Below are 61,835 nucleotides of genomic sequence, written 5' to 3'. Positions count from 1 at the left end.
GGCCCACAGTGCTGGTGAACGATCTTATTTAAAGTGAAGCACATCGTTGTCAGATAGTGGCCACAAATGTCTTGAAAGAACGCTTTATCTCAACGTGATTGAGGGAGAGTCTGAGAGGATTACCTCTGGTAATTTTTAGGGAAGGCATTGTATCAGTAGGTGAGACGATATTTCCTTAGTTCCACTGTAAAATTTATAATTCAAGACACCCAAAGACAGGAAAATAGTGTCACAGAGGTTCAGTCACAGACTTTCCTGAGCCAGGAAGTTTAGAGCAGCAGAAGTGGCAAAGGTAGGAGCCCAAGGGGACTTGTGGCAACATCTGATCCCCAAATTAATAGATGCGGTCACCATAGCTCAGACCAATATCAAGGACCTTAAACAGCACTAGGGCAAGTGATGGGAACCAAATCCAGTGGCTGGAAGAGAAATCCCCTTGCCCCTTATGTAAAGTGGAAGGACAAAGTGACACTATTGGACATCTTAATTGTTAAGGGCATTGGAAACAAATTACTCATCAGTGCTATGACATTCAGGGACATGAAGAAGCAGAAACCACAAGGAATGAATGAAGGGATTGTGCTGAAGGCCAAGGACAGATAATGAATTGAAACACTGCAGTGACAACTATTTAATTTGCACACAATATAATTCAGATATATTTACCCACAAAGAGAATTTGAGGAATACCAAACCTGTATAATAAAAGGGGAGTACTGTACTTTGCATTGGTGCAGATATGGAACATGGTTTCAATTTCCACCAGTATTACCCATATGTCCCAATGACTGGGCATACCCCAAAAGCTATAGAGCCCATGTTGAACTAAGATCCAGTAGCCCCATGAAAATAGCCCTCAGCTATGAAGCAACCACAAAGATGTTACTGGAAAATATTCTGGCTATGGTGGCTTTAAATTGGAGCAATAAATAAAAGCAAAGTAAAATTCAAGAGGCGGGTGAACCCTGCTGAGTATAAGGCAGAGCAGCACGGCATGCTCTGAGCCTTCCAACTCATCATATTTCTTTTTTTTTGATTAGACATACAGCACAGTACAGGCCCTTCTGGTCCGCAGGCCCAGGATGGAAAGAAACTTGAACACCTGAGGAAAACCATGAAGATACAGGATAAACATACAAACTCATGAGGCAGCACTGGATTCAAACCCAGGTGGCTGGCACTCTATGAGTTGCATTAACTGTGCCACCCTGAATTCCCATGTCCCCAGTTTTCCAAGGAATCTATTCCCATGGGCTACAACATCCTGAGAAAGGTCATCTTCTTCAAACCTTCTTTAAAATTGTTGGGACAAAGTACAGGGAGAGAGTGGGCATCAGTAGGAGAGTGAAATTATTCCCAATAGCGTTTGGACATCTCTCACCTTGAAGGGCTCAAACCCAACATGTTGGTGATGGATCCTGACCTTTGCTGCAGAATGGCAATGTTTGACCTGCTGAGTTTCTCCAGTATTAGTGTTTTTCCACTTCACCATAGTGTCACCCGAATCTTGTGTTTTACCCCCAATAATGCACTTCAATACATATAGAATGACAAATGAGTTAATTTATTAAATTGCTTAATTAACATGTTAATCTTGCATTCATTGCGCAATTGAAATAGTACAGGATAAGTTGAATAATGCTGGTTACAGCTTTTCTGTGCCTCTGAGAGTACCCTTTACTTGGGCTGCGTGTGAAGGATGCTCCTCAGTTGGCGATCAGATCAGCAGAGATGGCGTACAGGTTGGAGCCCTCACCTCCCCACCATGCAAACGTTTCGCCTGTGGATCTATGTTGGCCTTGCTCTGGAAGTGCATGTCGGTCTTGACATTCTGATTGATCTCCAGCACCAGGCACTCAAAAGTCAGTTCGTGGAAGAGCATTCTGGCAGATTTCCGATGGACCTAAAAAAAAAAGAAACTGATGTTATGGATGAAAACATTTTAAGACTGGCTTTGATGACATGGAAGAAATTGGTCATTAAGTGGGATGTGATCTCAGTGTTGCTGTGGCCTAAAAAACCACTCCTGCCCTATGGCCCTCTCTCCTTCACCTGGCTGCATCTCTTGTTTCACCAGGGGATTCAAAATGGATTGTGTCTGTCAAATCACAATATAAATGGCCTCAGAAGGACAAAAATGTATGCAACATAACCTATGTCTGGCATCCTGAAGGAACATGTGCACTATTCTTCCAAAACTCAAAAGAATGGTTTCAGAAAAGAAAGAATTTCAACTAAGAAATTTAGACATAGGGTTAACAATCAGAAATCTAGTGGGCTGGACCATTTTGCATGCAAAATTACAGAGAAAAAAATAAACAGGGATTAAATTAAAAATTATAGCCCTTTACATTATCATGTAAAAGCTACGTTCAGTTAGATGCTTCTTTACAGCATCACAATCTGGGGTGAGGAATGATGCAGTGAAATGGTGCTGAGCTACATGGGTCACACACTACCTGAATTCTCTTGAGTACAATTAAATCTTATGAATGAATTAGTAGAGTAGAAATTCACAAAACACTCAGTGGGAATAAAGTAAGTTATAGCTCTTCACATTGGCTCTTAAAAGACCTCCAGCGAACTTTAAAGCACTGCAAAGGCAGCAGAAAAAATGAGAATATACTGTAAATGCTGTTCTCAGTTAGATGAACATTTACAGTATCACAGTCTGGGGTGAGGTAAGTGCAGTCAAATTATGCTGAGCTACATAAAACACACAGTAGCTAAATTCTCATGTGTACAATTAAACGCTATGAATGAAGTACTAGTATAGAAATTCACAAAACACTCGGTCGGAATAAAGTCAGTTATAGCTCTTCACATTGGCTCTTAAAAGAGAATTTGTGGGGCTGTGAGTGCGGAAGGAGTGGTATCTACCTTACTCTGACGTGCCTCGGCAACAGGTCCAGCAGCGTCCTTTTCCTCCACTCTAGCTGAACTCCTCCTCTTTGCTCAGCGATACTTTGCTTCTGGCTCGAGCGCGAAGGTGTATTGCTGCGAACTTAATCAATCTTTCATCCATTACAAAGGCAGGAGACACATGAGGAGATAAAGCACATACTCATAGTTAAATGCATGTTAACATCATTGTGAGGTAGAGGGATATGTAGTAAATGGTGTTGAGGTAAATGTGACCTCCACTCCATGCACTCAGTAGAGTGGAATGATGGTAAATGTTGAAAATCAAGAAATACTGAGTAAAAAAATACACAAAACACTCAGGTGGAATAAAGACAGTTATAGCTCTTCACGTTGGCTCTTAAAAGAGCCTTTGTGGGACTGAGAATGAGGATGGGGTCGGTGGTGGTGAGTCTTCTTCACTTCTCATGGATGCGACACACTTGTAGACCACTTTAATCACCACTTCTCATCCGCTCCAACTGTGCTCCATCGAGTGAGAACAGTGCATTGCTGGGACCCTCTATCAACCTTACAACCACTGAAAAGACTGCAGACTAGATGAGAATATATTGTAACCAATGTGCTCAGTTAGATGTATCTTTATAGCATCACTATTTGGGGTGAGGTAAGTGCAGTGAAATGGTGCTGAGCTACATAAGACACATTGCCTGAATTCTCATGTGTACAATTAAATGCTATGAATGAAGTAGTAGTGTAGAAATACACAAAACACTCGGCTAGAATAAAGTCAGTTATAGCTCTTCACATTGGCTCTTAAAAGTGCCTTTGTGGGACTGAGAATGAGGATGGGGTCGGTGGTGGTGAATCTTCTTCACTCCATCATGGATGAGACATATTTGTAGGCTGCTTTAGTCACCACATCCCTTCCATTGCAGCTGGCGCCGTTTGCTTGATCAGTGACATTATCCCCCTGACATCCAGTAAGAGCAGTGTATTACTGGGGACCTCCAGCGAACTTTAAAGCACTGCAAAGGCAGCAGAAAAAATGAGAATATACTGTAAATGCTGTTCTCAGTTAGATGAACATTTACAGTATCACAGTCTGGGGTGAGGTAAGTGCAGTCAAATTATGCTGAGCTACATAAAACACACAGTAGCTAAATTCTCATGTGTACAATTAAACGCTATGAATGAAGTACTAGTATAGAAATTCACAAAACACTCGGTCGGAATAAAGTCAGTTATAGCTCTTCACATTGGCTCTTAAAAGAGAATTTGTGGGGCTGTGAGTGCGGAAGGAGTGGTATCTACCTTACTCTGACGTGCCTCGGCAACAGGTCCAGCAGCGTCCTTTTCCTCCACTCTAGCTGAACTCCTCCTCTTTGCTCAGCGATACTTTGCTTCTGGCTCGAGCGCGAAGGTGTATTGCTGCGTACTTAATCAATCTTTCATCCATTACAAAGGCAGGAGACACATGAGGAGATAAAGCACATACTCATAGTTAAATGCATGTTAACATCATTGTGAGGTAGAGGGATATGTAGTAAATGGTGTTGAGGTAAATGTGACCTCCACTCCGTGCACTCAGTAGAGTGGAATGATGGTAAATGTTGAAAATCAAGAAATACTGAGTAAAAAAATACACAAAACACTCAGGTGGAATAAAGACAGTTATAGCTCTTCACGTTGGCTCTTAAAAGTGCCTTTGTGGGACTGAGAATAAGGAAGGGGTCGGTGGTGGTGAGTCTTCTTCACTTCTCATGGATGCGACACACTTGTAGACCACTTTAATCACCACTTCTCATCCACTCCAACTGGGCTCCATCGAGTGAGAACAGTGCATTGCTGTGAACCTCCATCAACCTTACACCACTGAAAAGACTGCAGATGAGCTGAGAATATATTGTAACCAATGTGCTCAGTTAGATGTACCTTTATAGCATCACTATTTGGGGTGAGGTAAGTGCAGTGATATGGTGCTGAGCTACATAAGACACATTGCCTGAATTATCTTGTGTAGAATTAAATGCTATGAATGAAGTAGTAGTGTAGAAATACACAAAACACTCGGCTAGAATAAAGTCAGTTATAGCTCTTCACATTGGCTCTTAAAAGAGCCTTTGTGGGACTGAGAATGAGGATGGGGTCGGTGGTGGTGAGTCTTCTTCACTTCTCATGGATGCGACACACTTGTAGACCACTTTAATCACCACTTCTCATCCGCTCCAACTGTGCTCCATCGAGTGAGAACAGTGCATTGCTGGGACCCTCTATCAACCTTACAACCACTGAAAAGACTGCAGACTAGATGAGAATATATTGTAACCAATGTGCTCAGTTAGATGTATCTTTATAGCATCACTATTTGGGGTGAGGTAAGTGCAGTGAAATGGTGCTGAGCTACATAAGACACATTGCCTGAATTCTCATGTGTACAATTAAATGCTATGAATGAAGTAGTAGTGTAGAAATACACAAAAAACTCGGCTAGAATAAAGTCAGTTATAGCTCTTCACATTGGCTCTTAAAAGTGCCTTTGTGGGACTGAGAATGAGGATGGGGTCGGTGGTGGTGAATCTTCTTCACTCCATCATGGATGAGACATATTTGTAGGCTGCTTTAGTCACCACATCCCTTCCATTGCAGCTGGCGCCGTTTGCTTGATCAGTGACATTATCCCCCTGACATCCAGTAAGAGCAGTGTATTACTGGGGACCTCCAGCGAACTTTAAAGCACTGCAAAGGCAGCAGAAAAAATGAGAATATACTGTAAATGCTGTTCTCAGTTAGATGAACATTTACAGTATCACAGTCTGGGGTGAGGTAAGTGCAGTCAAATTATGCTGAGCTACATAAAACACACAGTAGCTAAATTCTCATGTGTACAATTAAACGCTATGAATGAAGTACTAGTATAGAAATTCACAAAACACTCGGTCGGAATAAAGTCAGTTATAGCTCTTCACATTGGCTCTTAAAAGAGAATTTGTGGGGCTGTGAGTGCGGAAGGAGTGGTATCTACCTTACTCTGACGTGCCTCGGCAACAGGTCCAGCAGCGTCCTTTTCCTCCACTCTAGCTGAACTCCTCCTCTTTGCTCAGCGATACTTTGCTTCTGGCTCGAGCGCGAAGGTGTATTGCTGCGTACTTAATCAATCTTTCATCCATTACAAAGGCAGGAGACACATGAGGAGATAAAGCACATACTCATAGTTAAATGCATGTTAACATCATTGTGAGGTAGTGGGATATGTAGTAAATGGTGTTGAGGTAAATGTGACCTCCACTCCATGCACTCAGTAGAGTGGAATGATGGTAAATGTTGAAAATCAAGAAATACTGAGTAAAGAAATACACAAAACACTCAGGTGGAATAAAGACAGTTATAGCTCTTCACGTTGGCTCTTAAAAGTGCCTTTGTGGGACTGAGAATAAGGAAGGGGTCGGTGGTGGTGAGTCTTCTTCACTTCTCATGGATGCGACACACTTGTAGACCACTTTAATCACCACTTCTCATCCACTCCAACTGGGCTCCATCGAGTGAGAACAGTGCATTGCTGGGAACCTCCATCAACCTTACAACCACTGAAAAGACTGCAGACTAGATGAGAATATATTGTAACCAATGTGCTCAGTTAGATGCATCTTTATAGCATCACTATTTGGGGTGAGGTAAGTGCAGTGAAACTGTGCTGAGCTACATAAGACACACTCTGCCTGAATTATCTTGTGTACAATTAAATGCTATGAATGAAGTAGTAGTGTAGAAATACACAAAACACTCGGCTAGAATAAAGTCAGTTATAGCTCTTCACATTGGCTCTTAAAAGAGCATTTGTGGGACTGAGAATAAGGAAGGGGTCGGTGGTGGTGAGTCTTCTTCACTTCTCATGGATGCGACACACTTGTAGACCACTTTAATCACCACTTCTCATCCACTCCAACTGAGCTCCATCGAGTGAGAACAGTGCATTGCTGGGAACCTCCATCAACCTTACAACCACTGAAAAGACTGCAGACTAGATGTGAATATATTGTAACCAATGTGCTCAGTTAGATGCATCTTTATAGCATCACTATTTGGGGTGAGGTAAGTGCAGTGAAATGGTGCTGAGCTACATAAGACACATTGCCTGAATTCTCATGTGTACAATTAAATGCTATGAATGAAGTAGTAGTGTAGAAATACACAAAACACTCGGCTAGAATAAAGTCAGTTATAGCTCTTCACATTGGCTCTTAAAAGTGCCTTTGTGGGACTGAGAATGAGGATGGGGTCGGTGGTGGTGAATCTTCTTCACTCCATCATGGATGAGACATATTTGTAGGCTGCTTTAGTCACCACATCCCTTCCATTGCAGCTGGCGCCGTTTGCTTGATCAGTGACATTATCCCCCTGACATCCAGTAAGAGCAGTGTATTACTGGGGACCTCCAGCGAACTTTAAAGCACTGCAAAGGCAGCAGAAAAAATGAGAATATACTGTAAATGCTGTTCTCAGTTAGATGAACATTTACAGTATCACAGTCTGGGGTGAGGTAAGTGCAGTCAAATTATGCTGAGCTACATAAAACACACAGTAGCTAAATTCTCATGTGTACAATTAAACACTATGAATGAAGTACTAGTATAGAAATTCACAAAACACTCGGTCGGAATAAAGTCAGTTATAGCTCTTCACATTGGCTCTTAAAAGAGAATTTGTGGGGCTGTGAGTGTGGAAGGAGTGGTATCTACCTTACTCTGACGTGCACCGGCAACAGGTCCAGCAGCGTCCTTTTCCTATACTCTAGCTGAACTCCTCCTCTTTGCTCAGCGATACTTTGCTTCTGGCTCGAGCGCGAAGGTGTATTGCTGCGAACTTAATCAATCTTTGATCCATTACAAAGGCAGGAGACACATGAGGAGATAAAGCACATACTCATAGTTAAATGCATGTTAACATCATTGTGAGGTAGAGGGATATGTAGTAAATGGTGTTGAGGTAAATGTGACCTCCACTCCGTGCACTCAGTAGAGTGGAATGATGGTAAATGTTGAAAATCAAGAAATACTGAGTAAAAAAATACACAGAACACTCAGGTTGAATAAAGACAGTTATAGCTCTTCACATTGGCTCTTAAAAGTGCCTTTGTGGGACTGAGAATAAGGAAGGGGTCGGTGGTGGTGAGTCTTCTTCACTTCTCATGGATGCGACACACTTGTAGACCACTTTAATCACCACTTCTCATCCACTCCAACTGGGCTCCATCAAGTGAGAACAGTGCATTGCTGGGAACCTCCATCAACCTTACAACCACTGAAAAGACTGCAGACTAGATGAGAATATATTGTAACCAATGTGCTCAGTTAGATGCATCTTTATAGCATCACTATTTGGGGTGAGGTAAGTGCAGTGAAACTGTGCTGAGCTACATAAGACACACTCTGCCTGAATTATCTTGTGTACAATTAAATGCTATGAATGAAGTAGTAGTGTAGAAATACACAAAACACTCGGCTAGAATAAAGTCAGTTATAGCTCTTCACATTGGCTCTTAAAAGAGCATTTGTGGGACTGAGAATAAGGAAGGGGTCGGTGGTGGTGAGTCTTCTTCACTTCTCATGGATGCGACACACTTGTAGACCACTTTAATCACCACTTCTCATCCACTCCAACTGAGCTCCATCGAGTGAGAACAGTGCATTGCTGGGAACCTCCATCAACCTTACAACCACTGAAAAGACTGCAGACTAGATGTGAATATATTGTAACCAATGTGCTCAGTTAGATGCATCTTTATAGCATCACTATTTGGGGTGAGGTAAGTGCAGTGAAATGGTGCTGAGCTACATAAGACACATTGCCTGAATTCTCATGTGTACAATTAAATGCTATGAATGAAGTAGTAGTGTAGAAATACACAAAACACTCGGCTAGAATAAAGTCAGTTATAGCTCTTCACATTGGCTCTTAAAAGTGCCTTTGTGGGACTGAGAATGAGGATGGGGTCGGTGGTGGTGAATCTTCTTCACTCCATCATGGATGAGACATATTTGTAGGCTGCTTTAGTCACCACATCCCTTCCATTGCAGCTGGCGCCGTTTGCTTGATCAGTGACATTATCCCCCTGACATCCAGTAAGAGCAGTGTATTACTGGGGACCTCCAGCGAACTTTAAAGCACTGCAAAGGCAGCAGAAAAAATGAGAATATACTGTAAATGCTGTTCTCAGTTAGATGAACATTTACAGTATCACAGTCTGGGGTGAGGTAAGTGCAGTCAAATTATGCTGAGCTACATAAAACACACAGTAGCTAAATTCTCATGTGTACAATTAAACACTATGAATGAAGTACTAGTATAGAAATTCACAAAACACTCGGTCGGAATAAAGTCAGTTATAGCTCTTCACATTGGCTCTTAAAAGAGAATTTGTGGGGCTGTGAGTGTGGAAGGAGTGGTATCTACCTTACTCTGACGTGCACCGGCAACAGGTCCAGCAGCGTCCTTTTCCTATACTCTAGCTGAACTCCTCCTCTTTGCTCAGCGATACTTTGCTTCTGGCTCGAGCGCGAAGGTGTATTGCTGCGAACTTAATCAATCTTTGATCCATTACAAAGGCAGGAGACACATGAGGAGATAAAGCACATACTCATAGTTAAATGCATGTTAACATCATTGTGAGGTAGAGGGATATGTAGTAAATGGTGTTGAGGTAAATGTGACCTCCACTCCGTGCACTCAGTAGAGTGGAATGATGGTAAATGTTGAAAATCAAGAAATACTGAGTAAAAAAATACACAAAACACTCAGGTGGAATAAAGACAGTTATAGCTCTTCACATTGGCTCTTAAAAGTGCCTTTGTGGGACTGAGAATAAGGAAGGGGTCGGTGGTGGTGAGTCTTCTTCACTTCTCATGGATGCGACACACTTGTAGACCACTTTAATCACCACTTCTCATCCACTCCAACTGGGCTCCATCAAGTGAGAACAGTGCATTGCTGGGAACCTCCATCAACCTTACAACCACTGAAAAGACTGCAGACTTGATGAAAATATATTGTAACTAATGTGCTCAGTTAGATGTATCTTTATAGCATCACTATTTGGGGTGAGGTAAGTGCAGTGAAATGGTGCTGAGCTACATAGGACACACAGTAGCTAAATTCACATATTTACAATTAAATGCTATGAATGAAGTAGTAGTGTAAAAATACACAAAACACTCGGCTCAAATAATATCAGTTATAGCTCTTCACATTGGCTCTTAAAAGAGCATTTCTGGGACTGAGAGTGAGGATGGGGTGGACGGTTGTATCTGCCTTACTCCATCATTGCTCGGTAACAGGTGCAGCAGGGTCCTTTAACTCCAATCTAGTTGAACTCCTTCTCTTTGGTCAGAGACAATTACTTTCCAGCTCGTGTGTGAAGGTGTATTGCTGGGAACTTGACAATCAATCTTTGATTCACTAGAATGGCAGGAGACACCGAGGACATAAAGCACATTCTCATAGTTAAGTGGATGTTAATAGCATCTGGAGTTTTGGGGATAGGTACTAAATGGTGCTGAGGTAAATGTGACCTCCACTCCATGCACTCAGTGGAGTGGAATGATGGTAAATGTTGCAAATCAAGAAATACAGAGTAAAAAATTACACAACACACTCGGGTGGAATCAATTCAGTTATAGCTCTTCACGTTGGCTCTTAAAAGTGCCTTTGTGGGACTGAGAATGGGGATCGGTGGTGGTGAGTCTTCTTCACTCCATCATGGATGGGACACACTTGTAGGCTGCTTTAGTCACCACATCCCATCCACTCCAACGGGGCACCATCGAGTGAGAACAGTTCATTGCTGAAACCTCCAACAATCTTACAACCACTGCAAAATTTGCAGACTCGATGACAATATACTGTAACAGATGTGCTCAATTAGATGTATCTTTATAGCATCACAGACTGGGGTGAGGTAAGTGCAGTGAAATGGTTCTGAGCTACATAGGACACACACTGCCCGAATTCTCATGTGTACAATTAAATGCTATGAATGAAATAGTAGCATAGAAATTCACAAAACATTTGTCTAGAATAAAATCAGTTATAGCTCTTCACGTTGGCTCTTAAAAGTGCCTTTGTGTGACTGAGAATGAAGATGGGGTCAGTGGTTGTGAGTTTTCTTCACTCCATCATGGATGGGACACACTTGTAGGCCGCTTTCGTCACCACTTCCATTCCGCTCTGGCTGGTCGCCATCTGCTTGGTCAGGGACATTATCTCTCCAACATCTAGTGAGGAGGGCATTACCGGGAATCTATATTGAGCTTTGCATCACTGCAAAGTTTTCAGACAAGATGAGAATATACTGTAAATGATATGCTTAAAGTTAGATGGATCTTTAGGGCATCACAGTATGGTGAGAGTTAAGTGTAGTTAAATCGTGCTGACCTATCCAAGAGACACAATGCTTGCACTAACTAGAGAAAAGATAAATGCTGTGAATCAAAAAGTAAATTAAAAAGACAACACACTCGGGTGGAATAAAGTCAGTTATAGCTCTTCACATTGGCTCTTAAAAGTGCCGTTGTGGGACTGAGAATAAGGAAGGGGTGGGTGGTGTTGAGTCTTCTTCCCTCCTCATGGATGGATGACACATGTTGGCCGCTTTCGTCATCACTTCTCCTGCGCTCCAGCTGGGAATCCTCCTGCACTTGCAAAGCATCATCAGGAGGTCTTTGATGAGCGGGACCTGCTTACAGTAAGTAGATAACAAAAAGGTGTAGTATTTACATACCTTTACCTGGTCAATCTTGGAGTCTTGCCCGTCTTTGATGTCCACATCCTCAGGTCCTGAAGTGCTATTTGATCTCCCAAACCAGAAAACGTCAGGATAATTCATGGCGAATCAGCTCAATGGACTGATTTCTCTTAGTCCAACAAGGGCAGCTCAAAACCATTGTGACCCTCCGTAATTTACTAGGCCACACTTGTGGGGTGCATTAGTCAATATTTTCCAATTTTCAACTTGTACACAAAAATTGCTCAAACCTTACCATATTGTCTCTGCCAGAGGTATTGCATTGTTCCAGTACTCTTTGCTTCCACTCATAGTTTATGTGAATCATGCATTCTTCACTTTCCTCATTAGTCCTGATCTCATTGTCTCCTCAGATCATACCACAACATAGTCCCAAACATAAAGTTTCATCTTAGGTTTCCCAGATGTGGCCATGGACACATTACCTTCTTTAATAGTCCATGATTTGTCCTGGCACATTTTATTCTCCAATGCTCCATGATTGATCCTGGCATGTTACATCCTGCAATGATCTATCATTGATCCTGGCATATTACATCCTTCAATGGTCCATGATTGATTCTGGCACATTGCATCCTTCAATGGTCCATGATTAATCCTGCCACATTGCATCCTCCAATGTTCCATGATTAGTCCTGGCACAATGCATCCTCCAAAGATCCATGATTTGTCTTGGCACATAGCATCAAGCAATGGTCCAAGATTGATACTGGCAAATTGTGTCATCCAAAGTCCATAATTGATCCTAGTACATTGCATCCTCCAATGGGCTGTGATTGGTCATGGCAGATTACATCCTCCAAAGGACCTGGATGGGTTCTAGCCACATTGTCTCTTCCAATGTTCCTGGACAGGTCTTGTTTACTTGCTTCTTCCGATGGTCTCGTCACTTACATCAGCATGTTCCAAGAAACATTACTCAGACTCTACGCTGTCGTGGTCCCGGCCAGATTGTCTTCTCCATTGGAACGTGATTGGTCTGAGCTTCATTACTTGACTTTTTGTTGTTATTTAGTCCTGGGTACATTGCCACCTCCATAGGCCAAGCTTGATTCTGAACAAGGTATCTTCACAGACGCTCCTGTGGTGTGGTCTTGGCAACATTTCCTCTTCCTTGAGTTCTGACAGTTGGTGGTCACGTAGCCTGCTCCAATGCTGTGAGTTTCATCTGTTTGTCTGTGTTAGTCTTGGTTATATTGCAATCTATAATATACTTGGGCTTTGGCCACATTACTAACTGTGATATTCCAGGCTTGGTCCTGTACATGTTTCCTCGCCAGATACTCTCCTGGCAATGTCCTGACCACTGTGGCTCATCCAATGCACCCAACAAGGTCTGAAGGTCTATGGATTGTCCTGGTTATGTATTGTCCTCTGATGGTTCTGATTAGTCATTGCAAAACATTTGCAGTGCAACGTCCATGCTTTTTCAGGTGTGATCCTGTTTCGTTGCCCACCACCCCATCTTTGTTGTTCTAGTCCTCCTGATCTCCTCCCTTAGTCCAGTCTTCACGAACTCCTGCATTGGTTCAACTTTGGTCTAAATATTATGGCATTCTATATTGGTTGGAGATTGCTCCAGACTTTGTGACTTCCTCCATTGGTGCCAGATTGGTCCAGTTTATGTTGCATCCTCCATTGCTCACAAGTTTCTTTATTTTCATGGCAACATCTGTTGGTTCCAAATTGGTCCAGTCATCCTGGCCTCCTTCATTTGTTCCAGTTTGCTGGGGGCTTCATGATCTCTCCTTCATTAGTTCAGTCTTCATTTCCTCTCCTATCGGTCCAGTCATTGTAGCTTCGCTCATTGGTCCAGTTATTGTGTACTCCACCATTGGTCCAAACTTCTTAACCTCTTCCTTTGGTCCCAGATTAGTCTTATCCTCAATGTTTCTTATATTGATCCGAGTTTAGAGCAGTCCTTTTGCCCTTCCCCATTGCTCCCAGATTAGTTGTCTTCAGGCTTTTCCCCAGTGCTCCAATCTTCATGATTTCCTCCAGTGGTCCAGTCTCCCTAGCCTCTTCCATTGCCCCAAGATTGGACCAATATTCCTAATCTTGTCCATTGGTCCAGGAATTGTGGAGTTTGCGTGGTCTCCACCCTTGTTAATGCCTTTGTTGCCTCAACCATTGGTTCAACCTTCCTGCCACATCCATTGGTTCCAAATTTGTCCTGGTCACATTGCATCTTCCAATGGTCCATGATAGGTCCTGGCACATTGAATCATTTAATAGTCCATGACTGGTCCTGGGGCATTGCATCCTTAATTGGTCCAGCCACATTGCATCATGCACTTGTCCATGATTGGTCCTAGGACACTGCATCCTCCAATAGTCCATGATGGGTCCTGGCACATTACTTTTTCCAATGTTGCATGATTGGTCCCGGCACAAGGCATCCTCCAATGATCCTGCATGGGTTCTGGCCACATTGTCTCTTCAATGTTCCAGGACTGGTCTTGTTTACTTGTTTCTGCTGATGGTCTCTTCACCTACACCAACTTGACCCAAGAAACATTACTCAGACTCTCCGCTGTTGTGGTCCCCGCTACATTGCCTTCTCCATTGGAAGATGATTGGTCTGGGCTTCATTACATGCTCAATAGTCACTCATTCATCCAGTACACAATAGCTTCCTCTGTTTGACAATGTTTGTCCTGAACATTTTATTTCTTCAACGTTCCTGGCTTGTGTCTATCAACATGGTCTCCTAAAGCGATCCCCTGGCATAGTCCTGCTTATGGTACCTCATCTTTTGGTTGAGATTTAGTCCTGGCCACAGTGCCACCTCCATAGGTCAAGCTTGATTCTGAACAAGGTATCTTCACAGACGCTCCTGTGGTGTGGTCTTGGCAACATTTCCTCTTCCTTGAGTTCTGACAGTTGGTGGTCACGTAGCCTGCTCCAATGCTGTGAGTTTCATCTGTTTGTCTGTGTTAGTCTTGGTTATATTGCAATCTATAATAAACTTGGGCTTTGGCCACATTACTAACTGTGATATTCCAGGCTTGGTCCTGTACATGTTTCCTCACCAGATACTCTCCTGGCAATGTCCTGACCACTGTGGCTCATCCAATGCACCCAACAAGGTCTGAAGGTCTATGGATTGTCCTGGTTATGTATTGTCCTCTGATGGTTCTGATTAGTCATTGCAAAACATTTGCAGTGCAATGTCCATGCTTTTTCAGGTGTGATCCTGTTTCGTTGCCCACCACCCCATCTTTGTTGTTCTAGTCCTCCTGATCTCCTCCCTTAGTCCAGTCTTCACGAACTCCTGCATTGGTTCAACTTTGGTCTAAATATTATGGCATTCTATATTGGTTGGAGATTGCTCCAGACTTTGTGACTTCCTCCATTGGTACCAGATTGGTCCAGTTTATGTTGCATCCTCCATTGCTCACAAGTTTCTTTATTTTCATGGCAACATCTGTTGGTTCCAAATTGGTCCAGTCATCCTGGCCTCCTTCATTTGTTCCAGTTTGCTGGGGGCTTCATGATCTCTCCTTCATTAGTTCAGTCTTCATTTCCTCTCCTATCGGTCCAGTCATTGTAGCTTCGCTCATTGGTCCAGTTATTGTGTACTCCACCATTGGTCCAAACTTCTTGACCTCTTCCTTTGGTCCCAGATTAGTCTTATCCTCAATGTTTCTAATATTGATCCGAGTTTGGAGCAGTCCTTTTGCCCTTCCCCATTGCTCCCAGATTAGTTGTCTTCAGGCTTTTCCCCAGTGCTCCAATCTTCATGATTTCCTCCAGTGGTCCAGTCTCCCTAGCCTCTTCCATTGCCCCAAGATTGGACCAATATTCCTAATCTTGTCCATTGGTCCAGGAATTGTGGAGTTTGCGTGGTCTCCACCCTTGTTAATGCCTTTGTTGCCTCAACCATTGGTTCAACCTTCCTGCCACATCCATTGGTTCCAAATTTGTCCTGGTCACATTGCATCTTCCAATGGTCCATGATAGGTCCTGGCACATTGAATCATTTAATAGTCCATGACTGGTCCTGGGGCATTGCATCCTTAATTGGTCCAGCCACATTGCATCATGCACTTGTCCATGATTGGTCCTAGGACACTGCATCCTCCAATAGTCCATGATGGGTCCTGGCACATTACTTTTTCCAATGTTGCATGATTGGTCCCGGCACAAGGCATCCTCCAATGATCCTGCATGGGTTCTGGCCACATTGTCTCTTCAATGTTCCAGGACTGATCTTGTTTACTTGTTTCTGCTGATGGTCTCTTCACCTACACCAACTTGACCCAAGAAACATTACTCAGACTCTCCGCTGTTGTGGTCCCCGCTACATTGCCTTCTCCATTGGAAGATGATTGGTCTGGGCTTCATTACATGCTCAATAGTCATTCATTCATCCAGTACACAATAGCTTCCTCTGTTTGACAATGTTTGTCCTGAACATTTTATTTCTTCAATGTTCCTGGCTTGTGTCTATCAACATGGTCTCCTAAAGCGATCCCCTGGCATAGTCCTGCTTATGGTACCTCATCTTTTGGTTGAGATTTAGTCCTGGCCACAGTGCCACCTCCATAGGTCAAGCTTGATTCTGAACAAGGTATCTTCACAGATGCTCCTGTGGTGTGGTCTTGGCAACATTTCCTCTTCCTAGAGTTCTGACAGTTGGTGGTCACGTAGCCTGCTCCAATGCTGTGAACTTCATCTGTTTGTCTGTGTTAGTCTTGATTATATTGCTATCTATAATATACTTGGGCTTTGGCCACATTACTAACTGTGATATTCCAGGCTTGGTCCTGTACATGTTTCCTCGCCAGATACTCTCCTGGCAATGTCCTGACCACTGTGGCTCATCCAATGCACCCAACAAGGTCTGAAGGTCTATGGATTGTCCTGGTTATGTATTGTCCTCTGATGGTTCTGATTAGTCATTGCAAAACATTTGCAGTGCAATGTCCATGCTTTTTCAGGTGTGATGCTGCTTTGTTGCCCGACCACCCTCTCATGTTCCAGTCATCCTGATCTCCTCCATTAGTCTAGCCTAACTTTGGTCTAATTTTTTCCTATATTGGTCGGAGCCTGGTCCAAACTTTGTGACTTCCTCCATTGGTGCCAGATTGGTCCTGTTGATATTGTTCACAAATTGTTTTATTTTCTTGGCAACATCTATTGGTTCCAAATTGGTCCAGTCTTCCTGGCCTCCTTCATTGGTCCAATTTTGATGGGGTTTTCATGACCTCCTACATTGGTTCAGTCTTCATAGCCTCTTCTATTGGTCCAGTCATTTGTGGCTTCCCTCATTGGTCCAGTCATTGTGTGGTCCCGCATTGGTCCAATCTTCCTGACCTCCTCCTATGCTCCCAGATTAGTGGTCTTCAGGCTTTTCCCCAGTGCTCCATCCTCATGATTTCCTCGATTGGTCGAGTCTCCCTCGTCTATTCCATTGGCCCAAGATTGGACCAATATGCATAGTCTTGTCCATTGGTCCCAGAATTGTGGAGTTTCCATGGCCTCCACCCTTGTTAATGCCTTTGTGGCCTCAATCATTGGTTCAACCTTCCTGCCACATCCATTGGTTCCAAATTTGTCCTGGTCACATTGTATCTTCCAATGGTCCATGGTAAGTCCTGGCACATTGCATCCTTTAATTGTCCATGATTGGTCCTGGCATATTGCTTAGTGACTGATCTGTTATTGGTCCTGGCACATAACATTGTCCAATAGTCCATGATTGGTCCTGCACGTGCATCCTTCAATGGTCCGTGATTGATCCCAACACACTACATCATGCACTGGTGCATGATTGGTTCTGGCACATGCATCCTTCATTGGTCCATGTCTGATCCTGGTACACTGCATCCTCTAAATGTCCTGGATGGGTTCTGGCCATGTTGTCTCTTCCAATGTTCCAGGACTGGTCTTCTTTTCTTGCTTCTTCCAATTGTCTCTTCACCTACACTAGTTTGTCCCAAGAAGCATTACTCAGACTCCACGCTGTTGTGGTCCCGGCCACCTTGCCTTCTCCATTGGAACATGATTGATCTGGACTTCATTGCATCCTCAATAGTCCTTCATTCATCCAGTACATATTATTTCCTCTGTTTGTCCACGTTTGTCCTGGTCACTTTCTTTCTTCAATGCTTCTGGCTTGTGCGTATCAACATTGTCTCATCATCAAGATATCCCTATTCTATCGAATCACTTTTTTCAACCTTCTGTGATTCTTGTGAATTTGCATTTCTTTTTAATTGTAATAGTAGTGAACAATGTCTTTATACTAGCCTTGCAATTTTGGAATGGTTTAGGGTAAAAAGGGAGAAAAGAAATAAAAGAAAAAAATGAGAAAAGATAAAAAGTGATTACCTGGCATGGTCCTGTCCATTCTATCTCCTCATTCAGTTCTGATTTGGTCCTGGCCACAGTGCCAGCCCCCATGGGCAAAGATTGATTCTGAACATATTATCTTCACAGATGCTCCTGTGGGGTGACCTTGGCAACATTTCCTCTTGTTGGAGTTCTGACAGTTACTGGCCTCACTGCTTCCTTCAATGCTGTGAGATCATCAGTTTGTCTGTATTAGTCTTGGTTATATTGCTACCTATTATATACTTGGGCATTGGCCACATTACGAACTCTGATACTCCATGATTTGTCCTGGAAAGCTGCATCCTCCAAAGGTCCTGGATATGTTCTGGCCACATTGTCTCCTCCAATGGTCCAGGACTGGTCTTGTTTACATGCTTCTTCCGATTGTCTGTGTTTGTCCTGGTCACATTGTCTCTTTTCCTATACCAGCTTTTCCAAAGAAACATTACCCAGCCTCTATGCTGTTGTGGCCCTGCCCACCTTGCCTTCTCCATTGGAATGTGAATGGTCTGGGCTTCATTACATCCTCAGTAGTCCCTCATTCATCCAGTAAACATAGCTTCTTATGTTTGTCCAGTGTTTGTCCTTGCGCTTTCATTCTTCAATGCTCCTGGCTTGTATCTATCAACATTGTCTCCTCAAGTGATCCCCTGGCATGGTCCTGTTTATGGTAGCTCATCTTTTGGTTGTGATATATTCCTGGCCACAGTGCCAGCCCCCATAAGCCAACCTTAATTTTGAGCAAGGTATCTTCACAGATGGTCCTGTGGTGTGGTCTTGGCAACATTTCTTTTTCCTAAAGTTCTGACAGTTGGTGGTCACGTAGTCTGCTCCAATGCTGCGAGCCTCGTCTGTTTGTCTGTGTTCATCTTGGTTATATTGCTACCTATGATATACTTGGGCTTTGGCCACATTACTAACTCTGATACTCCAGGCTTGGCCCTGTACACGTTTCTCCCTCGGATACTCTCTTGGCATTCTCCTGACTGCAGCAGCTCATCCAGTAATTCTGAACATCTGTGGATTGTCCTAGTTATTTTCCTCTGATGGCTTTGATTGCAAATGTTTTGAAAGGACCAATGTCCAAAGATTTTCATGTGTGATCCTGCTTTGTTACCCCACCATCCTCTGTTGTTCCAGTCCTCCTGATCTCCTCCATTAGTCTAACTTTGGTCTAATTATTATGGCATCCTATATTGGTTGGAGCCTGGTTCAGACTTATTAACTTCCTCCATTGGTGCCAGATTGGTCCAGTTTATGTTGCATCCTGCATTGCTCACAATTTCTTTTGTTTGCATGGCCCCTCTGTTGGCTCCAAATTGGTCCAGCCTTCCTGGCCACCTTCATTGGGCCAAGTTTGGTGGGGTTTTAATAATCTCTCCATTAGTTCAGTCTTCATATCCTCTCCAATTGGTCCAGTTATTGTGTGCTCCAACATTGGCCCAAACTTCCTGACCTCTTCTTTTGGTCCGAGATTAGTCTTATCTTTATGATTTCCTTCATTGATTCCAGTTTGGCAGAGTCTTTGTGGCCTCCTACATTGCTTCCAGATTCAAGGTATTCATGTCCTCATCCCAGTACTCCAGTCTTCATGACTTCCTCCATTGGTCCATTCTCCCTATCCTCCTCCATTGGTTCCAGATTGCACCACTATTTCTGACCACATCCATTGGTCCAGGATTTGTGGTGTTTTGTAGTCTCCAACAGTCTTTACATCTTAGTGACATCCACCATGGGTTCAGCCTTCCTGCCTCATCCATTGGTCCCAGATTTGACCTGGTCACATTGCATCCACCAATGGTCCATGATGAGTCCTGGCACATTGCATCCATCAATTGATTATAGTTTCTCCTGATTAATTGCATCCTGCACTGGTCTGTGCTTGATCTTGGGACAGTGAATTCTGCACCGGTTCACGATTGGTCCTGGCATATTGCATCCTACAAAGGACTTGGATGAATTTTGTCCACATTGTCTACTTCAATGGTTCAGGACTGATATTGTTTTCTTGCTTACTCCAATTGTCTGCGTTTGTCCTGATCACATTGTCTCTTCCCCTATACCAGTTTGTCCCAAGAAACATTTCTCAGATTCTACACTGTTTTGGTCCTGGCCACAGTCCCTCCCATGGGCCAAGCTTGATTCTGACAATGTTATTTTCACATGTGCTCCAGTGGGGTCAACTTGGCAACATTTCCTCATTTCCTCTTGCTGGAGTTCTGATGGTTACTAGCCTCATTGCTTGCTCCAATGCTGTGAGCCTCATTTGTTTGTCTGTGTTCGTCTTGGTTATATTGCTACGTATGATATACTTGGGCTTTGGCCACATTACAAACTCTGATACTCCAGGCTAGGCCCTGAATGTGTTTCCTCCTCAGATACTCTCCTGCCATTATCCTGACCACAGTGGCTCATCCAATGCATCCAACAAGTTCTGAACATTTGTGGATGGTCCTGATTAGGTATTTTTCTCTGATGGTTCTTATTGGTCCTTTCAAAATATATGCAGTGCAATGTCCAATGTATTTCCACTATGATCCTGTTTTTTGTTTTTGCAACCTCCATCCTTCCATTGTTGTAGTCCTGCTGCTCTTCTCCATTAGTCAAGTATTCATGAATTCCTCCATTGGTCCAACATCAGTATAATTATTATGGCATCCTATATAAGTCAGATTGATCCAATTTAGTGACTTCCTCCGTTGGCTCCAAATTGGTTCAGTTTATGTTGCCTCCTCCATTGCTCACAAATAGTTTCATTTTCATGGCCACACCTGTTACTTCCAAATTGGTCCAGTCTTCCTGGGCTCCTTTATTGGTCCAAGTTTGGTGGTGTCTTCAGAAGCTCCTCCATTGGTTCAGTTTTCAGATCATCCACTATTGGTCCAGTCATTTTGGCTTCCCTCGTTGTTCCACCATTGGTCCAGTCTTCCTGGCCTCTTCCATTGGTCCCAGATTAGTCTTATTTTCATGGTCTCCTACATTCGTCCCAGTTTGGCACAGTCTTTGTGGCCTCCATTGTTTTCTTCATTAGTGATCTTCATGGCCATGGAGCAGTGCTCCAGTCTCCATGTCTTACTCCTTTGATCCCAAATTTGTCCTGGTCACATTGCATCCACCAATGGTCCACGATAGGTCCTGGTCACACTGCATTCTACAGTCGTCCATGATGGACGCTGGTAACATTGCAACCTCCAATGGTCCGTAACGAGTCCTGTCAAATTGCATCCTTCAATGTACTATGACTTAGCCTGACTAATTGCATGCTATACTGGTCTGTGATTGGTCCTGACAGAGTGCATTCTGCACTGGTTCATGAATGGTCCTGGTACATTGCATCCTCCAATCATCCATGATTGGTCCTTGCACATTGCATCCTCCAAAGGTCCTGAATGAGTTTTGGCCACCTTGTCTAATTCAATGTTCCAGAACTTGTCTTGTTTACTTGCTTCTTCAAATTGACTGGGTTTCTCCTGGTCACATTGTCTCTTCACTTATACCGGCTTATCCCAAGAAACATTTCTCAGACTCGACTCTGTTTTGGTCCTGGCCACAGTGCTTCCCAGAGGCCAAAATTTATTCTGACAATGTTATTTTCACATATGCTCCAGTGGGATGATCTTGGCAACCTCTTGCTGGAGTTCTGACACTTAGAGGCCTCATTGCTTGCTCCAATGCTGTGAGCCTCATTTGTTTGTCTATGTTTGTCTTGGTTATATTGCTACGTATGATATACTTTGGCTTTGGCCACATTACAAACTCTGATACTCCAGGCTAGGCCCTGTATGTGTTTCCTCCTCAGATACTCTCCTGCCATTGTCCTGACCACTGAGGCTCATCAAATTCATCCAACAGTTCTGAACATCTATGGATGGTCCTGATTGGGTATTATTCTCTGATGGTTCTTATTGGTCCTTTCAAAATATATGCAGTGCAATGTCCAATGTATTTCCACTGTGATCCTGTTTTTTGTTTTTGCAACCTCCATCCTTCCATTGTTGTAGTCCTGTTGCTCTTCTCCATTAGTCAAGTATTCATGAATTCCTCCATTGGTCCAACATCAGTCTAATTATTATGGCATCCTATATAGGTCAGATTGGTCCAATTTAGTGACTTCCTCCGTTGGCTCCAAATTGGTTCAGTTTATGTTGCCTCCTCCATTGCTCACAAATAGTTTCATTTTCATGGCCACACCTGTTACTTCCAAATTGGTCCAGTCTTCCTGGGCTCCTTCATTGGTCCCAGTTTGGTGGTGGCTTCAGGAGCTCCTCCATTGGTTCAGTTTTCAGATCATCCACTATTGGTCAATCATTTTGGCTTCCCTCATTGTTCCACCATTGGTTCAGTCTTCCTGGCCTCTTCCATTGGTCCCAGATTAGTCTTATTTTCATGGTCTCCGACATTGGTCCCAGTTTGGCACAGTCTTTGTGGCCTCCATTGTTCCAGATTAGTGATCTTCATGGCCATGGTGCAGTGCTCCAGTCTCCATGTCTTACTCCTTTGATCCCAAATTTGTCCTGGTCACATTGCATCCTCCAATGGTCCATGATAGGTCCTGGTCTCACTGCATCCTCCAGTGGTCCATGATGGGTCCTGGTAACATTGCATCCTCCAATAGACCGTAATGAGTCCTGTCACATTGCATCCTTCAATGTACTATGACTTAGCCTGACTAATTGCATGCTATACTGGTCTGTGATTGGTCCTGACAGAGTGCATTCTGCACTGGTTCATGAATGGTCCTGGTACATTGCATCCTCCAATCATCCATGATTGGTCCTTGCACATTGCATCCTCCAAAGGTCCTGAATGAGTTTTGGCCACCTTGTCTAATTCAATGTTCCAGAACTTGTCTTGTTTACTTGCTTCTTCCAATTGACTGGGTTTCTCCTGGTCACATTGTCTCTTCACTTATACCGGCTTATCCCAAGAAACATTTCTCAGACTCGACTCTGTTTTGGTCCTGGCCACAGTGCTTCCCAGAGGCCAAAATTTATTCTGACAATGTTATTTTCACATATGCTCCAGTGGGATGATCTTGGCAACCTCTTGCTGGAGTTCTGACACTTAGAGGCCTCATTGCTTGCTCCAATGCTGTGAGCCTCATTTGTTTGTCTATGTTTGTCTTGGTTATATTGCTACGTATGATATACTTTGGCTTTGGCCACATTACAAACTCTGATACTCCAGGCTAGGCCCTGTATGTGTTTCCTCCTCAGATACTCTCCTGCCATTGTCCTGACCACTGAGGCTCATCAAATTCATCCAACAGTTCTGAACATCTATGGATGGTCCTGATTGGGTATTATTCTCTGATGGTTCTTATTGGTCCTTTCAAAATATATGCAGTGCAATGTCCAATGTATTTCCACTGTGATCCTGTTTTTTGTTTTTGCAACCTCCATCCTTCCATTGTTGTAGTCCTGTTGCTCTTCTCCATTAGTCAAGTATTCATGAATTCCTCCATTGGTCCAACATCAGTCTAATTATTATGGCATCCTATATAGGTCAGATTGGTCCAATTTAGTGACTTCCTCCGTTGGCTCCAAATTGGTTCAGTTTATGTTGCCTCCTCCATTGCTCACAAATAGTTTCATTTTCATGGCCACACCTGTTACTTCCAAATTGGTCCAGTCTTCCTGGGCTCCTTCATTGGTCCCAGTTTGGTGGTGGCTTCAGGAGCTCCTCCATTGGTTCAGTTTTCAGATCATCCACTATTGGTCCAATCATTTTGGCTTCCCTCATTGTTCCACCATTGGTTCAGTCTTCCTGGCCTCTTCCATTGGTCCCAGATTAGTCTTATTTTCATGGTCTCCGACATTGGTCCCAGTTTGGCACAGTCTTTGTGGCCTCCATTGTTCCAGATTAGTGATCTTCATGGCCATGGTGCAGTGCTCCAGTCTCCATGTCTTACTCCTTTGATCCCAAATTTGTCCTGGTCACATTGCATCCTCCAATGGTCCATGATAGGTCCTGGTCTCACTGCATCCTCCAGTGGTCCATGATGGGTCCTGGTAACATTGCATCCTCCAATAGACCGTAATGAGTCCTGTCACATTGCATCCTTCAATGTACTATGACTTAGCCTGACTAATTGCATGCTATACTGGTCTGTGATTGGTCCTGACAGAGTGCATTCTGCACTGGTTCATGAATGGTCCTGGTACATTGCATCCTCCAATCATCCATGATTGGTCCTTGCACATTGCATCCTCCAAAGGTCCTGAATGAGTTTTGGCCACCTTGTCTAATTCAATGTTCCAGAACTTGTCTTGTTTACTTGCTTCTTCCAATTGACTGGGTTTCTCCTGGTCACATTGTCTCTTCACTTATACCAGCTTATCCCAAGAAACATTTCTCAGATTCTACACTGTTTTGGTCCTGGCCACAGTGCTTCCCATGGGCCAAGCTTGATTCTGACAATGTTATCTTCGCAGATGCTTCAGTGGGATGATCTTGGCAACCTCTTGCTGGAGTTCTGATAGTTGCTTGCATTGGTGCTTGCTCCAATGATGTGAGCCTCATTTGTTCGTCTGTGTTCGTCTTGGTTATATTGCTACGTATGATATACTTGGTCTTTGGCCACATTACAAACTCTGATACTCCAGGCTATGCCCTGTATGTGTTTCCTCCTCAGATACTCTCCTGCCATTTTCCTGACCACAGTGGCTCATCCAATGCATCCAACAAGTTCTGAACATCTGTGGATGGTCCTTGTTATGTATTTTTCTCTGATGTCTCTGATTGATCCTTTCAAAACATATGCAGTGCAATGTTAAATGTTTTTCCATTGTGTTCCTGTTTTTTTTTCACCTACACGCTTCCAATGTTGTAGCCCTCCTGACCTCATCCATTAGACAAGTCTTCATGAAGTCCTCCATTGGTCCAACATCAACCTAATTATTATGGCATCCTACATTGGTCAGAGATTGGTCCAATTTAGTGACTTCCTCCATTGGCTCCAGATTGGCCCTGTTTATGTTGCCTCCTCCATTGCTCACAAATAGTTTCATTTTCATGGCCACACCTGTTACTTCCAAATTGGTTCAGTCTTCCTGGCCTCCTCCATTGGTCCCAGTTTGATGGTGTCTTCATGACCTCCTTCATTGGTTCAGTTTTCATATGTTTCCTATTGGTCCAGTGTTTTTGGCTTCCCTCATTGTTCTACCATTGTTCCAGATTAGTCTTATCTTCGTGGTCAGTTTGGCGCAGTTACTTTGTGGCCTCCATTGCTCCCAGATTAGTGGTCTTCATTGCCACACCCCAGTACTCCAGTCTTCATGACTTACTCCACTGGACAATCTCCCTGGCCTCCTCCATTGGTCTCAGTTTGGACCAGACATCCTGGCCTCATCCACTGGTCCCTGATTATTGGAATCTTCATGGCATTGACCTTTGGTTACCTCTTTGTGCCCTCCACCATTGTGGAGTCTTCCTGGCCTCCTCTTTTGGTCTAGTTTTGGTGACCTACTACTTTGGTCCAGTCTTCATGGCCTCCTCTATTGCTCTCTGATTGATCTATGAGATTGGTTCATTCTTCTTGGCAACCAATATTGCTCACTGAATGGTCTAGTCTTTGTGGCCTCCTCCATGGTTCCTAGATATATCCAGACTTCATGTCGTCATCAATTCATTACTATTTGTTCATGTATTTGTGCCTCCATCACTGTAATATCCTTTGTGACTTTCTCATTTGGTCCCAGATCATGCTAATATTTATGGGCTTTTTCAAGGGTCCCGGGTTGCTCCATTCTTCATTACCTCATTTTTATTCTATCAGATTAGTCTTGACACATTGCTTCCACTGGTTGCCTGTGTTGTCCTGGTGATCAATTTCTTTCCATGCTGCGGGCGACATTTCCTCCACTGATGATCTCACAATGTGCACTCCTCAATAGTGCCTCATTTATATGTTCCCTCTGTGTGGTCCTGGCCACAAAGCCTCCGCCAATGCTGTGGATTGGTCTTGGCCACATTGCTTCCAACAATTGTCCCTGTTTATTCTGACCACGTTACTCTCCACTGTTAGGGATTGGTCACATCCATCTTTCCATTCGCTTGGTTCCAATAGGTCCTGGCCACATTTTCTCCTCCAAACTTCCAATATTGATTCTGGGTGCATTGCCTCTGCAGATGGCCCATGCTCGGACCTGTCCACATTCCCTCTTATGAATGTTGGGGTCGTCTTGGTCATGTAGTCTCTTTACTTGTCTGAGCTTTTTCCTGGACACATTTCATAAAACCACACAACGCCAGGAACCAGGTCCTTCAGCCCATCTCACCCTTTACAAACTATTGTTCTGCCATCAACCTGCACCCTCCATAACTCATCTATCCATGTGGCCACCCAAACTTTCCGAAATGTTGAAATCAAATCCACTTGCACCACAGCCAATCAAAGCTCATTCCACACTCTCACCACCCTGAGTGAAGAGGTTCCCACTGAAGTTCCCCCTAAACATATCACCTTTCACCCCCACCCCACCCTGCCCCCCCCCCAAACTAATGCTCTTTAGTCTTGTTTCACCCACTCTGTACTTAACACTTCATATGACGGCCAATGTGCCAAAATCTCTCTTTACAGGCCACTTTCAGAGATCTATGCATCTATAATCCCAGATCCTTCTTTTCTACTGTGCTTCATAATGCTGCACTGTTTACTGTGCAAGTTCAAGTGGAAAACCTCACACATATCTGTATTAAATTCCAACTGCTGTTTTGCATCCAATTTTTCCTGATGCTCCAGGACACTTTAACTTTCAGAGTTTTCCTTATTGTCCACTATACCCCCAATCTAGTGTCATCTGCAAATTTGCTGATCCAGTTTACCATATCAACTATATCATTCATATAAATTTAATGTTTTTAAAAATTAGACATGCAGCATGGTACGGGCCATTTTAGCTCACGTGTCTGTGCTACCCAATTTATATCCTATTAATCTAAACCCCCGGTACGTTTTGAAAAGTGGGAGGAAACCAGAGCCCATGGAGAAAACCCATGCAGACACGGGAAGAATGCACAAACAGACAGCGCAGGAGTCGAACCTCATTCCAGTCCCAATCGCTGGGGCTGTAAAGGCATTGCACTAACCACAACGCCAACTGTGCCAATCCATTGCCAACCATGCTGTCCCCTATCTATAGATGACAAACAAGGGACCCAACATAGATTCACAAAGCACACCACTCATCAGAGGTATCATGTCAGACAGGCAATCTTCTCAGACCATTCTCTGCATTCTCCTGCAAAGCAAATGCTAATTCAATTTACATCCTCTTCCTGAATGCAAAGCAACTGAATCTTCTTGACCAACCAATGATGCAGAACCTTGTCAAAGACCTTACTAAAGTAACCATTCCCCGTCCATCCAAATACTTAGATATCTCATCTCTTGAAATATCTTCCAATTACTTTGACCACTACTGATGTCCAGCTTACCAGCCTATAATTTCCCAGTGTGAACAATGTCCACACATCCTGCTGGCTTGAAAATCATCAGGAGGAGCATTTATTATTGTGAAGCCACGCAGCACCAAGTTCTGAACAGTTACAATAATATTGATATCACACAACTAAACAGAATTCACAATAGTAAAATAGCATCGCACTTGCTCCATTCCATCTGTAGGTCCACACTTTGTACAATGTCTTATTTGTTGTATGCATATCAAATATTTCACAATATCATTGCATATGTTATTATAAAATTGATCTTTTGGGATGAAAATTCACAATTGTAAAATCAAGCACATCACTTCCAAAATGAACATTTTCACTGTACATCAGTATTTGTGACAATTAAATTGAATGATCCATCGTTCCTCCTCAGCTTGTTCTGCTTTTGACCAGGACATGAGGCTTCTTCAGATTCTCTATACTTCTTTTAGGTCTTGTTAGGTCATTGTTTTCTCCATTGTGAAAGGTATATTGATGTGATGGCCATGAAAGCGCACTAACTCCATTTGATCCTCAAATGCCCAAATAAAAAAACTACTCTCTCAAATAACTTTCATGGTATCGCCATCAATGTAATCCTGTTGGGGTGCATCACAGGATCTACTCAGTCATAAAATAATGGATACTGTAGTAGAAAGTACCTTGGATTACAAGATGATGCAGAAACCTTTAAAGACAGCTCAAACCTTCACAAAAGTCTCCTTCCTGTCACCAAATGTGCCTATGTACACTGGTTCCCCAGTGAAACAGAAACATCTTAACTGACTAATCCCACTCTGAACGCTACCTGTTTTCCATTCTTGCATCAGAATGAAAAGAAATCACAATTTGAAATCACACAACATCAGATTCAAGTCAATGACGATCTCAGTGGTGTAATACTTGTGAACAAACAAACATGACAATAGTAAAGTCAAACCATGATGTCCTTGCTCCAATCTCACCAAATGGTCTCTGTAGTCTGAAGTGTGCTTTAGTTCCTGAATAGATGGTTGGATTTTCATATAGGATAGCATTAAGATGTACAATTTTGACAGAACCTCAAAAGAAATAACAAATGTAAAATTGAACTCAATTTAATTTTGATATTTAGACCCCAGTCCAGGGAAAACTTCATCCACTGATGGTCCCGGATTTGCATCCTCCGATTGTCTGGGATGTCATGTCTTTGTTGCCTCCTCCGAGAATTCTGACTGAGCCTGGATAAATTGCTTCCGTTACTTTTCAGAAAATTAGACTTTATCAAGTACCTTTCACCAAAGGTCTGGGATTCATCCTGATTATATCACCTACTCAAAAGGTCCTACTTTGGTTGATGATACGTTCAGGAATGCATAAAAACAAGTCTACTTCCTCAAGTCCTGGTGTAGATTAGACATGACCCCCACACCCCCAACAACATTTACAGATGCATAACTGTGTGGTATGGGAAATGTTTTGTGAAAAACTGCAACAGAAAGTGGTGAATGCATCTTCTATCACAACACGAAGCTGCTTCACCACAATCAAAATACCACATTCTCAAAATATCAGCCAACTTAAAGAATTCATCCCACCCTGATGAAATTATTTTCTCGCTCCTGTTACACCTTGGATCTGTCGATGGTCCAAGATGATTCTTGTTATGCTTTATCTCTGTAAATGGACCCAGGTAAATCCTGTCCCACTTTGCCTCTGTCGATGGATCCAGCTTGGTTCTGACGCACCTTGCCTGTCAATAGTTCCAGCTCAATCCTGAGCCCACCATGAATGGACTGGCTTGGTACAGGGCCCCTTACAAACACGATGGTTCTGCCTTGATTCTGACCCACCTTGGTTCCATTGAAGGATCCTGCTTAGTCCTGGGCACTTTACTTCTTTCAATGTGTTGGACCTCGTCCTAGTCCAGCCAAATTTCCTCTTCTGATGGTCCCAGAGTGCTTGATATGATGATAAAGAAAAGGCTCCATTTCTATTACTTACACTCACACCTGAGAAAACCTTTCATTAATGCCGTACACTGATCATATTCTACAAATACACCATGCTGCAGAAACCTTAAAAGACAGCTCAAACCTTCACACAAGTCTCCTTCCTGCCATCAAATGTGCCTATGTACACCGGTTCCCCAGTAAAAAAGACAACATCTTACGTGACTCATCCCACTCTGAATGATCCCTGCTCGCCATTCTCCCATCAGAGCGAAAAAAAACACACATTTCAAATTGCACAATATCAGGTTCAAGTCAATGACGATCTCGGTGGTGTTATACTTGTGAACAAACAAACATGACAATAGTAAAGTCAAACCATGATGTCCTTGCTCCAATCTCACCAAATGGTCTCAGTGACTCTGTAGTCTGAAGTGTGCTTTAGTTCCTGAATGGATGGTTGGATTTTCACATAGGATAGCATTAAGATGTACAATATTGACTGAACCTCAAAAAACATAACAAATGCAAATGTGAACTCGATTTAATTTTGATAGTTAGAGTTCAGTCCAGGGAAGCCTGCATCCACTGATGGTCCTGGATTTGCATCTTCCGATTGTCAGGGTTTGGCACATTCTTGTTTCCTCCTCCATGAATTCTGACTGAGCTTGGATAAATTACTTCCGCAATTTTTCAAAAAAATTAAGTCTGGGATTCTTCCTGATTTTATCACCTACTCAAAGGTCCTAATTTGGTTTATTGGTACAGTCAGGAACGCACACAAACAAGTCTCACACAAACAAGTCTATTTCCTCAAGTGCTGGCATAAATTAGGCTTCACCCCTCAACAAAATTTACAGATGCATTATTGTGTGGTATGGAAAATGTTTTGTGTAAAATTGCAATAGTAAGTGATGAATGCATCTGCTACCATCACATGACACAGTTTCACCACCATCTACATACCACATTCTCTCAATATCAGCTAACCTGCAGAAGAATGCATCCCACCCTGACCAAGTTATTTTCCCGTTTTTGTTACACCTTGCCTCTGTCGATGGTCCAAGCTGAAACTTGCCATGCCTTGCCCCAGTAAATGGTCCCAAATGCGTCCAGTCCCACCTTGGCTCTGTCGATGAATCCAGCTTGGGTCTGATGCACCTCGCCTGTCGATAGTTCCAGCTCAATCTGAGCCCACCATCAATGGACTGTCTGGATACAGGTCCCCTTACGTACATAAATTCTTCAGCCTTGGTTCAGACCCTACTTGGCTCCATCGAAGAATCTTGCTTAGTCCTGGGCTCTTTGCTTCTTTCAATGTGTTGGACCTCGTCCTAGCCACGCTGCCAACTCCGATTACTTCCAGCCAAATTTGCTCCTCTGATGGTCCCAGAGTGCTTGATATGATGATAAAGAAAAGGCTCCAATTCTATGACTTACACTCACACCCGAGAAAACCTTTCATGAATGCTGTACACTGATCATATTCTACAAATATACCTTGGAACAAAATCCTGTCAGGACGCAAATTCAGTCCCACGGTCCCTGCTCCACCTTGGATTACAAGATGCTGCAGATACCGTTAAAGTCAGCTCAAACCTTCACACAAGTCTCCTTCCCTGCCATCAAATGTGCCTATATACACTGGTTCACCAGTGAAACAGACAACATTTTAAGTGACTCATCTCACTCCGAACACTCCGTATTCTCCATTCTTCCATCAGAAAGGAAAAAAAAATACAATTTGAAATTGCACAATTACTCTATAGCTGGTGTAATACTTATGAACAAACAAACATGACAATATTAAAGTCAAACCATGAAGTCCTTGCTCCAATCTCACCGAATGGTCTCAGTAACTCTACTCTCTGAAGTGTGTTTTAGTTGCTGAATGGATGGTTGGATTTTCATACTGGATAGCATCAAACCTACAATGTTGACTGAACTTCAAAAAACGTAACAAATGCAAAATTGAACTCTATTGAATTTTGATATTTAGAGCTCAGTCCAGGCAAGCCTGCATCCACTGATGGTCCCAGCTTCGCATCTTCTGTTCATCTGGGTTTGTCATGTACTTGTTGCCTCCTCGAGAATTCTGACTCAGCCTGGATAAATTGCTTCCGTCACTTTTCAGAAAATCAGACAATATCAATACCTTTGATGAAAGGACTGGGATTCATCCTGATTATATCTCCTGCTCAAATGGTCTTAGTTTGGTTGATTGTACAGTATTGAATGCACACAAACAAGTCTCCTTCCTCAAGTGCTGGTGTGAATTAGGCATGACCCCCAACAACATTTACAGAAGCATGACTGTGTTGTATGGGAAATGTTTTGTGTAAAACTGCAAGAGAAAGTGATGAATGCATCTTCTACCATCACATGAAACAGTTTCACCACCATCTACATACCACATTCTCTCAATATCAGCTAACCTGCAGAAGAATGCATCCCACCTTGACCAAGTTATTTTCCCGTTCCTGTTACACCTTGCCTCGGTCGATGGTCCAAGCTGAAAATTGCCATGCCTTGCCCCAGTAAATGGTCCCAAATGCGTCCAGTCCCACCTTGGCTCTGTCGATGAATCCTGCTTGGCTCTGATGCACCTCGCCTGTCGATAGTTCCAGCTCAATATGAGCCCACCATCAATGGACTGTCTGGATACAGGGCCCCTTACGTACATAAATTCTTCAGCCTTGGTTCCGACCCTACTTGGCTCCATCGAAGAATCTTGCTTAGTCCTGGGCTCTTTGCTTCTTTCAATGTGTTGGACCTCGTCCTAGCCACGCTGCCAACTCCAGTGTTTCCCGATTACTTCCAGCCAAATTTGCTCCTCTGATGGACCCAGAGTGCTTGATATGATGATAAAGAAAAGGCTCCAATTCTATGACTTACACTCACACCCGAGAAAACCTTTCATGAATGCTGTACACTGATCATATTCTACAAATATTCCTTGGAAAAAAATCCTGTCAGGACGCAAATTCAGTCCCACGGTCCCTGCTCCACCTTGGATTACAAGATGCTGCAGAAACCGTTAAAGTCAGCTCAAACCTTCACACAAGTCTCCTTCCCTGCCATCAAATGTGCCTATATACACTGGTTCACCAGTGAAACAGACAACATTTTAAGTGACTCATCTCACTCCGAACACTCCGTATTCTCCATTCTTCCATCAGAAAGGAAAAACAAATACAATTTGAAATTGCACAATTACTCTATAGCTGGTGTAATACTTATGAACAAATAAACATGACAATATTAAAGTCAAACCATGATGTCCTTGCTCCAATCTCACCAAATGGTCTCAGTAACTCTACACTCTGAAGTGTGTTTTAGTTGCTGAATGGATGGTTGGATTTTCATACTGGATAGCATCAAACCTACAATGTTGACTGAACTTCAAAAAACATAACAAATGCAAAATTGAACTCTATTGAATTTTGATATTTAGAGCTCAGTCCAGGCAAGCCTGCATCCACTGATGGTCCCAGCTTCGCATCTTCTGTTCATCTGGGTTTGTCATGTCCTTGTTGCCTCCTCGAGAATTCTGACTCAGCCTGGATAAATTGCTTCCATCACTTTTCAGAAAATCAAACCTGACCAAGTTATTTTCCCGTTCCTGTTACACCTTGCCTCTGTCGATGGTCCAAGCTGAAACCTGCCATGCCTTGCCGCAGTAAATGGTCCCAAATGCGTCCAGTCCCACCTTGGCTCTGTCGATGAATCCAGCTTGGCTCTGATGCACCTCGCCTGTCGATAGTTCCAGCTCAATCTGAGCCCACCATCAATGGACTGTCTGGATACAGGGCCCCTTACGTACATAAATTCTTCAGCCTTGGTTCCGACCCTACTTGGCTCCATCGAAGAATCTTGCTTAGTCCTGGGCTCTTTGCTTCTTTCAATGTGTTGGACCTCGTCCTAGCCACGCTGCTGGACCTCGTCCTAGCCACGCTGCCAACTCGAGTGTTTCCCGATTACTTCCAGCCAAATTTGCTCCTCTGATGGTCCCAGAGTGCTTGATATGATGATAAAGAAAAGGCTCCAATTCTATGACTTACACTCACACCCGAGAAAACCTTTCATGAATGCTGTACACTGATCATATTCTACAAATATACCTTGGAAAAAAATCCTGTCAGGACGCAAATTCAGTCCCACGGTCCCTGCTCCACCTTGGATTACAAGATGCTGCAGAAACCGTTAAAGTCAGCTCAAACCTTCACACAAGTCTCCTTCCCTGCCATCAAATGTGCCTATATACACTGGTTCACCAGTGAAACAGACAACATTTTAAGTGACTCATCTCACTCCGAACACTCCGTATTCTCCATTCTTCCATCAGAAAGGAAAAACAAATACAATTTGAAATTGCACAATTACTCTATAGCTGGTGTAATACTTATGAACAAATAAACATGACAATATTAAAGTCAAACCATGATGTCCTTGCTCCAATCTCACCAAATGGTCTCAGTAACTCTACACTCTGAAGTGTGTTTTAGTTGCTGAATGGATGGTTGGATTTTCATACTGGATAGCATCAAACCTACAATGTTGACTGAACTTCAAAAAACATAACAAATGCAAAATTGAACTCTATTGAATTTTGATATTTAGAGCTCAGTCCAGGCAAGCCTGCATCCACTGATGGTCCCAGCTTCGCATCTTCTGTTCATCTGGGTTTGTCATGTCCTTGTTGCCTCCTCGAGAATTCTGACTCAGCCTGGATAAATTGCTTCCATCACTTTTCAGAAAATCAAACCTGACCAAGTTATTTTCCTGTTCCTGTTACACCTTGCCTCTGTCGATGGTCCAAGCTGAAACCTGCCATGCCTTGCCGCAGTAAATGGTCCCAAATGCGTCCAGTCCCACCTTGGCTCTGTCGATGAATCCAGCTTGGCTCTGATGCACCTCGCCTGTCGATAGTTCCAGCTCAATCTGAGCCCACCATCAATGGACTGTCTGGATACAGGGCCCCTTACGTACATAAATTCTTCAGCCTTGGTTCCGACCCTACTTGGCTCCATCGAAGAATCTTGCTTAGTCCTGGGCTCTTTGCTTCTTTCAATGTGTTGGACCTCGTCCTAGCCACGCTGCTGGACCTCGTCCTAGCCACGCTGCCAACTCGAGTGTTTCCCGATTACTTCCATTCAAATTTGCTCCTCTGATGGTCCCAGAGTGCTTGATATGATGATAAAGAAAAGGCTCCAATTCTATGACTTACACTCACACCCGAGAAAACCTTTCATGAATGCTGTACACTGATCATATTCTACAAATATACCTTGGAAAAAAATCCTGTCAGGACGCAAATTCAGTCCCACGGTCCCTGCTCCACCTTGGATTACAAGATGCTGCAGATACCGTTAAAGTCAGCTCAAACCTTCACACAAGTCTCCTTCCCTGCCATCAAATGTGCCTATATACACTGGTTCACCAGTGAAACAGACAACATTTTAAGTGACTCATCTCACTCCGAACACTCCGTATTCTCCATTCTTCCATCAGAAAGGAAAAAAAAATACAATTTGAAATTGCACAATTACTCTATAGCTGGTGTAATACTTATGAACAAACAAACATGACAATATTAAAGTCAAACCATGAAGTCCTTGCTCCAATCTCACCGAATGGTCTCAGTAACTCTACTCTCTGAAGTGTGTTTTAGTTGCTGAATGGATGGTTGGATTTTCATACTGGATAGCATCAAACCTACAATGTTGACTGAACTTCAAAAAACGTAACAAATGCAAAATTGAACTCTATTGAATTTTGATATTTAGAGCTCAGTCCAGGCAAGCCTGCATCCACTGATGGTCCCAGCTTCGCATCTTCTGTTCATCTGGGTTTGTCATGTACTTGTTGCCTCCTCGAGAATTCTGACTCAGCCTGGATAAATTGCTTCCGTCACTTTTCAGAAAATCAGACAATATCAATACCTTTGATGAAAGGACTGGGATTCATCCTGATTATATCTCCTGCTCAAATGGTCTTAGTTTGGTTGATTGTACAGTATTGAATGCACACAAACAAGTCTCCTTCCTCAAGTGCTGGTGTGAATTAGGCATGACCCCCAACAACATTTACAGAAGCATGACTGTGTTGTATGGGAAATGTTTTGTGTAAAACTGCAAGAGAAAGTGATGAATGCATCTTCTACCATCACATGAAACAGTTTCACCACCATCTACATACCACATTCTCTCAATATCAGCTAACCTGCAGAAGAATGCATCCCACCTTGACCAAGTTATTTTCCCGTTCCTGTTACACCTTGCCTCGGTCGATGGTCCAAGCTGAAAATTGCCATGCCTTGCCCCAGTAAATGGTCCCAAATGCGTCCAGTCCCACCTTGGCTCTGTCGATGAATCCTGCTTGGCTCTGATGCACCTCGCCTGTCGATAGTTCCAGCTCAATATGAGCCCACCATCAATGGACTGTCTGGATACAGGGCCCCTTACGTACATAAATTCTTCAGCCTTGGTTCCGACCCTACTTGGCTCCATCGAAGAATCTTGCTTAGTCCTGGGCTCTTTGCTTCTTTCAATGTGTTGGACCTCGTCCTAGCCACGCTGCCAACTCCAGTGTTTCCCGATTACTTCCAGCCAAATTTGCTCCTCTGATGGTCCCAGAGTGCTTGATATGATGATAAAGAAAAGGCTCCAATTCTATGACTTACACTCACACCCGAGAAAACCTTTCATGAATGCTGTACACTGATCATATTCTACAAATATTCCTTGGAAAAAAATCCTGTCAGGACGCAAATTCAGTCCCACGGTCCCTGCTCCACCTTGGATTACAAGATGCTGCAGAAACCGTTAAAGTCAGCTCAAACCTTCACACAAGTCTCCTTCCCTGCCATCAAATGTGCCTATATACACTGGTTCACCAGTGAAACAGACAACATTTTAAGTGACTCATCTCACTCCGAACACTCCGTATTCTCCATTCTTCCATCAGAAAGGAAAAACAAATACAATTTGAAATTGCACAATTACTCTATAGCTGGTGTAATACTTATGAACAAATAAACATGACAATATTAAAGTCAAACCATGATGTCCTTGCTCCAATCTCACCAAATGGTCTCAGTAACTCTACACTCTGAAGTGTGTTTTAGTTGCTGAATGGATGGTTGGATTTTCATACTGGATAGCATCAAACCTACAATGTTGACTGAACTTCAAAAAACATAACAAATGCAAAATTGAACTCTATTGAATTTTGATATTTAGAGCTCAGTCCAGGCAAGCCTGCATCCACTGATGGTCCCAGCTTCGCATCTTCTGTTCATCTGGGTTTGTCATGTCCTTGTTGCCTCCTCGAGAATTCTGACTCAGCCTGGATAAATTGCTTCCATCACTTTTCAGAAAATCAAACCTGACCAAGTTATTTTCCCGTTCCTGTTACACCTTGCCTCTGTCGATGGTCCAAGCTGAAACCTGCCATGCCTTGCCGCAGTAAATGGTCCCAAATGCGTCCAGTCCCACCTTGGCTCTGTCGATGAATCCAGCTTGGCTCTGATGCACCTCGCCTGTCGATAGTTCCAGCTCAATCTGAGCCCACCATCAATGGACTGTCTGGATACAGGGCCCCTTACGTACATAAATTCTTCAGCCTTGGTTCCGACCCTACTTGGCTCCATCGAAGAATCTTGCTTAGTCCTGGGCTCTTTGCTTCTTTCAATGTGTTGGACCTCGTCCTAGCCACGCTGCTGGACCTCGTCCTAGCCACGCTGCCAACTCGAGTGTTTCCCGATTACTTCCAGCCAAATTTGCTCCTCTGATGGTCCCAGAGTGCTTGATATGATGATAAAGAAAAGGCTCCAATTCTATGACTTACACTCACACCCGAGAAAACCTTTCATGAATGCTGTACACTGATCATATTCTACAAATATACCTTGGAAAAAAATCCTGTCAGGACGCAAATTCAGTCCCACGGTCCCTGCTCCACCTTGGATTACAAGATGCTGCAGATACCGTTAAAGTCAGCTCAAACCTTCACACAAGTCTCCTTCCCTGCCATCAAATGTGCCTATATACACTGGTTCACCAGTGAAACAGACAACATTTTAAGTGACTCATCTCACTCCGAACACTCCGTATTCTCCATTCTTCCATCAGAAAGGAAAAAAAAATACAATTTGAAATTGCACAATTACTCTATAGCTGGTGTAATACTTATGAACAAACAAACATGACAATATTAAAGTCAAACCATGATGTCCTTGCTCCAATCTCACCAAATGGTCTCAGTAACTCTACACTCTGAAGTGTGTTTTAGTTGCTGAATGGATGGTTGGATTTTCATACTGGATAGCATCAAACCTACAATGTTGACTGAACTTCAAAAAACATAACAAATGCAAAATTGAACTCTATTGAATTTTGATATTTAGAGCTCAGTCCAGGCAAGCCTGCATCCACTGATGGTCCCAGCTTTGCATCTTCTGTTCATCTGGGTTTGTCATGTCCTTGTTGCCTCCTCGAGAATTCTGACTCAGCCTGGATAAATTGCTTCCATCACTTTTCAGAAAATCAGACAATATCAATACCTTTGATGAAAGGACTGGGATTCATCCTGATTATATCTCCTGCTCAAATGGTCTTAGTTTGGTTGATTGTACAGCATTGAATGCACACAAACAAGTCTCCTTCCTCAAGTGCCTGTGTGAATTAGGCATGACCCCCAACAACATTTACAGAAGCATGACTGTGTGGTATGGGAAATGTTTTGTGTAAAACTGCAAGAGAAAGTGATGAATGCATCTTATACCATCACATGAAACAGTTTCACCACCATCTACATACCACATTCTCTCAATATCAGCTAACCTGCAGAAGAATGCATCCCACCCTGACCAAGTTATTTTCCCATTCCTGTTACACCTTGCCCCGGTCGATGGTCCAAGCTGAAACTTGCCATGTCTTGCCCCAGTAAATGGTCCCAAATGCGTCCAGTCCCACCTTGGCTCTGTCGATGAATCCAGCTTGGCTCTGATGCACCTCGCCTGTCGATAGTTCCAGCTCAATATGAGCCCACCATCAATGGACTGTCTGGATACAGGGCCCCTTACGTACATAAATTCTTCAGCCTTGGTTCCGACCCTACTTGGCTCCATCGAAGAATCTTGCTTAGTCCTGGGCTCTTTGCTTCTTTCAATGTGTTGGACCTCGTCCTAGCCACGCTGCCAACTCCAGTGTTTCCCGATTACTTCCAGCCAAATTTGCTCCTCTGATGGTCCCAGAGTGCTTGATATGATGATAAAGAAAAGGCTCCAATTCTATGACTTACACTCACACCCGAGAAAACCTTTCATGAATGCTGTACACCGATCATATTCTACAAATATACCTTGGAAAAAAATCCTGCCAGGACGCACATTCTGTCCCACAATCCCTGCTCCACCTTGGATTACAAGATGCTGCAGAAACCGTTAAAGTTAGCTCAAACCTTCACACAAGTCTCCTTCCCTGCCATCAAATGTGCCTATATACACTGGTTCACCAGTGAAACAGACAACATTTTAAGTGACTCATCTCACTCCGAACACTCCGTATTCTCCATTCTTCCATCAGAAAGGAAAAACAAATACAATTTGAAATTGCACAATTACTCTATAGCTGGTGTAATACTTATGAACAAACAAACATGACAATATTAAAGTCAAACCATGAAGTCCTTGCTCCAATCTCACCGAATGGTATAAGTAACTCTACACTCTGAAGTGTGTTTTAGTTGCTGAATGGATGGTTGGATTTTCATACTGGATAGCATCAATCCTACAATGTTGACTGAACTTCAAAAAACATAAATGCAAAATTGAACTCTATTGAATTTTGATATTTAGAGCTCAGTCCAGGCAAGCCTGCATCCACTGATGGTCCCAGCTTCGCATCTTCTGTTCATCTGGGTTTGTCATGTCCTTGTTGCCTCCGAGAATTCTGACTCAGCCTGGATAAATTGCTTCCATCACTTTTCAGAAAATCAGACAATATCAATACCTTTGATGAAAGGACTGGGATTCATCCTGATTATATCTCCTGCTCAAATGGTCTTAGTTTGGTTGATTGTACAGCATTGAATGCACACAAACAAGTCTCCTTCCTCAAGTGCTGGTGTGAATTAGGCATGACCCCCAACAACATTTACAGAAGCATGACTGTGTGGTATGGGAAATGTTTTGTGTAAAACTGCAAGAGAAAGTGATGAATGCATCTTCTGCCATCACATGAAACAGTTTCACCACCATCTACATACCACATTCTCTCAATATCAGCTAACCTGCAGAAGAATGCATCCCACCCTGACCAAGTTATTTTCCCGTTCCTGTTACACCTTGCCTCTGTCGATGGTCCAAGCTGAAACCTGCCATGCCTTGCCGCAGTAAATGGTCCCAAATGCGTCCAGTCCCACCTTGGCTCTGTCGATGAATCCAGCTTGGCTCTGATGCACCTCGCCTCTCGATAGTTCCAGCTCAATCTGAGCCCACCATCAATGGACTGTCTGGATACAGGGCCCCTTACGTACATAAATTCTTCAGCCTTGGTTCCGACCCTACTTGGCTCCATCGAAGAATCTTGCTTAGTCCTGGGCTCTTTGCTTCTTTCAATGTGTTGGACCTCGTCCTAGCCACGCTGCCAACTCCAGTGTTTCCCGATTACTTCCAGCCAAATTTGCTCCTCTGATGGTCCCAGAGTGCTTGATATGATGATAAAGAAAAGGCTCCAATTCTATGACTTACACTCACACCCGAGAAAACCTTTCATGAATGCTGTACACTGATCATATTCTACAAATATACCTTGGAAAAAAATCCTGTCAGGACGCACATTCAGTCCCACGGACCCTGCTCCACCTTGGATTACAAGATGCTGCAGAAACCGTTAAAGTCAGCTCAAACCTTCACACAAGTCTCCTTCCCTGCCATCATATGTGCCTATATACACTGGTTCACCAGTGAAACAGACAACATTTTAAGTGACTCATCTCACTCCGAACACTCCGTATTCTCCATTCTTCCATCAGAAAGGAAAAAAAAATACAATTTGAAATTGCACAATTACTCTATAGCTGGTGTAATACTTATGAACAAACAAACATGACAATATTAAAGTCAGACCATGATGTCCTTGCTCCAATCTCACCAAATGGTCTCAGTAACTCTACACTCTGAAGTGTGTTTTAGTTGCTGAATGGATGGTTGGATTTTCATACTGGATAGCATCAAACCTACAATGTTGACTGAACTTCAAAAAACATAAATGCAAAATTGAACTCTATTGAATTTTGATATTTAGAGCTCAGTCCAGGCAAGCCTGCATCCACTGATGGTCCCAGCTTTGCATCTTCTGTTCATCTGGGTTTGTCATGTCCTTGTTGCCTCCTCGAGAATTCTGACTCAGCCTGGATAAATTGCTTCCGTCACTTTTCAGAAAATTAGACTTTATCAAGTACATCTTGCCAAAGGTCTGGGATTCATCCTGATTATATCACCTACTCAAAAGGTCTTAGTTTGGTTATTGGAACAGTCAGGAATGCACACAAACAAGTCTACTTCCTCAAGAGCTGGTGTATATTAGGCATGACCCGCAACAAGATTTACAGATGCATAACTGTGTGGTATGGGAAATGTTTTGTGTAAAACTCCAAAAGAAAGTGGTGAATGCATCTTCTACCACCACACCTAACTGCTTCACCACCATCTACATACCACATTCTTCAAACATCAGCCAACCTGCAGAGGAATTCATCTCACCCTGACCAAGTTATTTTCCCGTTCCTGTTACACCTTGCCTCTGACGATGGATCCAGTTTGGTTCTGATGCACTTTGCCTGACGTTAGTTCCAGCTCGATTCTGCGCACACCATCAATGGACCGGATTGGTACGGGCCCCTTTCTTACATCGATGGTTCTTGTCTTGGTTCTGACCCACCTTAAACCATCGAAGGATCTTGCTTAGTCCTGGGCTCTTTGCTTCTTTCAATGTGTTGGATCCAGTCCTAGCCACGCTGCCTACTCCAATGTTTCCAGATTATTCCCAGCCAAATTTCCTCCTCTGATGGTCCCAGAGTGCTTGACATGATGACGAAGAAAGAGCTCAAATTCCATTACATAAACTTACACCTGAGAAACCTTTCATGAACGCTGTGTCCTGATCGTACTCTTTAAATACACCTTTGAAAACAATCCTGTCTGGATGCTCAGTCAGTAACACAGTACCTGCTCAACAGTCCCTACCCCACCTTGGATTACAAGATGCTGCAGAAACTATTAAAGTCAGCTCAAACCTTCACACAAGTCTCCTTCCCTGCCATCAAATGTGCCTATATACACTGGTTCACCAGTGAAACAGACAACATTTTAAGTGACTCATCTCACTCCGAACACTCCGTATTCTCCATTCTTCCATCAGAAAGGAAAAACAAATACAATTTGAAATTGCACAAATACTTATGAACAAACAAACATGACAATATTAAAGTCAAACCATGAAGTCCTTGCTCCAATCTCACCAAATGGTCTCAGTAACTCTACACTCTGAAGTGTGTTTTAGTTGCTGAATGGATGGTTGGATTTTCATGTTGGATAGCATCAATCCTACAATGTTGACTGAACTTCAAAAAACATAAATGCAAAATTGAACTCTATTGAATTTTGATATTTAGCGCTCAGTCCAGGCAAGCCTGCATCCACTGATGGTCCCAGCTTCGCATCTTCTGTTCATCTGGGTTTGTCATGTCCTTGTTGCCTCCTCGAGAATTCTGACTCAGCCTGGATAAATTGCTTCCATCACTTTTCAGAAAATCAGACAATATCAATACCTTTGATGAAAGGACTGGGATTCATCCTGATTATATCTCCTGCTCAAATGGTCTTAGTTTGGTTATTGGAACAGTCAGGAATGCACACAAACAAGTCTCCTTCCTGCCATCAAATGTGCCTATTTACACTGGTTCCCCAGTGAAACAGAATATCTTTCATGACTCATCCCACTCTAATGGAAGATGGGTGAACAGGGAGCATTCAGAGAGTAAAAAAAGCACAATTTAAAAACGCACAATATCAGATTCAAATCAATGACAATCTCAGTGGTGTCATACTTTTGAACAAACAAACATGACAATAGTAAAGTCAAACCATGATGTCCTTGCTCCAATCTCACGAAATAGTCTCAGTAACTCTACACTCTGAAGTGTGTTTTAGTTGTTGAATGGATGGTTGGATTTTCATGTTGGATAGCATCAAAAGCTACAATTTTGACTGAACCTCAAAAGACATAACAAATGCAAAATTGAACTCGATTGAATTTTGATATTTAGAGCTCAGTCCAGGCAAGCCTGCATCCACTGATGGTCCCAGCTTTGCATCTTCTGTTCATCTGGGTTTGTCATGTCCTTGTTGCCTCCTCGAGAATTCTGACTGATCCTGGATAAATTGCTTCTGTCACTTTTCAGAAAATTAGACTTCATCAGGTACCTTTCACCAAAGATCTGGGATTCATCCCGATTATATTACCTACTCAAAAGGTCCTCGTTTGTTTAATGGTAGTCATGAATGCATACAAACAAGGCTTCTTCCTCCAATGCTGGTGTAAATTAGGCATGACCTGCCACAACATTTACAGATGCATAATTGTGTGGTATGAGTAATTTTTGTGCAAAACTGCAACAGAAAATGGTGAATGCATCTTCTATCACCACACCTAACTGCTTCACCACCATCTACATACCAGATCCTCAAAATATCAGCCAACTTACAGAAGAATACATCCCACACTGACCACATTATTTTCTCTTCCGATGGTCCAGGAGTGCTTCATATGATGATGACAAAAATGCTCCAATTCCACTATTTCCTCTCACACCTGAGAAAACTTTGCATGAACGCTGTGTCCTGATCAAATTTTACAAATGTACCATGGAAAAAATCCTGTCAGGATGAACAGTCAGTACCACAATCCCTGCTCCACAGTTCCTGTTCCATCTTGGATAACAAGATGCTGCAGAAACCCTTTGAGACAGCTTTAACCTTCACACAAGTCTCCTTCCCTGCCATCAAATGTGCCTACGTACACTGGTTCTTCAGTGAAACAGACAACATATTAAGTGACTCATCCCAATCTGAACACTCGCCATTCTCCATTCTTCTACCAAAAATGAAAAAAAAACCACCATTTGAAATTGCACGATATCAGATTCAAAACAATGACTATATCGGTGGTGTTATACTTGTGAATAGACAAACGCTACACCAGGAAAAATAAATGATATCCGCACTCCATTCTCGCTGATGCTGTCGGTAATTCTGTACTGTATTTAATTTGCTGCGTGAGTCTGGATTGTCATGTTAAATAAGCGTAAAAATCAAACAATTTTGACTGTACCTAGAAAACCATAGCAATCCAAAATTGTCCTTGAGCTCTTTTCCCTCCTTCAAATTTCATAGCTGAGTCCAATCATGCTTCCATCGATGGTCCCAGCTTTGCATTCTCTCATCGTCAGGGTTTGTGCTATCCTCCTTCAATGTTCAGGAATTGAAATTTACCAAGTTTCCTCACCAAAGGTCTGGGATTCACTCTCGCTATATTGCCTCCTTGAATGGTCCAAGTTGGTTGAACTGCAGTCAAGAATGCATAGAAAAAAGCCTTTGAAGGTACAGGAGCCTGAAGTTCATCAGCTAAGTTCAACAACGGAATCCCCCATACCCCTGAATAACAGGCTCTTCAACCTCTTACCAAGTCATAAGTTCCTCCAGGACCACCAAAAGATCACCATTGAAACAACACACTCAGTTTGCTCTAAATGCAATAACAAATATTTACCTGTCCTTTTATACTTATCTCTTATTCCGCCTCATGGAATATTGCAGTAATTTAATTTATTCTCTTGTAGATCCATCTGATATACTTGTGCAGCTGCAGGAAGTGAGAATTTCAGGGCATTGGTGCAGCATACATGACAAATTCTCCAACTCAAATCACACACCACCAGATTCTGAGAAGATTATCTATTGCTGCTGTTGCACTGCTAAACAAAACTCACAAAATATAAAATGTTGCCTTTCCTCCCTTCTTATTGATAAATATTTTAGCCCTGGATTCTAGACTGTGATTTAATTGCCATAAATCACACATAAATCGATCCTTTTCAGTGAACTTCAAATCATGCGACAATAACATTCAACTTGAGCTTGAGTTATCTGTCCTCTTCCTCTTGCAACGGATTGGGTTCTGGCCAAGCGACCTCCACCAATGGTCCAGATTGGTAAAAGGAATAGCCATGAAAGCACATAAACACCTACCACATATTTTGGCATGTAAGTTGAGTTTTGAAACCCTCAAAGCACTCAAATATCAGGGGTCGACTTATGTGCCAAATCAAAAAGTGAGACTTTAAACTCAAAAAAAGAGCTTGATATAGATTTGGCGTTCACGATGACTCCTGAAGCATTCCCCATCACCAATTCCGTCACACTCTGACACCTCTCCACTCCTGCCCGCGAGACCGAGGTTGCCGCTCCTGCACAAGACGACACGTTGCCCTGATTCCTACACCAAGGATACTTGGGCAGTGAGGCAACCTCTTCGATGTGGATGGCACCGCACCCAATGTCGAGAATGGAGTCGCCTTCACTGACTCCAGCTGCAGCTGATGCTGAAGACTTGGACCCAGCTTCATTTGGCATCTTCCCAGCCAGAAGCAAAGGGTTTTTTAAAATTGTTTTTGTAATCGCTTGCTTAATTTTTTTTGATGGGGAGTTATCTTATACACTTGATATATAATATAAGCCATGAAAATGAGGCTGACAATGGAGACCTGACTTATCTGAAGGTTGACTTATATGTCAAAATATACAGTAGTTTCTCAGGTACATGAGAAAATTAGGTGTGTACCCCGCATGCCTCAACATCTATTGCAAATTTAGAAAAATTTTGAAATCATCCTGCTCCATGAAAGTTGATAAGAAACCACCAACAGTGGGGAATTCAGCTCAGGTCACCCAAGCATTCTTCCCTCCCATCAACTTTAAATAAACAGCCAAAATACTGAGGGGCTGATCCCAACTCAGCCACACCTTTTATCATTCCATCACGTACCAGATTCAAAGTTGTTACTATAATCACTGATATCACACTCCTGAACAAACTTCACAATAGCAAAGTATGTCTTTACTCCACTCTCACTGACTTGACATTTTGCACGATGTTTTACTTCCTATACACGTGCATAGATTGTCTTACTTGGTGGCAACAAAACAATCATTTCACCACATCTCAAGTACACGTCACAATGCAATTGATCGTATGTTGGGGGCCTATTACCTCAAGGTGGGCACATTGCCTTCTTCTATGATCCTGGTTTGGAGGATGTGATGGGAAAAAAAATCAACTCATACTTTTGTCCAGGTGCCTGTGAAATTTCATCATCCCTCAACAACTTTTGCAGAGGCACCCACAAATGAATCCATCAGAATGCACCCACAAATGGAAAACAATGGAATAGAAGATCTCAACTCTGGATGTCATCTTTGAATTCTCAAATCAATTTCATTCTTCCAAGTAATCGCTATACAGTTTCTAGCTACGGCCAATGCAATTTGGAATTTCTCTCATTTTAGTCCCCAACTCAATGTCATACTCTATCCCAACAAAATTAATAATAGACCAAGTGCAAGTTTAAATGGAAATCAACCTTCCCAAAACTCCATCATCCGACAGCATAAGGGTTTCATCTTTTCACAAAGCCATACTGAATTGGAAAGGAAGCAACCTCTTCACCGTATCGAAAACACAGATCCAAAGTACTGAATCCGCATTTCCTTAACCTCTCAGGAGTTAAATAAAGCTGGTGCAAAAAAAAATGATAACGAACTAATCTAGATCTCACATTTACTAATTTGGTTACACTATCTTCACACAAAGTCGTCCATTCTTCCTGAGATATTGGAACAGACAAATCATTCTCTCTATTTTTTGTTTCATACAAATCCGGTTTAGTCATTTAATGTTGCACCAACCATACATTTCTGAAATAACCCCCCCCCCCCCATCAGTAAGTAAAATTTCGTTCGCTTTGTTAACCTTAACTCACATCCAAACAAAGCAAAGACTTGATAATATGCAAACAATGCAGCTGATGTCATTGCAATTTTTTCTTTCAATCTATTAAATGACAGCTTCCTAACCATCTCCTACCAATTTAATACCTTTCTGTTCCCAGGATTGCAAGTAAATTTATTCTGATACAAGGAAGCATGAGTTCCAACATCTCCATTAAATGTTTTGAGACAGGTCAATTCTAATTGGACAACCCCCATCCTCCAGCCTCGTCCTTTCATCACCATTCAATCACAGGGCCAGCGCCGTGAGGTCGAGCTCGTCTGCAAGGGGTTCTCTCCCGTGACTTTGCCCGTGGGCTCCGGTTCCCTGCAAAACGCACGGGGGGCGGGGTCCGCAATCTGCTGCTCCCGGCGGGGCAAGACCCTTTCTCCTCCTGGCCCTCCCCTCCGAACCTCCGCTATTCTCCCACCTCGTCCACACTTCAGCATCTCTCAAAGGTGCAAGAGAAAAGAGCAGTGAAAAACCTGTGCTCCTGCGGTGAGCTCGGACGTCCGGCCTTTCCCCGCGGAGGCCACGGCTCAGCTGGAAGCCTGGGGCACGAGGACCGGCGGCGCGCCGGCCGGCCGGCCCTCGGCGCCGCGCCAGGACAGACGGGGTGGCGGCCCGCCCCGGGCCGGACGGTCAGTCCGGGCGGCGTCGGCGATCTCCTCGACGCGCTGCGCAGTTGGCGGACGAGCCGCTCGGGACGATCTGTGGGGAGAATAGATCACATCTGAGTGCGAGACCGTGTTCCCGCAACCAGGACAAGCTCTGCTTGCCGACAGACAGCCCCGCAGCCGCTGGTCAGGCGGGTGTGGCCAGAGTGGCCCGTCCCCACTCCCAAACCCCCCCCCCCCCACCCCTCACCCGATGGCCGCCAAAGGCTTACGTCCATCGCACGAGTTGCCAGAGCGACGAGACCGAAAGATTCGCTCTGTGCCCGCCATAAGCACCGTGAACAACCCAAAAACGGGATTCTTACATGTTCCACGGCTCAAGGCGCTGGTGCCGGTCTGACCGTCCCCGCCGCCGCCGCCGCCGCCGCCGCCGCCGCCCTCCTCCTCTTCTCCCGCCGCCGCCGCCGCGGCCGCCCTCCTCTTCTCCCGCCGCCGCCGCCGCGGCCGCCCTCCTCCTCTTCTCCCGCCGCGGCGGCCGCCGCCGCCGCCGCCGCCGCCGCTCTCCTCCTCCTCTTCTCCCGCTCGTTCGCTCCTCCGACGTCTCGCAGACTGGCCCCTACGCCCTCACAGGCTGCCTTATATACGCTGCCCATTTCCCGCCTCGACGCTGATTGGGTCGTTGGGACCCCGACAACAGGGTGGAACCGAATCTGACTGGACAATCCAAGCTCGAGGCCAAATTGTCCGCTCTGAGAATTCCCGCCAATTTTCAGAATCGAAAAGACGTCATTTTGCAAATATTTAACCGTTTCTGACTGAAAAAATTAAACATCTCTCTCCACGAGAGAGACTGGGTGTGAGGCGCGTTCAGAGGTGTGTGTGTGAAAGTGTTCACGGAGATTTATGGCTCCAAAACACGCCGTTTGGCCCATCGAGTCAATTCCCCCCCCAGTTGTCTGCCAGAGCTTGTGGCATGTTTTCAAAACATTTCCTCTCTGTGCTTTTTAAATGTCCTCATTGTATCTGCCCTGACCCGTTCCTTGACCAGCTCCTTCAATAGAACTCTCCCAGGGAAAGAAATGACCCTTGGTCACCCAGAATAGGCTGTGACTTTCTATCTGCAGGGAAGGAGGCAGAGGGGTGACCTTATAGTGGGCTAGAACCTCAAGAGGTGCATTAATGGAAGATTGTTCAGGGTCCCGAGGAGCTACTTTTCCCACATGAGCTGGTGGAAAGATCGAAGGAACTGCAGAGGAACCTGGAGGTGGATATCATGATCATGTTTAAAAGAGAGCGAGGTGGATGCACAGAATGATATCAAGGGGGATAGCCCAGGTATAGGAACATGAGAGGAGCTCAGTGGGACAACTTGGTCGGCATGGACCTGCTGGGCTGAACGGCCTCTTTTCTCTTCCAAATACAAAGAGCACCCCATATCCAATGACCAGCTTCTTGTCTGGCACAGAGAGGGACCCACAGCGTTTCCAGTCACAAACTACTTGATCAACATCTTCTCAAAATGTGTGGCTCTGAAGTTGGCGGGATATCTCAAACCGCATGACTGTTGTCCAAGGCATCAATCCGATTGGGTTTCAACCCAAGACACACAGGAGATGATGGGAAGCTAAACACAATCTGCTGGAAGAACTCTGTGAGAGAAGAAAGACTGGTCGGCGTTTCGCGCCAAAACACCTCAGGTCTGGGGAAGGGGCTCAGTCTCGAAAGGTTGATCATTCTGTACCACCTGCTGAATTGCTCGTGTTTGGCTTCGGCTCAAACCCCAGAGACTGCGGACCAATCGGCGTGGAGGCGTGAATGCCTGCGGTCCAATCGGCGTGGAGGCGGGAATGCCTGCGGTCCAATCGGCGTGGAGGCGGGAATGCCACGGTGTGAACGGCAGCCCGTCACGTTGTGAGGGGCCAGTCTTCACCCTGGACCAGAGCGGGGAGAAGGAAAAGTGGCGGGAAACAAGCAGGTCGACCTGAGCGACTGAAGCGTCCCGCGAGTGGATCCTCGCTGCTGCAGATCCCCTTCCACGGTCCTGACGGAGAGCGGACACCATGAGAAATCCCGTGACGGGGCTGCAGGGACTCAGAGCCCCTCCTGGACCCCCGCAGCCACCGGGAGCTGCCCTGACACCCGACCACACATCAAACACACGAAAGTTCTTTTCAGAGCTCGATCTTATCCCGCCCACTTATCTCCACTGAGCTTGTTTTTTTATTCCGAACTTAAATAAAAGTTTATTTCTTCCGAACTTTGGATGACGATCGAGTCGGATCGTGGTGACTCTCAGCAATATTTTCAGGGCGAATAGAAAGTGGGGTCATGGACTGGGAAAAGCATCGCGACAAAATCGCCAGTCGCGACTAACATTCCGGCTGCTCCGCTATTCCGAGCTCACATCGCTCTCAGGGCCAGGACGCCTCACGGTCCCCGATGGTCCCCCCAATATCTCCCTCTGGTCTTTAATTCCAAACATCAGGTCAGAGCGACGGTCCCTTCATTGGAAAATCCACCTCAATGGCATGAAAACACCCGGGGCCAGGGGGTCCCCGGCTATTCCGCAGCGTCTCACTGCGTCTCCCCCGCCACCGTGGATCCGAGGGAGATGCGGAATAACCTTGAGCCGCTCCGCCTTCAAACAAGCCTTGCTTGGACTCGCAGTCCTGGGCCATGGGATTGAACGGGTGTGAAGAAGCAAGTCGGGCCGAACGTCTCAGCCCCCCAAAGGAACATCAAAATGAACGTCGAGGGAGTGACAACCCGCATCGATTTTTCGGCAGTGTCTTTTGCCTTGAGTCTCTATAATTCGAGAAGAATAAATTGCGTTCTTGAGGGAACGAGGTGCGCCCATCATAGCCTCTTAGTCCCTAACCCTAACCCTTAACCCGAACCCTTAATCCTCACCCTGAAGCCTAACCCTTAATCCTCACTCTGAACCCAAACCCTTAACCATAACCCTAATCCTTAACCCTAACCCTTAACCTTTAACCCTAACCCTAACCCTTAATCCTCACCCTGAACTTTAACCCTAATAATAACCCTAACCCTTAACCCTAACACTAACCCTTAACCCTAACCTTAACCCTAAACCTAACACGAACCCTAACCCTTAACCATAACTCTTATCCTAAACCCTAACCCTAACCCTTAACCCCAACACTTAAACCTAACCCTTAACCCTAACCCTAACCCTTAATCCTCACCCTTAACCCTAACCCTAACCCTTAATCCTCACCCTCAACCCTAACCCTTAACCATAACCCTAACCCTTAACCCTTAACCGTAACCTTAACCCTGACCCTTAACCCTATCCATAACCCTAACCCTTAAACCTAATCCTAACCCTAACCCAATTCAGGCCTAACACACCTTCTCATTCTCAGCCCCCCAAAGGCACATGAAAATGAACGTCGAGGTAGTTATAACCCACATTGATTTTTCGGCAGTGTCTTTTTTCTTGAGTCTCTATAATTCGAGAAGAATAAGTTGCGTTCCTGAGGGAACGAGGTGCGCACATCATACATTCATTCACAGCCCCACAAAGGCCCTTCTTCCAGCCAATGTTCAAAAGCTCAAATTTCAGGTTGATTGTCAGAGGACATACATGACATCAGATCAAATGCAAAGAGCTACAATCAGCGTTGTTCCACACGAGTGTCTTGAACTCTTTTTGTTCTCTGTTGAATTGTGTTGGGCCGAGTACAAGGTGCAAGCGTCATATCGGTGACTATTTATGGAACAATAAACCAACCCTTTGCCTTCCTTCCATTAATGATCATACAACCATGGTGGTAGGTTTCTTTGGGTGTCATTGGGCGACACGGGTTGAAATGGCCGGTATCTGCTTCTACCGTGCTGTAAAAACATTTTAAAAATGTTTGGAAAGATTGTACATTTCAAAAATCCCGAGCTAGACCATACTTTTTATCCGACTCACATACCACCTTAAGTCATTCCTTACTAACTACAGAAACTTCTGTATTGTTCAGTAAGGGATGACTTAAGGTGGTATATAAATGGGCTTGTGGTGGGGGGGGGGGGGGAGGTTGAGAACCACTGAAGGATGGAATGAAAGGCTTTGTGGCCAAATTTGCAGATGACACCAAACAGAGAGGGTGCAGGAGAACATAGATTCGGAGAATGAGCAGAGGGGTGGTAAATGAAATATAACGTTGGAAAGTGTTCAGTAGAAAAAAATAAATGGTCAGACTATTTTCTAAATGAGAAAAAAATTGAAATTTCCCAGAGGCAAAGGGACCTGAGAGTTCTCCTGCAGGATAGCCTGAAGGTAAACCTACAGGTTAAGTCTGTGATGAAGGCAAATGCAATGCTAGCATTCATTTCAAGAGGAATGGAATATAAGAGCAGGGAAGTGATTTTGAGTCTTTTGTAAGGCACTGGTGAGACCTCACTTGGAGTAGTGCAAGTGATTTTGGGCTCCTCATTTAAGAAATAATGTCCTGATGTTAGAGGTTCGCAAGGGTGATTTCAGGAATGAAAGGGTATGAGGAACGTATGAAATTTAGGAGAGAGAGGGGGGATCTCATTGAAACATTTTGAATTTTAAAGACATGAACAGAGTAGAAGCAGAAAGGTTGTTTCTCATGGTAGGAGAGTCCAGGACAAATGGGTACAATTTCAAGACTGAAGAGCATCTGCTTAGAACAAAGAAGCAGGGACATTTCTTCAACCAGAGGATGATGAATCTGTGGAATTTGTTGCCACAGGCAGTTGTGGAGGCCAAGTCATTGGGTGTATTTAAAGCAGAGACTGATAGCTTCTTGATTAGTCAGGGCATCAAAGGTTATAGGGAGAAGATTGGGCAGTAGGGCTGAATGAGGAAAATGGATCAGCACATAATAGAATGGTGGGGCAGACTCAGGGGGCTGAATAGCCTATTTCTGCTCCTATGACTTGTGGTCTTCTAGTGCCCAGTCTGAGAGATTGCTCAGGACGTCCAAACAGACCTGCCCTCTTGATCTCATCCATCATGGGTGTGCAGGGACCCTGGCTTTCCTGGTGAGACTCTGAGACATCAACGTATAGATCCCCATTGTGCCACTGGTCATCATGCTGATGGACATCCAGCTGGTCGGCCACATCCACAGAGGGAGCAGAGGAAACCCTTAGTCTTTTCAAAGTACCTTTCAAAGGACAAACAATATTTTTTATTCCACCTGTTCTGTAATTTGGACCAAACTGCATCTTTATTCTCAGCCCCATCAAGCCAACATAAAGAGCTACAAACATTATTGTTCCACAAGAGTGTCTTGTTAATTTTTTTGGTCAGTTTTGATTTATGTTCAAAATTTGCACTCAAATCTATATGAGGTGCACACCTCTGCGAAAATTTACTGAATGATCACTCTCATGTCATCAATATCCACATAATTATTGGTATATGCTTTAAAGAAATGGTACTGAGATTTCATGTCCAACTTTTGTGACAAATTTTCCTTGATGGAAATTCAAAATGATTGAGCCCCCTAGATTTAAGACTGACTCTTTTATCTAAATTTACGGACAAAAATCAATTTTCTCTGCAACCATCTTTTGACCCCTGTAAGAATGCATATGTTCTGTCACACTGCCAGACTCGCTTGCATATATAGTCATACAGAAAAGGAATACATGTACATGTATACGAGATTGTGAAGTGCCATCGTTGGCAGGTCGCGGTATATGACTAAAGCATGTATGGAAAATTATAAATAAAATATTCAAAAAAAATACAATCCAAAATGCTGTTTAAATCTGTTCCAATTTTCAGCCACATTACCTGTGTGCTGAAGTTTCACTGGTAGGTGTAATCTTTCCATTTTTCACTGTGTTACCTTCTCTTCACTGATCAGTTTGCTGACTTTAGATTTTACCTTTTTAAAGTATTTCCTTCATCTCACTCCTGACACCATTGTTTCATCTTCTATTCGTATGAGTGAGTTCTTATACAACACATGGATGAAAGAAAAGGTTCTTTATTTTAAAGTTGATGTAAACAGCACCGTGATGCTCCAACCCTCCCTTACAGATCTGCATACTGTATGTCCTGCTCTGTGTCAGCCCCCTGCTGGAAGCCAAGTCTAATTAAACGGTAAGGCATTGCTAGCTGCATTGCAACCACGATGACTATCATTACAGATGGTTCCACGGGGTCTAACATCTGCCTTTTCCCCACCATTGTCTGGGACTCCTCTATTTCCATGGACCTTGATGGGACAGAATTTGTTTGGTGAATCCAGGAGCGTTCCTTGAAACAATACTAAACATACCGAACCTTGACGGTGTGGCAATGTTTATACAATGTGATCAGTAGGTATTCTGAACTTGAGGTACTGAATTGAGCATTTAAATGTTGTAGACATTCCCTTTTTATCATGTGCATGACTGTCGTTGGGCTCAGATTACATCATTCTGACTCTCAATATATTTTCAGAACATGGCAGGTGGCCAATATTCTAAATATCTAACCTTGCTACTTTAACTACCCTGTTTCTGAGTGATTTCATGCAAAAGAACAAGTTAAAGTGAGTTCACTAACTCTCAGGTCTGAGCGTGTGAGGATAGAGCTCTTTTACTCCATTGAACATTTGCATTTAGAATGGGAGCAGGCCACAAGCTGCCTTTTAATACGACGAAGGCTGTCTCGATTTTGACCTCAGCTCCACATTCTCCCGCAGCCTTGGCAATTTTTCACACCTCGCTTCTTAAGAGGCTGTTCAATTCTGCATCAATAATTTTCAAAAATCTTTTGAGCATTGCTCTTTGGAAAAGGGTTCCAGAGGTCATGACCTTCTGAGGAAACATTCGAAGTCATTTTCACTTAAAAAAGGAACTTTTATTTTAAAATTGTGTGCCCTGAATTATACACCTACTGAGTGCTACAGGCCTTTCAGCCCAAATTAACCATGCTGACCAAGCTCACCCTTTGCCTACATTTGGCCCATATCTCTCGAAATCTTTCCTATCCAGGCACCTGTCTAAATACCTTTCTACTTTTAAAACGGACCCTGCTTCTTCTACTTATTCTGACAGCATTTTTCCATATACTCAACATCCTACATGAAGATGGTGCCCCTCAGGTTCCCTTTAAATCTTTCCTCTCTCACTTTAATTCTATGAGCTTGATTTTTAAAGCTCTGGGAAACAATTATGACTATTAACTATATTTATGCTGTTCATATAAACCTTTGTAGGATGATCACCCTCCCTCCAACTCCCCTTAGTCTTGGATGCCTTGTGAGAAAAGTCCCAGCCTATCAAACCTCTCCGAACAATACAAGCCTACCAGTCCCAGTAAAAACAACTTTGGGCTCAATATCACCAAAACCAAAGAGTTGATTGTTGATTTCAAGGAAGGAAAACCAGACGTATACAATCGAGTGATCATTATGGGATCAGGGGGGGAGAGGGTGAGTAAATTGGAGCCATTACCTCAGATGACATTTTCTGGTCCCAACACACTAATGGCACCATGAAGAAAGGATGCCAGCACCTCTACTTCTTCAGGAGTTTGTGGAGGTTTGGTAGGACATCAGAAACCCTGGCAAATTTCTACAGATATGTGGCATTGTGGTCTAGTCTGGTGACACCAATAGCCCTGAGTATAAAGTCCTACAAAGGGGAATAGATACAGCCCAGGATATCACATGCAAACACCACTCTCAAGAACATCTCCAGGCAAATCTGCCACTGGAGAGCAGCAGCAATCATTAAGGATCTACACCACCCAGCACATGCTCTGTTCTTGCTGCTGCCATCAGGAAAGAGGTGCCACAAAACTCACACCATCAGGTTCAGGAACAGCTTCTACCCCTCCACCATCAGACTCCTCAATGCAAACTCAATTGGAGATTGATTTAAGGGGTCTTATTTGTGCACTTTATTGATTTTTATTTTATTCTCTGTATTGCACAGTTTGTCTACATTCATTATGCTTGGTTTTTTATTTGTTTACATGTATACTTAGTTTTGTTTTGCACCACCATGAAGTAGCAATTCTGTCCCGCCCACAGGAAAAAGAGTCTCAGGTGATATATGATGTCACGTATGTACTCGGACAATAAATCTGCATCTGAATCATTTTTGTGAATTTTTACCGAATCCTTTCCAGCTTAACAATAGCTGTCCTATAGCTGGATGACCAACACTGTGCATATCAGTACAAGTGCAGTCTCACTAATGTCTTGTGTAGTTTTAACGTGATGCTCTTTCTATATTTATCTATCTCTAGTATTGGGCAATGTTTCTTTCAATCTCTGTCTATATCCCTCTTACTCCTTATAGGCCAATCATGTCCCCTCCAAACCTCCTCCACCTCTTCTGTCCACATACGTGTTAGAATTTGGATTGTTGTTATCTATGGGTGATGTGTCAGAAGATTGGTAAGTGGCTAATGTTCTGGTTTTATTTAAGAAAGGCAGCAAGGACAAGACAGAGTCAACAGACCTAAATCAGCGGATGGGAAGTTACTGGATGAGATTCTGAGGAACAGGATCTATCTGCATATGGGAAGGCAAGTCTGATCAATGACAAACAGCACAGCTTTATACGTAAGGAACTGTGTCTCACCAAATAACTGTGTTATTAAAGTAAAGGTGACAAACAGCATTGACAGGGCAGGGTGTTTGATGTTGTCTGCAGTTTGCAACACAAAAGTTTGCAGATGCTGAGGTTGTAGTTAAAGCACATAGAAAAGCTGGAAGAATTCAGTCAGTCTTGCAGAGATTTGAAAGTTGATTTTGCCTGCAGGCTCCTGACTCCATTATGCAGAATATTTCACTATGAAATATTTAGTTTTCTGGGCAATACCACACTTCTCACCTATTATAAGACTAAACCCATTTTACCTGGAGAACATTGTCTTACTGCGCAGGAGTATTAATGATGGTTTAATCCCAGTGACAGGGCCCACAGTGCTGGTGAACGAGATGGAGATAGAGAAAAGGGTGAGTGTGGACATTGAAGGACCAGCTGAGTTCCTCCAGCATTTCTGTGTTTTTACTTTGCTACTTTGTGATGCCAGGGGAACCTGTTTATGGGGTTAGTGATCTCCAATTTAATTCCAAATGGTTGCCAATTGGCAATTGCAGTTATTTAACTTTTATTTCTTTTCAAGATTCAAGATTCCTTTATTGCCGTGTAATGGTACAGAACATGTAAGATTAGATGAAATTGCCTTCTGCTTTCCGAAAGGCAGACAAAATGTTGCTATTAGTGTCACCCAGCGCCCCTTACTGTAGGAGAGAACTAGTAGCAAAAGGGAGTCTCTTCAGAGTCGCTGAGTGTCCGTGGATTCACCTCCAGCCCTCTGCAGGCACACAGACTCCTGTTCGATCCATCAGCCGCCCGAGGATCGTCACGATGGAGAAGACTTCATCACTCAAGGGCCTTCTTGCCTTCAGCACCCTCTCGAATCCCAGCTCCAATATCTGATTGTTAGTCTTTGGTTGACAATCCTAAAGTTATCGATAGATATGGGATGTATTTAGAGAATGTGGTATAAGCACATTTGATCTAATGTCCCATTAACAGAGCTATTGACAGACTTGAATAGGTGAGGTGACTTGTCATAAAGGGAGATAAATGCAGAACTGGGCCATTTGGCCCATTCATCCCATGCTGACCTGTTTCTCACCACATTCCAATCAACTCTCTCCCAGTTCCATCACTCAGCTCTACATTTTACAGCAGCCAATTAACTACCATTCCGCACATCTTTGGAGCGTGGGAACAAACTAGAGGACCCGAAGGAAACCCAGGCAGTTGCAGGGAGAAGGTGAAAACTCCACACAAACAGTACCAGAGGTCAAGATTGAACTATCTGCAGCACCAACGTGCTCTTGTGGAGGAATAAGGTCAAGATTTGGGGTGCGACCTTGCATCCTAAAGATTGACCACATAAATCAGGATTTAAAGGGGTTAGGGCAGAGGCTGGAAGGTGATTGGTGGAACTAGATGTGTGAAGGAGGGTGAGGAGGTAATGGGCAGATATGAGTGGTGAGTGGGACAGAGGGTAGAAGATAATGGGTAGAACCAGATAGGGGAGGGGGTGGAACAGGAGTAGAAAACGAGGTGAACGTGTATGGAAGGGGCTCAACATGAAATTGGAGAGTTCAATATTTGTAGCATGAAGTTATAAATTATCCGAGTGGAATACGAGTTGTTGTTCTATCACTTTGCCCTTGGCCTTACAGCAGGAAGGGAGGTGACTGACGGAGTGGGAGAGGTACTGGCGATGACCACTGCAGATGGAGAGCAACTGCTCCACAAAATGGTTGCCAGGTCCACGCCTGGATTCCCTAACATGGAGGAGGAGGACAACCCACGAGCACCAAATATTGTCGACCAGGTTGGAAGTAGTGCCGGTGAATGTCTCCCTTACCGGCATTCTTCCAGGGCTCTGTTCTCGTGCTAGATCCCAACATCTGAACTCCCTCCTGAGACTGAGGGTCTTTCCTCACCCTGTATCCAACACACAGCAAGTCTAAGCTGAACAAACAGCTCAATTACTTCACCTCTTTGCCTCCAATTTGTAACAAACGCCCCTGATTATTTTACTGGGTGGAACTATTATACATTTTTATCTCTGATATTGTGGTGCAGGGTATTAACCCCAAAACAATTCACTTGTCAAATATCACTGATAGAGTGAGTAAACTTCCCCAGTATGAGAGTTACCTGAGAAGTTTGAAGTTTAATCAAGTCATTGTTGGTAACTCATCCTGTATTTGCCTTGTGAGTTTGCACAGGGCTGGTCTTTGCACTATTTCTGTTCTATAAAAATCCAGTGCCTCAAACTCCATGTGGAGATTCCAGTTCCTGACTCCAGCCTGGATTCAGCTGACCAGGATGAAGTGGATAATCTTTGCTCTCTGCTTGTTGCAACTTTCAGAGTGTCTTAAAAGGTAATAAACTAATTTTTTTCCAAGTAATTGTAATGTCAATATAACTGAGTGTAAATCAGTGCTGAGGAATCCTCCAGATTAGATTTGCAAGGATTATTACTTATGTAGGGTGGTGGGTGAAGGAATTATTTATGTTTAAGGTCGAAACTCTACATTGGACTGAGAGTGGGGGATAATATCTGCTTTCTCATTGGAAGAGCACAGTTATTACGAATTGGAAACAACGTCTCCTCCTCACTGATCATCAACCCAGAGGCACTCCAAGGATACATGCTTAGCCCACTGTTCTACACATTATACACCCATGACTGTGTGGCCAACGCCATTGACAAGTTTACTGATGACACCACAGTTATTGGCAGAATCACAAACTGCAATGAGGAAGCTCAACATTAGCAAAACCAAGGAGATGATTGGGAACTTCAGGAGGAAGTCAGGGGAACACGACCCAGTCCTCATCGAAGGCTGAGTCATGGAGAGAGTCAAGAACTTCCAACCTCTGGGTGTCCACATCTCCAAGGATCTGTCCTGGAGCCTCCACATTGATGCAGTCACAAAGAAGGCCCGCCAGCGGCAGAGAAGATTATGACACCGAAGGCTCTTGAAAACCTCTCCAGGTGGACCGTGGAGAACATTCTGGCTGGTTGCATCACTGCCTGGTACAGAGGTGCCAAATCTCAGGACAAGAATAAACGCCAGAGGGTCGTTAATTTGGCACCAGTCTTCACTCCATCAAGGACGACTACATGAGACGGTGTCTTAAAAAAATCAGCCTCTATCCTCAAAAACCCCACCATCCAAGCCATGCCCTCTTCACTCTGCTACCATCGGGGAAAAGGTACAGGAGCCTAAAGACGAGAACTCAATGGCACAAGGACAGCTTCTTCCCCGCTGCCATCAGATTCCTGAATAATCAATGAACCTCAGACACGGCCTCACTTTTCATTCACAATTATAGTTATTATTATTTTATTTTTTATAGTAATGTCGTGAGATGGATAGAATATGAATGTTCGTTCTGTGACGCTGCCACAATAAATCCTGATTCTGATTCTGAAAATTGGGAGAGGGGAGGTGTGAGGAAGGTGAGCCCAGGATGGGGATAGATGAAGGCCAGATGAATCCAGAGGGATGAGGGAGTGGAGGGCCGGATGAAGGTGGAAGCAGCTGCCAGGGAGCTGCTATGTGGAGTCACAAAGGCTGCCGGTGTTGGGGTCTGACAAGGAATGAAAGGGGAGAATGAGAACCGGCAGGGGTGGGGGGGGAAGTGGGGTGGGGAGAGGTGAAGGGCAGGTGATAGCAGGTGGGGAGTTGTGAATGGAATGGGGGGCTGTAAAGGCGACAGAAAAAGAGAGGACTGGACACTGATTGGGAAGAACGCAGGAAATCAGAATTTATTGTCAGGAATCTGTCATGAAATCTGTTGATATTTGGTAGCATTACACAGTGCAAATATTGCTGCACGATACATGTAAAAATAAATAAATTAGTGCAAAATGAAGATAAAGTGAGGAAGAGTCTGCGGTTCACTGTTCATTCAGAAATCTGTTAAAAGAGCAGAAGTAACTGTCCTTATGCCGCTAGGACTTGTTATGTGCATAGTTTCAGAACTCCAAACGAAATGGGCCAATTTCTCAAGCAAAATAGTTCAATAACAATTGTGTCTGGAGCAGTGATTCTCAACTGTCCCTTCCCACCCACATGCCACCTTAAGCAGCCCCTTACTAATCACAGAGAAGAAAAAGGTTGAGAACCACTGTTCTAGGGAATTATACACTGATGAGCCTCACGTCAGTGGTAGGGGAACCATTGGATTGTTGGTTGATTTATAGGACTAGGTGTTACAATCCCTGACATTTCAGTAATGGTTAGATTGAACCTCTTTCATCGAGTTAGTACAGTCAGTGTGTGAGGTGGACTTCGGGAGGGAATGTGTACAGTAAATGGCAAGTCCATTAAAAACATTGATGTGCAGAGGAATCTTGGGTCCCAGGTCCTGACCTCATTGAGGGCAACCACACAAGTTGATGTATTGGTAAAGAGGCATATGATTTGCTTGGCTTCATTGGGTGGGGCATTGAGTATAAGAGCAAGGAAGTCATGTTGCAGAGATATAAGTAGATCACAAAAAAAATCTGTAGACACCGTGGTTGAAGTAAAAACACAAAGTGCTGGAGAAGCTTAGCAATGTCCTTTATGTAGCAAAGGTAAAGATACAGAACCGACGTTTTGGGCTTGAGCCCTTCATTAAGGTGTGAGCAAAATGTAGACAGGCACCTAAATTGGGGTAGACAGTCAGAGTGTTTCTCCCTGGGTAAAACTGTCACATTCAGGAGGACATACAGTACATTTACAGTGATGGGAGTGGGGAATGGAAGCTTAAATTAAATGTGCGGGATAAGATTTTTACACAGAGAGTGGTGGAACAGTGTTTCGGGGTAGTGGCATTTAAAAAGATCCTTGATAGGCCAGGAAGAGAGTGATATGCATCATGTGGAAGCAGCAATATTTTAGTTTAATTTGGACATCGTGTTTGGCACAGATACATGGACTGAAAGGCCTGTACCTGATCTGTACTGATCAATGTTCCATGGTCCATGTAACTCCCTCTCTGCGTTGCTTGGAGGAAGAGGAAGGGGGAGATCAGAGCGGAGATCCTAGTAACAAAAAATGTGAAAGAGGGTTCCACCAAGCACAGTAGTAGGGACACCACATTTCCTGAAAGAGGAGGACATTTCAGATGTTCTGAAATTGAATGGTTCTTCTTGTGGGTAGACAAGGATGGAGAAACTTTGGAAAGCGATGGTGTTCTCAGGTAACTATTGCACTGGGGAAGTTTACTCACTCGATCAGTGACATCTCAAAAATGAATTGGTTCAGGGTTAATCACCGGTGCACAATGTCAGAGATAAAAATGTCTAATAGTTACACCCAGTAAAATAATCAGGCGTTTGTAACAAATTGAAGGCAAAAAGGTGAAGTAATTGAACTGCTTGTTTAGCTTAGACTTGCTGTGTGTTGGATACATGGCACAGGGTGAGGAATGACCTTCAGTCTCTGGAGAGAGAAGAGAGTCCAGGTGTTGAGACCTAGAACAAGGACAGAGCACTGGAAGAACGCAGGTGAGGGAGAGGTTCACCAGCACTGCTTCTAACCCGGTTGGTGCTCGCGAGGTGTCTTCCTCCTCCACCTTGGTGAATCCAGACGCGGACCAGGTGATTGTTTGCGGAGCACCTGCACTCTGTCCACAGTGGTTGCTCACAATGTATAGTCCTCCACATTGGGGAGACCATGCATGGACCAGGCGATTGTTTGCTGAGCACCCGCACTGTGCCCACAACAGTCACTCCATCTTCCTGCTGCATGTTGTTTAACCCTTCTTCCAATTCCCACACCCTCCTGTCAGTCCTCAGCCGCCATCACCACCTTGGCGAAGCAACTTGGACCATTGCTGACACTTGTCTCCTTTCTTACAAGAGTCAGGTTGGGAAGAAGTGAGACAAGGTGGCTGTGTGAGTCAGTGGGTTTACAGTAAATGTCAATGGATAGTTTGCCTCCTGAGATGGAGACAGAGAGTTCCAGAAAAGGGTCAGTAATGGTCCGAGTTGCATCACCATTTCAATGATGGGGGTTGAGGACTGACAGGTGGGTGTGAGAGAGATGCCGGAGATGACCATTGAAGACAGAGGGTAGTTGTATCTGCAAAGTGTTGACAGGTCCACACCTGGTCTTACCAATGCAGAGGAGAACACCCCTGTCAACCGAGTTGGAAGGTGCTGGTGAACCTCTCCCTCACCTGTGTTCTTCCAGTGCTCTGTCCTTGTTCTAGG

The 61,835-nt window shown here is 43.8% G+C and overlaps 1 long non-coding RNA gene across 3 annotated transcripts; it reads right to left on the bottom strand.

Annotated features, from left to right (window-relative positions):
- Window positions 1–1,598: 1,598 nt before the first annotated feature.
- LOC138765204 (uncharacterized) lies at window positions 1,599–26,372 on the bottom strand. Of its 3 annotated transcripts, none has more exons than XR_011358521.1 (6): window positions 9,316–26,372; window positions 7,602–9,029; window positions 5,888–7,315; window positions 4,177–5,601; window positions 2,881–3,890; window positions 1,599–1,903 (listed from the first exon to the last, which is right to left on the bottom strand). It is a non-coding gene; the product is annotated as an uncharacterized lncRNA (long non-coding RNA). The 3 variants fall into 3 exon arrangements; XR_011358523.1 differs by having other exon boundaries at window positions 5,888–6,021; XR_011358522.1 differs by having other exon boundaries at window positions 7,602–7,735.
- Window positions 26,373–61,835: the final 35,463 nt, after the last annotated feature.

Source organism: Narcine bancroftii, chromosome 5 (genome assembly GCF_036971445.1).
Source record: "Narcine bancroftii isolate sNarBan1 chromosome 5, sNarBan1.hap1, whole genome shotgun sequence".
In the NCBI taxonomy this organism is placed as follows: Eukaryota; Metazoa; Chordata; class Chondrichthyes; order Torpediniformes; family Narcinidae; genus Narcine; species Narcine bancroftii.
Note: the sequence above shows the minus strand (reverse complement) of the source record. Positions and strands in the feature narration are given on the sequence as shown.